Raw genomic sequence first — 72089 nt, forward strand, 5'->3', positions numbered from 1 at the left:
TTCACGTTAATTTGGGCTGAACAAATTTTATCCTTGCCACGTCACCTGTCTCTAGCTTTCCAGAAACAGGTGTGTGAGCCACTCGCTGTGTCCGGCTGTGGTTTACGGTACCTATTTCCATGCAGGAAGCAATACGTGATCTGTGTGAGGGAAGAAATTGCAAACATTTTTTCAGGAGGAAGTCATGCAATATAGGTCTTGTGGATGTATAAATAGCAAAAACAAAAGTTACAGTCAGAGTTAGTACAGTATATTTTTAGAACTGCCTTTTTCAGAGCCCATATTCAAATTTCTTACATATATGCATGATAAGCCATATTTATTTTGAGCTTGCATACAGGGCTGAGCTCAGAAGCTGCAGAGCCTTTGCTTAGGTGACTCTGCAGTGCAATCCATCTGTGAACATCACAGAAGACCTAGCAGACAGCCAGAGCAGTATCCCCTAAAAAGGCTTTCCTGTATCTCTTGTGGATAACTAAACTAGCTTTTAACCCCTCTTCCACCACTCCTTTTTGTCTCCCTCTTAGGCCTCTCGCCTTCTTCACATGAAGTCATGATAGTGGTGAGGTCTTTGGAAATTGAAGACTGCGGGTTCAAGGCCTGTGTGGGGCTCTAGTGTTGTAAGTTTAACCACAGTACTTGAATCAGATTGCTTCAGTAAAATTCTTAGGTATATAAATGTGTGTAAATGTAATTAGCTTTGGATAAAAGTCTCAGCAGTATGAATTAATATTAGTTCAGGTGGGTGGCTGCGTCAGCATGCGTAGGCTGCAAAGGAACAAGTAATAGGTTTATTCCATGCTGAAAAAAAGAAGAAAGAGAACACAAGGTTTCGGCCGTGGAGCCTTCTTCAGGAATTAATAATAACTGTCCTGCTTCACCCCGGGTTCCTTTCCTCCCTGAAACCCACAGCACATCACTGTGCTGGAAACATCTTTCAATGAGTTTGAGTTTGTGCTGCTGACTCAGAAGTCTTGATAGTGATGAATTGCTTATTTGATTATCCATCCATCCATTTTGTAACACTCCATCTATTTTAGGGACTTGGGGCAGCCAGAGCCTATTCTGGCAAGCAACGGGCGCAACAGAGGATACACTGGACAGGACACATCACAGGGCACAAAGACACAAACACGCACACACTCACACAAGGATCAATTTTCCCAGAAGCCAGTTAACCTACTAGTATGTTTTTAGAGGAAACTTGAGCACCCAGAGCCACCCTACAGAAACATGGGGAAAACATACAAACTCCACACAGATAGCACTCCACATCTCGAATTGACCCTCGGGGCCCCAGTGCTACAAGGCAGCAATGCTAACGACTGTTCCACCATGGTGCTTCTTTTATAGATTAATCTTCTTATTATCTTGTTCTTCATTAATCACACTGTTTTTATCTAACCATTCTGTATTTTCCTTCATACTGCCTTTAAATAAGCTTTGATCTATCCCTAGTTTCACTCTACCTAAGGCTCATTGTAATTTGATGACATCATTCTGTGAAGCTGTGATTGTTGGACAAGGTGCAATTAATTTATCTAAGTGCCTTTGGATAAAGTTCTAAACTCAGTAGGATAAGCTAGCAGAAGCTTTGAAGGTTTTACAAATGCTTTCTTTATCTCTTTCTTTCTTTTAGTTTCATTATGGATGTGCCTGGAAAAACAAGAGTTGTTTTTCTCACTAACGCTGAAGAGATCTGAAATGAAATTCAGCAGTCTCCACTGGACAATGCTCAGCAAACTGGATATGATTGTGCTGGAGGTCTGTGCCCCATGGATCAGAGGAGAACTAGTAACATTCAAGAGGCTTGGTTCTGTATGTCTTTCCTGTACAAAATGGCTGGATGAGATTCTGGGATCAATCAGTTACTGTACCAACTACCACACGGTCCAAATGGCCTTCTGTGGTTTGAAACTGTTCTTATGTTCTAATAAGACTTGCCTAAAACATTATTTTAACAGTCACTGCCTTGAAAGAGCTGTGTTTGTACAAACTGGTTTTCATAAGCCTCCAGTCTCTGAAATATATTATATATCAAAGTCGGAGCTTAGCCAACACTGAGAAAAGAATGCCTAGCTCAATCCCTAATCGTCTTGTACATGTCAGAAGTGCAGATCAAGAGAATGTCATTGCAGCTCTGGGACAATCAAATTTTGTCAAGGGTTCTGGAACTTTCTAGGTGGTTAAGGTGAGGGTGGAGTGATGGTTAGTCTTGATGAATCCCAATTGAACCTTTAATTCAAGGGCCACTGGATAGTCACTCCACAGATAAGTGTGGAGGAAAATGGAAATTCTGGGAATGCCCTGAAGCTCTTGGAAAAACCAAACCCCAGAATTCAGCCCCCAGCATACTGTATATGTAGTTTATATTTTCCCCTTTTGACATTTCTATTCTTGCTAGACATGAGTTCATATGTACAGTATGTGGTAGTGGGGAAACAGACTAATGCCGCACACTGTTTTGAAACCCATTGTTCACTGATTGCCCAAGGCAACAAAGATACATAGTCCAAACTCAAGTCCTCAGATTCAGTTTACTGTATAAGGGGATTGTAAGGCAAAAGCTTTACATGAAACAGCCCCATTGCCCTGTCACCATAAAATGACTCTCTATATTGCTCTCACATCCATTTTTACCATAAAAGCAAATTACATTTCTTCTGCTGGGCAAGTGGTGCTGACTTCCTTGTTAAATCTTGCAAAATGGGCATCAGAAAGTACCTGCACTGCAAGAAAAGAAAGGAAGCCGAAGAAAAGGTCATCCAGAAGAGATTACACAACCAAGACGGCTACCGCACAGTATATCAAAACAGATAATCTTTATCAGCACCAAGAATGTACTTTCAAATGCGTCAATACATATCCTTTAACAGGATTTTAAAAAAATATCATTTTTACTCTTGCAAAGAATCAACTTGTTCATGTCCAGTATTAAAAAAATAATCACTGAGCGGATACTTTTTGTGAACGAGTCCTGAACATGTATGATTCAAGGTCAAATTGTATTTTATGAGACAATATTTGATTGTTTCCTAGTACCGCATAAGTATAACGCTTTCTTAGACAGAGCTGTGTTCTGTGGAGAAGAGATGAGTTGCAAACAAACTTTATTATCAGAAGTGAAAATAACTCCTGTGCACACAACGCATTGTTTTACAAGGTACTAAAAACAATCAAATAACCACAACAAAGCTCTCTGTCTTTATCTCTAAGTTATTCTGAGGCTCAGTACTGTAAACACGCTGCAAACATCATCAAACACTCACCTGAAAGAAAGATCTCAAACAACTTTGTCATTCTGTAACAAATATGATTAAAAGTTTTGCAATTATATTAGAACTATCATTTTTTCCCCCAGAACTGTAACTTTAAAGAAACAATTTTAAATGCAATACTTAGAGGTGCGATACTTAGAATACATTTTGAGGTGGTGTTTATGTTAGTACTTCTGTTGCTCAGATTTTGGTTCCTAAGTTTGATTCTGGCTTGAAGGTCTTTCTGTGCACAGTTTGCATGTTCTCTCCACATCTTTGTTGGTTTTTGCAGAGAGCTCTGCTTTCCTCCTTGTAAAGAATGGATAGATAATCCTCGCATGTATGTTTATGACTGGTATGCTCTGCAGCAGGCAGTTCCATCTGTGGCCATGAATTAACTAATAAAATAATATTTTTCTGTTATTTTTTCTTAACAGATTGTTTGTCTGGCCAATTGATTTGTGTAATCGTTAAGTTTGAGTACTTATTATAGCTGCATTAACTAGAACATCTGACTATAGATTGTTTTTTTTTGTTTTATAGCAGTAACATGTGCTTGAATTCTGCAATATCCCACAAACAACCAAACCATCTGTGTATTTGTAGACTGGTTTGCTTTGAGAATTTTGCAGAAACCATCCCAAGGAAGCACTGAAAAATGGTCATGGCTTGCTATGCATCAGAGGGTGTGGCTACCTCATCATTATGGCTTCGATACAGTTTCTCTTTTAAGTGTTTTTACTCCACAAAATGTTGTAATGCCTTTTGTTTTTGTGGACAAGTGCCTGAAGTTGCAAAGTGTTACACAAATCTCACCTTGCATTATTCTTTCACATTGGCAAGCAAAGAGAGGCACAATTTTTTGTGTTCCTTAACTTGCCTGTTTCAAGTTTGTTATCTGATAATGGAGTCAAGAGGAAGGACTGTCTTAGAAGAAAATGCTGAAAAGAGATAACCACTAGCATTTTGCAAGATACAGCCGGATAGTTTACAGCACTTTAAACAGATTATCAAGGCCATGATCTTTTCCCCTTTAGCTATTTGTTGATATCTGAAATGTAAAATCGTGGTAATCTAATTTCAAACAACATTTGCTGCTCCAAAGCAGACGAAAGCACCTCAGATCATTCATAAGATCACTTTATTGGCCATATACTGTACAATTTCTTGTAATAGGAATTTGTCTTTTCATATACCCAAACTTGCTCTCCATGAGACACACAGACAAGGAGAGAAGCTTGGGGTCAGAGCGCAGGGTCAGCCATTTATATGACACAGCTGTCTCAATGATGGACGTTCACAACTTAATGATACTTTCATTTCGGTAGTTCAGTTTCCTAAAACCCAAGCAGGAACTTGCCTGTGGCTCAGGAATTTGCTGAACACGATACTGCCACACATCACATGAATTTCCTTGTAAGACTCCCTTGAAAATGAAACTATCCTTTTTTAAAAACTCTTCAACATGGATGACTTTGAAAATATAGATTCAACAGAGAAAAATTAGAACCTAAGGAAAACCACAAGATAGCTTCTGCATAGCTTTCCTTTGAGCCTGGACCTGAAGAAATATCTGGGCTTCACTATTCTTAAACACTTAAAAACAGCTATGGAAATGTAATTATGAGGCACTATAAATATCAAACGAGATATGACATACTTGTAGTAGATGGAAACTTAGTAGGTGCCACTGTCATTCTTTGAGGGGGGTGAATTAAATGGACATTCTTTCTAGATTTCTGTTCGTTCCAAACTCTTATGGAATCAAGCAATGATGCCAATTGGCTATGGGACTGTTCAATGCACAAATCTTGTCTTTCTCACAACAACTGGGACAAAGAAATCAAGCAAAACATTTAATTTCCATAGACACATGAGGGTCCAGCAGCAAGGAGTTCTTCTATGCTGGCAAACGGTTCAGGTGACGAATCTGTGCGAAAGCACATCACAGAGATTAAAGAATGGAGAACAGCCTCATCTTAGGCAGGTAATCAACAGGAATCATTCAGAAGCACTACAGCCCTCCTTTTATAGGTCTAGCCCCTCCCCCTCTAAAAAAGCAATTGAAATTTAAAAGGGCTGACCTATTTACAGGTCCAAGCAAGAGCAAATAGACAAACTAACGGTAACAGGCAGGATAATCTTAAACAATTTGGAGAGCACAAACAGCATTCAAGAGCAGGTCTTTTTAAAGAAAAGAAATACTAAAAAATATCAGAAAAAATACATGGGGGTGAGGTGACATTTTGGATGAAACCATAAATGGAATAGCTCTGTAAACTCTCAATTCCTCAAAAGTATCACCATTCTACAAAAAAACTACACTTCTTCATACAACAAAAAGTCAGTTCCAGAAAGGGAATAGGGTCTGATCCTACTCTCAAGCACAGAAACAGCAGGGAATGGTTGTTCAAGTTATGCTCTAGTGCATTATGCTCTCATTACACCATCTGGAGTGGTTACTCTCTAGTTATAGGAAACCGAATTGGAATTGGTCAGTGTCTCTGTTGTATTGCCCATGTCCCCAAACTGGGAATGCACCAATAATGACAATGACGTCTGAGGAAATAAAAATTTGAAGCACAGCTTGTTTTTTGAAGCATTTCTTCAGAAGGGTTCAAAAGGGCAAAGGAAAACATAAAGACAGAGATGTCCTCCATGATGAAAACAGTGCATGAGAGACAATGGCCTTTAGGGTTTGTTTTCTATATGAAAAAATATTTTCTGAGTTTTCACAATATAAACAGATATTGCTGGGATATTACCGAAATAGCTGTTCCAACATGTGGGAAGTAGAACCTATATTTTTTAGAACCCCACTGCTTGCAAGCCCTTATGACAACAAGAATAAAAGCAAACCACCCACAACTGTAGTGTATTACTGGAAGAGACTGTCACCCACTCATTCACCCTTTGAACAGTGAAAGTTCATTCATTTCCAATTAAGGGTGGCAAAGTCATATATGCTTACATTGACAGTTTCTACATTTGATACTGATGGAAAAACTAAAATAATCACATACCATTAACATAATCTTGTGAGGGATCTTTAAATAACGTTTGACATTTTAATGATAACACAGTAAGCATTGCTCATCCTACATCCAAAGATACAGAACGATAAACATTTTAACAGCAATAACTTTCTTTAGATTTGGTACCTATTCAAGTATGCAAAAATAAAAAGCAAACTAATCAAAATAAATCGAATGAAAACTGCAAAACAAATATAACACAATTTACCATGCAAGCAGGAGCTGTCTATAAAGTATGTCCACTTTTCTGTTCATCACCTTTCTTCTACATTTGTGACCAGAGCTTAAAAACATTTGCTTACTGAAACTGTAACCACCTGTGGTCAAACTCCAGCGAAGGAGGACAAGAGGGGAATCTAATTTGAACAAACTATTTTCCTCAATTAAGTCCTCATCCTTTCCAGGGCTTAACGAACAGGAAATGTCATCTTGTATGTTCCCATTACATTTGACAAAACTACTTATACAGATTTAGACATAATTATCATTATCCCAAATTTCATAAATTATATCCATGAAATCATAAATTAATTTACATCTCAACATACTGTACCTCATACTTGGATTAATGAAAAATTTAATTTTGAGGGTGTGTCAAAATGCAATGCATCACAGGGAGAGGGGAGCAAGAAGGTGACTTAAAGACAGATCTGTGGATTTTGTTTTTTGCTGCCAGTAACTTAAAAGAGAGGGACAAAAGAGGAGACGGGCTTTTGTTTCGTTTTGCTTTTCCCTGCACAGTAAATGATGACCACTAGTTCTTCCGTGTCCGTTTTAGAGAGTCCCATCTATAAAAAGATCCCACCTCCTGCCCTTGGGTGTGTCACACTATATCAGACACTGTTGATGAAAGATCTCTGTCGATATTCACAAGAAAGAAGCAAACAGTCAACAGTGTAAAATATGTATACCTGTACATACCCATAACCCACCCTAGTGCAGAAGTCCAATATTAACCCTGACTTTAGGACACGGCTAGTGAGAAAAGGTAGATTTTTAATATGAACTTATGAGCAATGAAAAAACAGATGTACTTCAATTTAGCAGCAGTGGATAGTGTGATTACTGCTGGGAAAACAGATTTCTGTGAATGAAATGAATATTTTGTAGTATCATGTAACTACCAAAACTCTGTTAAAATAATTCTTGTTCAAAGCAGCTTTCCTGTAGAGGTCTTAAAAGCAATGCATCCTGAGAATTCCCTGGGAGCTGTGTCAAAAGCACTCGCAAACAATATAAATTAATTCACTGCAACTTTCTTAGCAGTTCTTGTGTGCAGCTACTATAAAGTATTCTAACAAAGAAAATTTATTACAATTGAGTAAACCTTGCTTAAGAAAAAAAAACTGTAGTAAATGAACTAGCATTTACCAGGGTGACAACATAGTGGAAAAATCAAGAATAACAAAGTCAAAGAAAAAATGAATGTTCATAAACCAAAATACAAAATGCAAAGGGACATAAAGTCCCTGCAAAAGTTACACAGAAAACTGTTTTGGAATTAACTAGGTTAGTCTCATATGGTAAAAGCAAACTAGATTAAGATGATAATGTCCATTATTTTTTCAAATTCAACATGATTTGTGTCAGCATGTACTTCTAAGCAGCGGAATCTAGAAGACAGGAGTCCATGCTTGGTGATTTTTGCTTTGTAGCCTCAGTAGATTACTGGTGTCTATGGTGTGACAGTGAGATAAGCGAAGTGTTGTTTCCCTTCTTGTCTCATAGAGAATACGCAGGCAACCATGTGCCAACAACAAGCTTCCGTCTTGTCATCAGTAAATATGGACCCTGCAGCAGGAGGTATTGTTCAAGTGCAAAACATGGGGCACACATCTTGGATTTCAGATGCGTTTCCATTTCATCCAAGAGGACCTTTGTCAGATGAGTAGGTTCCTCTTTACATGCATTAACAAAAACATTTGTTAAGTGTTGTGAAGAGTCAGACGGTCTCAACAAAACTGTGGACTTCCATCTGGTCTGCAGATCTGCTCTTCCAGAAGCTGTATGGTTCCGTTCCCTCTCCCAAAGTGGAATGGAGCTGTGCTGAGAGCCAGAGTAATGTATACTGAGAGCCATAGGTTTTAACTGTCACATTTCCTCTCTTTCATGACCTCATCTTTCTACAGCACAGAGGAATTTTGACCCAAAGGAGCTCACAAAAAATCTGTTACCCAGGAAAGGAAGAGTAGCTCAGTGTGGAGATTTCTTTTGTCAAAGACATTCAGGCTTGAAAAACCTAATGCAACAAAAGACATAAAAATGTAGCTAAAGGAGAAGTAAAACATATCGCATCCCTCTGTTCCCTTCCGAGTGGGAGAGGTGAAAGAGACGGTACCGCTGGAGAACTCAAAGACTGCGCTGGCACAAGCTGTCCACATCGCTCTCGCTGGGGGAATCCTGGAGATGGCAGTCGTGGTCACTGCCTTTGGACAGTTCCATCTCTGGAGGGTTTTCTGCATCAGGTTCCATGATCTTGCTGGGTTGCTTCACCACTCTGGTGGGGACCAGGCCATTGTGGGTGTCGGAGAGGGTGCAGTAGTCATCGCTGTAACACAGGCTCTCGGGCTCAGTAGACACCTCGAAGGAGAGGGTGGTGTGTGGCCAGCTACTGTCCAGACTCTGTGTGGGATCCTCACAGCCAGAATCACACTCCATCATTCCAGAGGAATCCAGTGACAGAGAACTGAACATTTCATCAAAGCTGGCTTTCAGGAACAAGGGCGAACCTGAGCCAGTATTATCTGATAATACTTCAGCTTGGTTGTGCATGCTGTCATCATTCCACATGACCAGAGTGTTCTTATCTTTGCAGTGTGGGTTGACGTAGGTGACCTGACAAATGGTCTCTGAAGGTTCAGCCAAGAAGCAGCTTTCTTCTTTCTTTATGGGCTTGGCATCAATAAGCATGTCAATTTTCAAGACCTCCTCCATCTTGATCAGGTCACCCTGGAGGCCTTGAGACAGGAGCCATTTCTGACCAGGTGCAAAATCAGGAAAGATGGTATAATTAGATATTGGTATCTTTAGAGGGTAAAACTACAATGATACATTACAAAAATCCTTAAACTACATAATCCCTGCATTATAACTAATAAAACCCCATTTTTGTTTCTTATTAAATCATTCATACAATTATTACACCAAGCCTGGCAACATGGAGCCTATTGTACAAGCACAAGGTGCAAGAAAGACAGTACAAGATTTCCCTTGCCCTGGACAATACTTCAGAACATTATAGGGCCTCAGAGAAAGGGATTTTTTTGAAAACACAATCAAACCTTACCAGCATATCTATGTGCAATGGGATCAAACCTGCATGAACATGGAGAGGAACGTGCAGACTTCACACAGAAGTGTGAAGATTCCTGAGTCCAGAATCAAACCCAGTACCCAAGAAGTGTGAGGAAGTAGCTCTATCAGCCACACAACAAAAGCACCCTCACAATGTACTTATTAAATATTAAATTCACAAAAAAAGATCTCTTTAATTAACATTCCACAGAAAATGCATTCCTACCTGAAAATCTCCCTTATAGTGGCTGTACAGGGGTTGAAAGAAAGGGGCTGGAGTTGGAACACTGGTGCATGATTTTATCCATATCCTGAAATACAGCAGAGAAGAGATCAGTGGGAGGCCTTCCACACAAGAGCTGCAGCTCCTCAGAAAACACAGTCAATTCCAACGGCATTACAAATGTCAATTCTAAGTCCAAAACTCATACTTTCCCTACATGGACGCTGCATGATAAATCTGATTATGGGGTCAGAAAGGGACTTAGAAGTGCTGATTCTGTTCCTGTGTTGCCTATCAGCAAATACTTACAGGGGGACCACAACGCTTTTTTGTATTATGGGGTTAGAATTGATTGAGTGCATTTCAAACCACAATAAAAGTGAAATCTACACCGTAACTTGTAAAACATCCAATTTACATCACAAAAGAGATACAATTTCCAGGTGTGCGCAGCACCATGTTCTGCGATTCAGAACGAGGCAACAAAACGTCTGGTGACGTGTGAGGCCCTATTTTATTGCAAACAAGCAGGCTTGTGAATACATCACGTTGGAACATTTCAGTGAAATATATGCTGCACAACCTGTACTTATTCACTCACACATCACATTACATTAGTCATTACAGGAAGGGCACCTTCATGTCACAATTCCTGGGAACTCTCCCTCTCACTCGTGGCAAGACCAGGAGTTTGCAACAATAAGGCTACTTACAGTACTTTCATAAAGTTAATGAATTTGGGTTTAATTCAAAATCTGAGAAATTGGAACTACAGGTCCCCTTTTAAGAAGAGATGACTAGACGTATTACTGTAAAATTAGAAAACAGACATCACGGTAAAACAAGTACAATGTGGTATTTCTGTTAAAAGATTAGAATTTAATGTGATTTTTAGAATGTGACATAAATCACGTTACCTTGCAGGAAGAGTGCAGTACAAACATGATGCAATGACAGCTACTGCTGCTAAGGATAAGGCTATCTGCCAAATAACTGCTAGGTTTCCCTCTAAAAAACAAGATGTTATAAATCATATATAAAGCATGAAGATGTACAAAATTACTGACCTATCTGGCATAATTTGCATCTGTAAAAATTCACTGACACATTGACACTTATCCCCAGCGTAGAAGGCAGAATTCTAACAGTCCTTCCTAACTAACCTCTCCATTCCTACAACTGGTAATGGCATATTGCTCTAAAATCTGACCCCCAAAACAAAACTCACATTCAGCCCTTAAGGTTAAAGCCAGCTCAACATCTACTAGGGAATGACATTATGCACAGTTCAGTGAGAGAAAATATTGCTCATGGGATAGATGGGTTTCTGGGGATTATTTTCAGGAAGACTGAAATTCTGTATCCCCAGAGACAGAACATTCAGAGAGTCTTGATATGGATAACTTCAAATATGCCATCTCCTGGCTTGACACAGTGTTAAGGAACAAGTAATAGGTCTTTTGCATGCTGAAAAAAAGAAGAGAGAAAACACAATGTTTCGGCCGTGGAGCCTTCTTCAGGTGTGAGAAAGACAAGGCAGTAGGCAAAGGTAAAGTAGCTGGAGAACAAAAGTTGGGAAGAATAAAAGTTGGGAGAACAAAAGTTGGGAAGGAGGAGGAGTGAGAGGCGGGAGCAGGGGACAGAAAGAGAGGCCAATCAAGAGGTGTGAAGTCAGAATGGGTGCAGAGAGGTGTGAAATGAAACTTCCAATGAATGGAGAAAATTGAAAAGAACAGTAGTCTGTCGTTAAGAGAAGGGAGAATGTGTGATCCTAGCTGCAGGATAATTTTGGTTTCGGTGGTCTTTCTGATGTATGAGTTCGGAAAACTGTCTTTGAGAACACAGACGGAGAGATTAGAGTGGTCGTGGCCCTCAGAGGTGAAATGAGAAGCAATGGTCTTGGAGAGACCTTTAATCTTCACAGCCCTGACAAGTTCTCTGAAGCGGTCTCCGAGTCTCCTTCCTGTTTCTCCAATGTAGATGGCTGGGCATTTACTGCAAGAGATACAGTAAATAAGGTTGCTGGAGGTGCAAGATGCTGTCTGGGTGATCCGGAATTGTCCTGAGGGGCCTTGAACGAGTGTGGTGGTGGATGTGTACTTGCAGGTGATACAGCGAGCTCTGTTGCAAGGGAAAGTGCCTGGTGTGGATGGTTGTTGAGGGCGGTCAAGGGATCTGTGAACAAAGAAGTTACACAGAATAGGTGGTCGGCGATATGAGATGATAGTGCGATCAGAAAAGAGGGCCCCAATGGAGGGATCATCCTGTAGGATGGAAAAGTTGTGGTTAATGGTCCTGGGGATAGGAAGTGTGTTAGGGTGGTAAGGAAGCACCAAAGGAATGCGGTTGTTACAGCGGGAGTTCCTGATCGGGTTGATGGTCCGGGGGGTGTTTTTGGCTCGGGCAAGGGCCCTGACAATCACACTGCTGGGGTATCCTCTGTTGATGAAAAAGGAGTACATTTCGAGGGCTTGGTTCTCGAAGTCGATGTCGTCGTTGCATAATCGTCGTAGCCTAAGTGACTGTGAAAAAGGAAGAGAGTTTTTAGTGTGGTTGGGGTGAAATTAGCTGTTCAGGAGGTAGCTGTGTGAATCCGTGGGTTTGTAATAAACTGAAGTGGACAGTCGGTTAACATATCTTCCACTACTCTTCCGTTTCTAGACATCAACTTCTCCATCAACTACTCCCGACTGTCCACTTCAGTTTACACAACCGCCCTCAACAACCATCCACACCAGGCACTTTCCCTTGCAACAGAGCTCGCTGTATCACCTGCAAGTACACATCCACCACCACACTCATTCAATGCCCCTCAGGACAATTCTGGATCACCCAGACAGCATCTTGCACCTCCAGCAACCTTATTTACTGTATCTCTTGCAGTAAATGCCCAGCCATCAACATTGGGGAAACAGGAAGGAGACTCGGAGACCGCTTCAGAGAACTTGTCAGGGCTGTGAAGATTAAAGGTCTCTCCAAGACCATTGCTTCTCATTTCATCTCTGACGGCCACGACCACTCTAATCTCTCCGTCTGTGTTCTCAAAGACGGTTTTCCAAACTCATACATCAGAAAGACCACCGAAACCAAAATTATTCTGCAGCTAGGATCACACATTCTCCCTTCTCTTAACGACAGACTACTGTTCTTTTCAATTTTCTCCATTCATTGGAAGTTTCATTTCACACCTCTCTGCACCCATTCTGACTTCACACCTCTTGATTGGCCTCTCTTTCTGTCCCCTGCTCCCTCCTCTCGCTCCTCCTCCCTCCCAACCTTTGTTCTCCCGCTACTTTACCTTGGCCTACTGCCCGTCCCTCTCACACCTGAAGAAGGCTCCACGGCCGAAACGTTGTGTTCTCTTTCTTCTTTTTTTCAGCATGGAATAAACCTATTACTTGTTCCTTTGCATATCTTATATCAAACTAGCATGTTCTACATCTTAACACATCCCTTATTTATCAAGTATCAAACTAACAATAGAACAATTTGCAAAAATATTTTTAATATTTTAGGTGTGTTTAGAGTGTTTAACTTGTTTGCAGTTAAAATCTTAGCATTTCTATCAAGCAATTTCAAGAAAATAATCACCATTTATAATTATTTTTTCACAAGTTTAGCAACTTTGTAAGAATGTTTTACCTAATAAGAGAAAAATCTTTAATTACCTTACTAGAAAGATTGTCTGAAAAACTAACTAAGCCACTGTATTACTTGTATTTAGTATTTAAAGAGGACAAATATAGATTTTAGACATTGTTCTAACATATCTTAGGAGATACTAAACTAAATGGAAAACAACCCACTTTTCAACCCTCATTTAAGGTGCTTAGTTACAGTATTTGTAAAAATGAATAAAAATGTACTTTGCAAAAATCATAAGCATTCATTTCACCTGATTGGTGAACTATTTTACTGAAAGCAAAAGTTTACATTTAGTGAAAAGTAACATCTTACATCTGTGAAAAAACACCACACATCTTCTAAAAGTCAACTCTAGTATACCCAGGTACAAAGTCAGAGGAGTATTGTGAAGCACAGCAGGGAAAGGCTCAGCATGATCCAAACCACGAAAAGTGAAGTAATCACGTGGGAATAGTCTAGGAAAACTGGAAAATACTGTGCCAGTGCACAATGGTAAACTTTCATAATGATCAGTCCCTTGAGAAAACACATTAAAATTGAAAATTTTAATAACCTACTTCTGTCGCTGGGATTATCATCCAGACTTGAGTTTGTCCTCCATTCCACCTCTGAACTCCACTTGCTCCAGTGTCCCTTATAGTAAGAATTTTCAGGACCGGCGCGCAGTTTCGCAACGTACACTGTATCGGGTTCGAGCACTTCTTCATTAAGGTAAATGAAACTGGCTGCATCAGTGTGGAGAACCGTGCGCGTCTAAACAGAAAACAAAGGCATTGATTTTAATCACCTTGGTGTTGCAAAATCCTGAAACTAGCAAAAAAAATTCTGCATAGTCCCAAAATAAAGGAATATCTTATGCTATGATTCATAGGTTCAAAAAAAGTCTTCATTTCTTATTCCCAATAGTTTAAGATACTGATTAACATATTTCACTTTAAGGTGTATAAATATAAGGAAGTAGATAAATATATAAGTATAAGGTATTATTACACAGGAACGTACCATAGATGGGTTTTCTTTCTTGTAAAACCACAATTCGTGGTGAAGAACGTTATAATCAGTGTACACCTTATATTTGCTCCCAGCCCAGGTGAAAAGGTATTGCTGTGAGGCTGAGGTAACAGTCAGATCTTGTGGTGGAAAAGGCTGAACTAGGAGCAGAAAATGAACAAAACATCAGTGACTTTATATTGTATTGGAGCAGGAATGAAGAAAATAAAGCAGTAAGTCTGGAATGAGTTGAAGAAAAAAGCCTTTTGCTCCAGAGCAAAATTTCTGCCAAGTCCAAATCCACAATAAGTAACTTTGTGTGCTTTGATGTGTTTTATTTGACAAATATTGAATTGTAGCAAAAAGCTACTACAAAATAGCAAAGTAGAACAACATTGATTACAATCAATTGATGACTTACTGTTTAGTTCTGGCTCATAACAGTCTTCGTACACCGTAGATTGTAACTGTCCAGCAAGGTTGTGACGGAGTGTTACACCATAACAGTCTACGTCACTAAATGTTTCATCAACATCCAGGGTACACTTGTAACTGTCCATAACCTTCTTGAATGCACATGTAAACATAGATCTGTGGCACAAAAAACAGATGACAAACATTTTAAACTTTAAATTACAAGATTCAATTTTTTTTAGATAGAAAACAGCTTGAATTGGTTTTATGTTTCAGTTATCTTTCTTACCCCCAAATCTGCCAACATTACCCATTATCAATAGCCTTGTCTCACTGTTTAAACTCGTTTCCCTTTGAAATGAATTAGCATTGATTGGAGAAGCGACAGGGCTTCCACTGGACACAGTGCATTTACAAGTCTCCATTGTGCCTCAGGGACCATGATGGCTCAACAAGCTGCAGACCCCCTGACCAAATGAAGCCCCCCCAGACCCAGCAGACAGTTGTGCACCACCCCTTGGACAGTCATAGCCACAGCAGGCTAAAGCTCTTGCTTGAACCAGAACCTGTTCTCCCATTGAGTACTGAGATTCTATTCTTATTCCAATGTTGCACGTGTTGTTAAGAATAAAATAAAACCCATAAGAGGAGAGAGGTAAAAAATCTATATACTTCTAGAGCAGGAGGCTTCGAAATCTTTCTAAGGGGATAGTCATACTCTTTTTTAATGGGGCGCTGCCTCCTCTGGATTTCCTTCCTGCCAGAGGAAATATTTGTGCCTCTTATCTGAGCCTGAAAAGGCAGCTGCAGCTTCAATTGAGTGTGATCCTCAAACTACAAACTGTAAAAAAGCTTTAATATTTGCAGTTGAGTTGCTCATTAGGTGATGAGAGGGAAAGCCTTCTTATACAGTTTAAAAACAATCTATTCTTATCGCTTAAAGTGTGTCTTTGATCAGCTGTATGGATATTTAAAACAGAAGCAAGAGAAAGTCTTATTTTTCTTACCCTTCAAGTTTTGAGAAGAACTCCACAGAATAGGTGGCATTCTCAGTGCTGGAGTGACTGGCATTGACTTCCAGTGTGCATGTCACTGTAACTCTGTAGTCATTCACACAGATGAGATTAACATCGTTACCTGGAACAAAATGGGAAAACTAGTGAATACACTGTGGCTTCATGCTCACCAGTTTTTGTGCTGAGCTGACTGATGCCCATTGTCAGACACCACATCATCTGCAGTTTTCACCAAATTGACTTCACCATTCAATGCACAAATCCACTTTGGTTAGTGGATAAAACGTGGTCCGTCGTACAAAGGCAGGATGCTTGCACCTGCAGGCTTTGAGAATTCTCAGTGCCGCACAATGGGGAAGGGATCGAGAAAAGCATGATGCCTCCATGAGGGTATTTTGATTCTCACATGATGAGTCAAATCACTCGAAACAGGAAAAATAAATAACGAAGAGATCAAACAAAACTTCAGCAGACGTGTCAACATGTGTGGTCAAAGTGGGGTCTGGGAATGATGTGGCATGCGAGACTCAAGAGATGACACACTCATCTTCAAAAGCAGGGAATTACCATTCGATCCAGAGGATCCAGTCAGGAGGGTGCTGCTGTATATCGCCCAGAGGAGGAAAGGCATGCTCCTTGCCCACAGCATACTGAAGGATCGCCTACGAGAACATGGGATGGCGTGTTTAAAACTGCTCTTTAAAGGACAGTTTTCTTTAAATTTTAACAATGTGCTCATATGTTGCCACATTTGTGCCCTGCATGGCAGTTGGCTACTTTACTGTAAAATGAGCCTGAGCTCACTGTTCTTACAGTTTACAGTGGAAATCTTTTGTAAGAGTACACCAGGAACCACAAGAGCTAAAAGGTTTTACCATAGTCTTTACTGTGCTTTTCTGTTCTGCACCATGGTAGATGTGTCCACTGAATTTTTAATATGGTATACTATAAATGAAGCACCAAAGCTGTATTTGCCTAAACACCAAAAACATATATTTGTTTTGATAAGGGAGCTGTCCTTCTCAAGTGCTGAAGAGATGCTGAAGCATGCTATCAGGGTATCTAAATTCAAAATCTTCTTTCTTTATTTCAGCTTCCGGTATCTGCATGATGCGTGGCTATTGTCTGCTTTTGTTTCAAACTGCTCGACTGAAGGAGAGACGAAGAGCGATAATTATAGGTCCCTCGTTAACACATAACAGCGACCAAGATCTTTATATCTTCCATAGCCCTGTAAACAAATATTCAATAACCTAGTGAAAACTTTTCGTTTCATGCACATAAACACCAGGACTTTGTTTGTGTGCATTGCTATGCACCAGACATCTTCCTTTTCTTTGTTAGTACAATGGTGGTGAGTAACAGTTGTGGCTGGCTAATCCAAAGGCATAGTGTAATGGGGATGCTGTTTCACGCATAGGCAGGTGTTGTGTTCAAGTCCCTAATGGAGACAGAAGTACTGTACCCCAGCTCCTCCAGTCTGCCCAGCTGTAAAAAAGGGAACCAGCATTGCTGGGGGGAATTCCCCACTACGGATTAGAATCCCATCCCAGGGATGTCAGCTGCTCTCTAGTCTGCTTAACGTTACGGAAACCAGGATGAGCTCTGGTACGGACTTTCCCTTTTACTCAAAACATTAAGCTTAAACCATGTCTGGCAATTTAACCCTCCTCCAATTTTAGCCTCTGAGCAACACAATGTGAAATGTTAGTAACCCCAACTAACTCTACAGTTCAATAATTGCAAACAATAATCAAGGACAGGAACCAATGGAAATATCTTTCCAAAGAGTTCACTGGGAAGATTATCCAGAAAGACAGAGGCAGGCACAATCCTGAAGACGTTTCACTCCTTGTTTCCTACTTACAGCCCACTGATGCAATTTTCAGTCCATTCTTTTCAAGCATTTCTAAACGTTTTTACCATTAAAATAAAATAATTTGTGAGCATTCCTGAAACACATTTAATAGTGAAACCTGAAGGGGAATCTGGAAATGAGCCCTTCATCCACCCACACTACGCAAAGCTCTCCGTTATCAGGGTCTTCATCAGTGATGGCTCAGATAGAGATTTGACTTCCTTGCCCAGAAATGAGCAAGCTGGTGATGAGAAGAGGCAGCTTCGTGTTGAGAAAAACACCATGACAGCACAAAGAAAATGAAGAAGCAGCTTTCGGCCCTTGTAACCCTAGAGTTTGTGCCGATCTTGTGTAGCACTGGGTTCGACATTGACAACTGCACTTTAGCCCTCTTCCTTCCAATTGCCTGACAGTGACTTTATTTCTGAAGCCACTCTAGGTCTGCACAGTGGTCATCAGTGGAAGTCAAGCTACTGCATTTTAATGAACATTGATCCATGGAAAGGCTTCTCTTACTTTGTTTTTTTTTTGGCACTTATGATTTCCTTCTCAAAATGTCAGCTCTATCATCTTTACTGCTGTTATCTCTCAGACTCCATCCTGTTTTTTAGCTCACTGTGACCTTTCTCGGATGTTCTTGGCCCTAGTTATTGTATTTAGAATAATGTGATGTCTTTTCTGTGTTGTCTGCATCACTGGCCTGAAGGCGGTTCAGCAAAGTTTTCGGCATTAAAGGATACTTTATCATCTAATGTCAAAGGGGGAACTGTCATGCTCTGTAAGAATACACACAGAGGTACATCTAGCTGTTTTTATGATTCGATTTGCTTTGAATTATAGGAGCAAAGATCTCAGAAAAAGGCAGACGTGTAACATCACGTTCAGACTCAGCCTTTTTAAAACCTCCAGTTTAGGGACTTTGAAGACAAACCGCGTTTAATCATCGTTGAACAAATCGTTCCTGAGTGGGTCTGTCCATAACAAGTTAGCCTGTAGGTAGAGAATCCCACTGTTCTACTGTATACTGTACAGTATGTGGCCAAATATTAGGGTGTGTTGGACTCGAGTGCAGTACATACTACACAGGATATTTCAGCTTAAAATGCTTACAAACCACAAAAATCCCAAATTTGTATAACAGACCAACAATTATATTTTAAGAAGAAACATATCGAAGCACAGTTAAATGTACTGTATCTAAACGACATTTGTGCAAAAATGTAAAAAGGTTTTATTAATTTTCTGTATTATTATTATAAAATACCTCATACCGATAAACTTCTGTTTTCTGTTTTTACATGATGATTGACTCGACTGTAATACGGTCTGTATTCTCCCACACAGTCGAGGAGTGATTAATCCTGCCCATCTCTCTAAGGTTTGTTTTACCCTTTCATCTTTGTTATTTGTTCCCGGTCTCAATATGAGGAAGTTCCCCTACGTAAAGTAAGAAAGTCTTAAAAGAGGGGAGGGGGAGGCAAACAATTTTTTTCAATGACCGTGAAATCGGGAAAACATCAAAAACTGAAATGTCTCGTTACTCAAGTGATAGAACGGGTAAATCAGAAATAGGACTTGCGAGGGTATTCAAAACACTAAATACTTATAATTAACTACTGCAATTTACTATTTTGTTTCCTATTGGTGTTAATTCTTGGTAACAATTAATACATCTATTCTTTTCTTATTATTCTATACACATATTTCAGAAAACATCAACTCAAGCTGCAAGAATTATAATTCGATCTCAGGTGAATTTACCGGTTCAGTAAACCTTCACAAAAATCTAGAAAACCAACATTATAGACCTCAAGAATTCCGCTGTGTCGTGGGAAAGACAGAAGAGTATTAAACACATTCTAAATTAACCTCCGTTACATTAAAATAAATCTTACAGTACAAGTACGTTTAAGCGTAGTGTCGGACTTTATTTTTCACTATTCACTATTCAGAACTCACTATTATTACCTCGCAGCGTCTCTACCCCTGTCGCTTCTGCGTGTCCGCGGCGGCGCTCTGTGAATGGGATGGTGTAGCAGCTGTCTCTTTGCGGCGAAGTGTGCAGCTCGCCTATTAAAGCGCAGGGGAAGGAAAGTGGGTGTTTCTGTCTCAAGCTTGATTAACTTGCCAAGCCCCCGCGACAACAGCAGGGTTCTACCGATTGCACCTCCTTGCCGAAATTATTGAGTTTCAGGACCTCTGTAGACGGCTATTGTACGTTCTTTGCGGTGATAGAATGGAATTCTAACATGTTGTAATACAAGAAGGTAACGATATTTCGTGATTAGTAAGTTAATAATACTTAATAACTATTTTAAGTTGAAATAATATTTCGCCTTGCATATCTGGTCTATTATGCAGTATATTGAAAGTGCATGGAAAGCAATGTTTAATGTAAAGACATTCTGGAATACACAGCACTATATATCGTAAATCATTGATCCTGGATAATTCATCTGAAAATGTTCTAAGCATTTATTTAACCATTAATAAGAATTCTTTACACTTATATAGTGTTTTCCTGGACACTCCTTTCAAAGCCTCACCTGGATGATGCGACAGCAGCCATAGTGCGCCAGTACACTCACCACACACCAGCTCTCAGTGGGGAAGAGAGCAGAGTGATTAAGCCAGTACAGAGATGGGGATATTAGGAGGCCATGATTGGTAAGGGCCAATGGGAAGTTTGGCCAGGACACCAGTGTAACACCCCTACTCTTTCCAAGAAACGCCCTTGGATTTTTAACGATCACAGAGAGTCAGGACATTAGTTTTACGTCTCATCCGAAGGACAGCGCCTTTTTACAGTATAGTGTCCTAGTCACTATTTTGGGGCATTAGGACCCACACAGACCGCAGGATGAGTGCCCCTTCTGGCCCCACTAACACCTCTTCCAACAGCAACCTTGGTTTTTCTCAGGAAGTCTCCCATCCAGGTACTGGCCAGGCTCAAACTGGGTTCGCCAGCTGTGAGTTGCAGAGTGATATACAGTAGCTGCTGGCGTTGCAATTAAGGTGGTAATTAAGAGTGGTTTCAGAACAATGAAGGAATGCTACAGAATTACCAACTGTATCTTAATGTTAGTATGTTTATTAAACATAATGTTAGAACAGCTACAATGTGCTGGGCACTTTGACAAGATTTTGCATGAGACCTCATCTAACAAATATATTTAAACTAGTATACCAATTTTTGAAATAATCAAGAATATTAAATAATTGGGCATTTGATTCAAAGATATAAAGCTTACGCAGTCTACAAAACTGTTTTTTCTAAATTGAGATCCAGAACGTATTTTATTTGAGTTCAATTTATATACTTATATTTATATATTTATATATTTATATCAGTGATGTCATAGCAATAACCTGGACTTGAACATGAGTAAAACAAAAGGACTAATAGTGGACTTTCAGAGGCACAGGCCACACACTCATAGCCCACTCAGTATTGATGGAACAGAAGTGGAAACAGTCACCAGCTTTAGGTTTTTGGGAATTCACATTTCTAATGACCTAACCTGGACTGTGAACACAAGCATTATCTTGAAGGCTCAGAAGCGCCTCTATTTCCTGAGGTGCCACAAGCGATGGGGGATGCCAGTACCTGTGTTGGTGAACTTCTACCACTGCACCATCGAGAGCATCCTCACCAACGGGATCACCGTGTGGTAAGGCAGAGAATGGTGAATGTGGCCCAGAAGATCATCGGCTGAGTCACCACCCCAGGCATGAGCTCTTCACCCCACTTCCCTCAGGCAAGAGATGCTGTACAAGAGCATATAGACACTTACCACCATATTATTCAATAGCTTCTACCCACAAGCAGTGCGATTGGCGAGCACATTTGGCCATGCCCCTCGGACCACATCTACACCATTTAACTCATTGCAATTTTAGTTATTACAGTCATCGTTTACATGTCTGCATTGTTTACATTCGAACTGTTTAGTTGTTTACTTGTATACTGTCTACTGTTTGTTTGTATATTGTCTTGATGCACTGCCTGCACTTTGTGTTTTACACTTTTTTAACAATCGAGAGACTTTCTGTAAGTAAGAATTCCATTGTACCTCTAAATTTACCGGTTACATATGGCAATAAAGTTCAAGTTCAAGTTCAAATGCAGTACGTTCCTATACATCAAAGCATAAATCACTGGATGGGTGGCTTTATAAAGTCTGTTTTGTAGATTTTTGGCAGCTTCTCTTTAGTTTTTCATATGGCCTGATCTGACAGCTTTCATCAAGTCACTGACAAGTTTGAATCCCTCTTGATCCGTTTCAAACTCTAGTTGGAAAAGTTGAGTTTTTCCATCACCTGAAGTACAGTATGTGCCATGATGTGAGAGTGTTTAAGAAGATAATCAGTTTTCAAGCAAGTAATTCACAATTTTCCTAGGATTTTCATAAGATTTTGTGATGGAATGATGTCTCCGGGGCATGTACAGTAGTTCTCTTAGTACCCAAGCACTAATATTGTGGTCAATATGTGCATTACTGTGCAAGAACCTGCATTCTCAGTGGCAGTGTTTGTGACCACTTTGTAATTGTAGTATGTTGTATGGTAGTATGCAGTATGCAATCCAAAAGGCACTTCTTAAAAAACCCTTGTCTTATTCAGACCATTGTTCTTGTGATTGTTACATTAGAGACTTCCCTTCATTTTGTGACTGGACGTGAGGAGACTTTGTGATTGATTATAGGTCATGCAGAAGTCTCTTGTTTGCCAGCTTATGTGTTCTAGCTCAACTCTGTGTTTAGTCTTAGGTGGTGTAGTGAGTTTCGTTGGCTTGTGATAAATCCATTCTTTTTAGCATTGGTTTTCCCAGATGTGTACCATGACTTTTTTTTCCTTGAGAAAATAAAACTGCTCCTCATGTGAATGACATTAGGACAGCTCTTATATTTACTTCTACTGTATTTCTCCAGGCTTTTGTGCAGTAAAGTTTCCCTTGGGTTGTTAGCAATATACTGTATATCAATGGATAAGTATAAAAATGATGCCAGATCCTTGTATCAAGATTCTACTAAAAATAAAGTGAGCAACCCTCTTTTGTTGGTAATTTTCTTGAGTTCTTGCAATTTTCACTTTAGCAAGGTTCTGTATTGAATTATTTAAAAGTATTTAAAAACCTATTCTCTAAAAAGTGTTGTGTTTACCTCAGTTCACACACGCACTATGACTGCCTTTGCAATGCCTTAGTGAAAAATGCCTGGTTTGAGTTTAGAAATAGAACTAGAGGCCATCAGGCACCTCAATATGTAGATCTTGGATGTTGCATTGACTGAATTGATTGATTAATTAATTGATTAATATGTACTGTGAACAGTATGTGTAAGTGTAAAATGTATTTTTGTTGTTTTTTGTAAGTGTAATATTTGTTTTATACTGTTTTCTTTTTTTTTTTTTAATCTGGGATACATTGGTGCATAAAGTACGGCAATAAAGTATTGAACTAAAATTCACTTGGAACAACAACACACAAGAATAAAGTGTCCTGAAAGAAATATGGAGTGTTTGTTGAAAAGTTTGCTTAACCTGTTTGGTTGAGGGCTGACCTCATGGCCAGGACCCCTGTGCAAGGTGACAAAGGGGCAGCTGCAGAGGTTGAGATGGGGTGGAGGAGGAATGAAAAAGATGAATGTGAGGGAGAGAAGGGGGTCACATACGGTTTTTATAGTGTTTTAGGAAAGGGAATGATATTGGGAATGACTGCTAAATATTGACTGCCAGGTCTGATTGAATGTGGTTGTTGTCTTCCCTCCCAAGCTTTGGTTACAAACTCCATTAATGGCAATAAGGTACTGAGCTGAATTGATAGCATTCAGGATACTGCACAGCACACTGTACAGAAAGAAATGGCCAAATGTCATTTTGCACATTTCTGAAAGTAACTTTTTTGCTAGCAATTTCCATGCACTTAGATTCTCAGAATAATGACTCATGAAAATTAAAAGAAAATAACATTTCATAGCTGTTATTTTCTGAGGATGGGGCAAAGTAATTTCTAAACCCAGCAGAAATAGAGAGAAACATCTATGACTATCTTTGAACATACAGTTCAGAAATGGTATTAGGAGCAGATAATATCTGGGGAAATTCCTGGCATGCTTATCTCTTGATATAAAAAGTCACACTTTGTGCACAGATGTCTGTTCGGTGACAGCGATGTCTGTAGCAGTGATATTTTAATGTGTGGGCCAAGGTAAATAAATGCACACACACAGCCCAAGAGTAAAAATAAGTGCCCTTTATTCTGTAACGCAGGGAATATAGTCTAAACCACATGCCATTAACAAAATAAAAGTTTGAGCTCCTCTATGAGCTACTAAGTACGCACACTCGGCAGGTAAGCTGCTTCCAAAACTCGTTCATCAAAAATACTGCTTTTCCAGAGAATTCAGCCTCTTTCCATGACTCAGTGAAAAACCCATGTCCAGAGGTCACAAAAGCTCCAGTATCCATCAGTTGCTCATATTATTCCTTCTCTCTCTCTTCCTCCTTCTGGTGAAATCACATGATTTATTGGGCAATCATTTTGCTGCATCCTTTTTATATCCTAACTCTAAAAAGTGGAACCTGAAAACACACACTGAGCGAAACTTTGCCAAGAAAAATATTGGCAAGAAAGCAAAAAATGTCAAATGTGTCAAGAAAGAGGCACTCTCCCATATGTAACATTGATGCAATGCATCTTCCCGAGATGGCCTGTTTACTCTGTATTCTTTCGGTGATATTGCTTCCCAAATTCAAAGCATTGAAATGATTCTGCTTTCTACTATTGTTATAGGCACTAAGTAGATCTGAGTGCATCCTCATGTGTTGACAGTGGAGGAACTGTGTAAATCAACACCTCATACATTCTCAGCAAAAACTGAATGCTTTCTCATTTAATGCTGGTCAGTTCCAGAGTGCTCATCGTCTTTGTAAAATGTGCTTTGCCCATGTGCAAAAGACCAGTTAGCAAACTGACTACTTGGCACAGGATTTCCTGTTTCTAGCATTTGATTCCTTTGTAATGTCTCCTGATTAAAAGCACTTTGCAGCAGCACATTGCAAATTGCTCTCCTTTAGCACTGTAAAAGAGGATCTTGGATGTGTGTTAGCTGAAACATTTGCTTGTATTCTGTGGTGCTGATAACAGATAATTAATTGAGACCACAAAGAAGTCAATTTTCTTATATTTATCATTTCGGGAAAAACAATAACACAAATTTGCACTTTTCCATTGCACTTTGATTTGCAGATCACAGAAGAAATTTCACACACCCAAACACACCTGTGACAAGAAAGAAAATTAAATTAAAGCCAAGACAAATATTATGGTTTCATGTTGTCACAATAAATGGCTCTTAAACTTCTGCTGTGTATAACATTTAGCAAAAACAGAAACAATTGATTTATGTTCTTCCTAAATCCATCCTTATTTAGCTTTTGATTCAGTTTTTAAATAAAAACTGAAATACAATCCTGGAGATTAGATCCACAAAAGTCATGTAGACGGTGTTGGTCATTATATAGAAAGTGCTTTTCTGCTGTGGACCAGAATTAGAGTCAGGTTGAAAGTGTCATCTCATTGCTAGTTTTGTGAGCTTGAATACTATTCTGGAGTGCAGTATATAGTCTTTATTTTTAAATTCTGTAAACAAAACCATTGCTCACTGTAGCATTTGCCTGTAATCACCTTTAGCATTTCACTATTTAATTTTGTTGTCTTTTTTAGACACAGCAGGTAGCAGATTCTCTTTCAAGTCTTTGCACGAATCAGGTTGCACCCTTTTTAAAAAACGTTGTTCATCTATTTTCTTGATAGGCTCCCTACACATAATTACAATCGTCCAGCGGTTGTTCTGATACTTCTGTTTTGAAAACATTGTCATTTTCTTGTAGAAAAATAATAAACACTGAACGTTCTACTTAAAATTCAAAATTTATAAGGTTGTTTTATCTTTCTCTTAAAATAGCCAAATGTGCTAGGCCTTAGTTTAGTATTAAACTCAGAGGCCAATTTGAAATGTGCTTGTGTTGCATTGTAACTGCTAACACTCTTATCTTTTCTATATCATATCATGTTAAAGGGCTGTGATATGAAACGGCTCATCAACATAGTATTAAAACATTAACATTTTTACCTGTGTTTACAATACTTGTGAAATGGCATAGCTTTTTCAGTATTGTACTTTACAGTGAAAGTTTAAGTGTGGTGCGTCCTTCCTGGACACTCCCAAACCCTGTGGCACCAAAACAAGGTTGTTTACGAGCAGGAGAACTAATCTCAATCAGTTATCTAATGTGCTATATATTGCTCTGATCAGAGTCATAAAACTGGGACTCGCTGTACAAAAATGGCTCCTGTGTTCTGCTATTGATGTGCACGTGGCTGGTTAAGACTGGAAACTGTATTTTTCAGTTTGTAAGAAATAGGGTTTTCTAAGGGAATCATCTGGTGCAAAGAGTGTGATATTTTTCCTTCCATGAATAAGGTTGCAACTTATGTTTGCCTGTCCAATTTAGAATTCCCAGTCGGTAGCTCAACTATGTTCCTGATATACCTGGGCCACCTAGAGAAGTTCAAGTGCTTATGTGTCCAGGTGTCTGTTTCCAGGATGGCCAGTAGAAAAACTGGCCTTGACAGTGAGTGAAGCAGAAGACAGATGCTGTGTTCAATAAGAAGATGCATTTTTCTTTACTTGTAAATGCAATATTTATATGGGTGTAGTGTTTTACTACTTAACAATGAAGAGAAACTTTGTAAAGGAAGTGTGTGATCACAAGGCACACAGTACAGATGGCTGCTTAGCAGAAAAAGATGAAGCTCTGTGTGGCTCAGAGATCAGGCTCTCTGGTTCAGCTCCCAGAGGTTAGCTGTGACCAAAGTCCCCCAGGTAGTGGTTTACAGTTATAGAAAGCAGTATAGGAGAGCTAGATGGGTCTGAGGCCTACCAAGTTATCCTTAACATCCTTAAGATCTTGGCTTGTGGGGCATCTGGAAGAATGCAGCAGTATCTGTCCTCAGTCCAGCATTATGTAGCTGGGATCTGAACTGCGCCAGGAACATGGAAGAAATGCCCTGTTGCATCGGTAAGTGTGACTGGTGAAGTGAAATACAACTACACTGCAGGCAATCCAATGCCTTCACACCACTTGTGAGTATAATATATCTCACTTACAGCTGCTGTGTAGGAGATCTGCATGGACAAACACTTGGGTAAAATTCATCCCATCACTTCATTAAAGAAACATTGGGCACAGTACAATTATAACTCTGTAATAGATAGATAATACTTTATTAATCCCGTAGGGAAATTGATGAAAGTATTATTGGGCACAGTACAATTAACTCTGTAATAATGTTAGACCTATAATTAATATCAATCCTAACCAATCCAATCTCATTCACATGCTTCATATCCATTTAATATGCAGTAAATCTGTGTGCAGAGTTCCCAGATTAGTACCAGCTCAGTGAAACAGGACTCCTTGTGACATCACCAGACTTCAGAATGCCATAAAGCAAGCTAACAGCACAGGGTATTAACACTAATGATTATTAGGAAGTAAAGTGGAAAGCATTCATATTTTTTGTTTCACGATACAGAGCATGACACAATGATAAATTGTTTAAATCTAGCTAGCTATGGTTTGGCTTTTTACCCAGGAGGGCAGGGGTGGATTCATCACACGAGCATTGTTTCCTAAAAGGCTTGATCAACTGACACAGCAGCGTGTGAAGTAAATGCTCAGATGCTGATATAGATAATTGTAAAACTGATGCCTTTGCGTTTGAGATCTCAGAACCAACAGGCAACATTGGACAGTATCTGTTTCGCGTAAGCATAAATCCTTGTTCTGCACAGCCAGATGTGTCCTAAATAAATATGGATTTATTCCAGCCCTTTCTCTGTTCTTGTCTGGAGATGGGATACCCATCCCTGTTGTCTCAGTTAATTTTTCCCAATTCAGTAATGAAATCTACCATTATAGAATGTAATGTAATGAAAACCTACATTGCAAGCCAGGACATTTTCTCATGATAGAAATTGCTCAGACACAGTCTTGTTATTTAAATCCTGTGCAATACACTTGGCTGTTTTAATATTGCTCATGTAACAAGGCTGTGGGTTCAAATCCCAAGAGAGATTCTGCTCAGATACTCTTTAGCAAGCCTCAATCCTCTTTCCCCACATTGCTCCAGTACCCTGCTGTGTAATTTGGTACACATGCTTTGGATAAACTATCAATTCAACATAATAAGTACAATAAGTATTAGGTATATATAATAATAATAATAATAATAATAATAATAATAATAATAATAATAATAATAATAATAAGACTGGTAGAACTGCCATCAAACGGGGAATATTCCAAGGCAACTCCTTGTCACCACTGCTATTTTGTGTGTCAATGATTCCACTGACTAATTTTCTTAACAGCGGTAACATAGGATAAAGAGCACAGGGTCAGCCACCTGCTTTACATGAACGTTACATAGCTGTTCGCTAACGATGATGGTCAGCTGGATCAAGAGCCCAGCATAGTCAAGACATTTAGTGATGACATCCAGATAGAGTTTGAACTGGACAAGTGCTGCAAAGTGACCATCAAGAGAGGCAAACTTGACACTGGCCCGAACACCAGACTAAATGATGACGGCGAAATCCAGAATCTTGAACAAGGTCTACAAGTACCTTGGTGTAGACCAAACCAATGGTATTCAACAAAATAAAAGAGAAAATCCAGAAAGAATAGTACCGCCGAATCAGACTCATCCTTGGCACTGAGCTTAACTCGAAGAACAAGATATACAGCTTAGCAGTACAGCTTTGGAACCATCGACTGGAGAGAGCAGGAAATCCAGGAGATGGATAGGAAGACCAGAAAATTGCTAACAAAGCATGGTCTCCTGCACCCAAAAGCCGATGTAGACCAAATATATATACCTAGGAACAGTTGTGGCCGAGGGGCTCACTGGGGTGGAAACTGCATACAAGAGCGCAATTGTTGGCCTAAGCGAGTGCATCAAGGAAGCTTTCGACAAATAGGCTCATAATAAGACATGAAGAAACGAAGAAGAAATACTCTCTGGTCAACATCGGCGAGGAAACCAAGAGCCGATACATCAAGCCTGAAATCAACTCCCATACAAAAACATCTAGTCAGGAGTTCATCAAGAGTAGAATGAAGGCCTTGCTCATCGAAGAGAAAATCAACAAACTCTTGTCAAAGCCACTCCACGGTCAGTTTTACATACAGACTTTTAACAATTATGTTGACAGAAAATTGACCTTTGGATGGGTACCAAGCTCTGGGCTACAAGGAGAGACAGAGAATCTTCTCACGGCAGCTCAAGATCAGGCATTGAACACTCATTATCATCAGAGGAATATCCTCAAGATGGGTGTGAATGGCAAATGAAGGTTATGTCATGAACAAGAGGAGCATATCAGCCATATTGTTCCTGGATGCTCTAATCTAGCGCCGAAAGAATATACGCATCGGCACAATAAAATAGCTAGCTACTTGCACTGGTCAATGCTTCAAGAGCTTGGCCTAAAAGTGCCTAATCACTGGTACGATCACCAGCCTGAAAATGTTGTGGAGACGGAGAACATCACCATCATGTTCATCATCATCATCATCATCACACCGATCATACCATTGGAGAAAACCGACCGGACATCATCCTGATCGGAGCAAGAAGCGAAATGTTCTCATCAATGTAGCTGTTCCAGATGACGCAAACGTCTGTCTTTTAAGGAGGTCGAAAAATGAAGCAAATACAAGGCCCTTGAGATTGAGATATCGCGCATGTGGAACACAAAGGCGTGGTGTGATCCCAGCCGTAGTCAGAGCTCTTGGAAATATGTAACTCGGATTTCAAAAGCACCTCGAGGAGCTGCCAGGTAAAGCGAGTGCGGATCAGGTGCAGAAGATCGCTCTCCTCGGAACAGCCCACATACTCCGCAAAGTCCTGACCATCGGACAATAGCAGGATCTAAGGAATGCAGTGGATTCCTGGTGAACAGCAACCAGCAGAAAAGCTGAGAAGATAACAATTTTATAATAAAAATAATAATACAAAGATCACCCAAGTCCCATCAATTTCAGAATTCAAACAGCCTTCTTTTGTGCTCCTTGTTTTATCAATCTTTATTTTACATTGTACACTCCAAAAGACATTGCATGTCTTTGCACTGGAAAACAATGTCAGAAAACCAGCTTGTAGAATTAAGACAGAATCCAGGCAAGTCCACGTGCAAGTGCCACGTTTGTAGGAGTCAGTTACAGTAGTATCAGTACCCAGTACAAGAAACAAATAAAATTAACACGAACACTAATGAACCTCAACATCACAAAGATAATGTCACTGAGGGTTTTCCCTTCTGTCTTTAAAAATACACTTGCATCAGCTAAAGGTATATAAACATACAAGTCTTACTTGTGCTGTAAGAATAACTGTGTATTTCTAGGGTTGTGAACAGTACCACTGCCTACTGTTTATTAGTAAGGCTGCGAATAGTACCAGTGCCTACTGTATATTTACAGAGTTGTGGGTGTAACTACAGGATTTTCATCTTTATGTCTCACTCTCAATGGGGAAAAAGGGTCTGGATGGCACTGATCCTCAGCACAGTCCAGTGTTTCATTCTCAGAGGTTCCCTGGGCTTAAGCCTGATGTTTCAGTTTGCTTCTCTGCCCTATTCATGGAAACCACAGCATTGCGTGTGCTGAGGGCTGACAGGCCCCTTTGTGTGACTGAATGCGAGAGAGATTAAAAGAGATGACATTTTGACCAGATTATGAGAAGAGGAAGGATGAGATACCAACATAACAGCATTGTGATATCATTGAAAAGTCTTAATGGCACTCTTACAACACAGGTAAGAGACACAGGCTTGCAACAGATCAATGTGTAATATATAAAACAAGAAACGACAAAGGTGAATAACAATAGTTCTTAATCTAATAGGTTTGGTTTTATGTTGCAGTATAATATGAACATGTATTAAATATCACAGAGATCATTCAAAAGCACCTGACTGGTTTGTCAGTTTGTTTCAATTGCTGATTGATCACCAGTGGTTAGTCCAGTCCACCTCTGGGTTAATCAGTGTAGAGTAAATTGATATTTATTGTACCATATTGGAGAAAAGACATGAATGAGTCCCTCCATTGTGTATAACACTGAAAATCAAACAAATCAATCAACCCAAGCAAGCTATACAGTTAAAAAAGTTACTTAATACTGTGTATAAAAAGCCTAAAAAGATACCAGTATGTGTTATTTAATACTGTGGTAATCTCTAAAAACATTGCATTCTGTCAGTAAGGATTTCTGATTAGCATGTGGGTTTTGTTAGTACAGTTCTTCTTGCCCATTAGGTCAAAAACAGCAGGTAGCTCAGCTCGGGGGAAATGGTTTCTACCTCTTTTCCACAGCAGAGGCATCGCAAAGTGTAGCAGTACATTCTGAAGGTATTGGCAAATATAAGCAGGCAGTAATGCAAATTAAAAGTGCAGTTTGAACCATAAGGGAAAAGACCTGACACCAACAACACTTGCACCTTATCTTCCTGCATGCAAATTGTAACTGTAAAAAAAAGATTATGTCCATTATTGTCTCTTCTGGGCTCAGTCACATCCACAGATGTGTGTAAAGCAGAGGGCAGGCTGCTGAGAGACAGCTCAATACCTCACTGTTCTGCAGAGATGTTCCAGGTCCATGGGCCCATGCTTCAACTAGAGGAGCAGCCTTCCCCAGACGCTGTTGAAGTGTACGCAACCCACTGTTTCACATAGTTTGTGCAATGCTCCTGGTCATTTAACACGGCAGAATTCATTTGGTCCTTGTCCGCAAAGTCCGACTGGACCGGGCTACTGCAGTCTGATTCTGCAAACCCGCTGTCAATGGTGTCCAAATCCAAGCCCACCCTTGGGTAGCCATCATCTTCGGATCTGTCGTTGGAAGCATACGAATCCAGGGAGAGGCTCTCCAGCTCATTGTCTCCTGCCTCCAGCGGCCACACTCTGGACCCATAGAGGTTGTAGAGCCCGACCTGTGCTGGCAAGCTGGCCGAGCTCTCCTCGAGGCCCAGCCTCGGCTCCTGGCTCCTCCTGTAGCCCGCGGACACATGACCGCAGGAAATAACGTCGCACCTCCTGGTCGCCGAGCCCAGCAGCCCCTCCTGCTCCGGGCTGGAGGGCCCGTCCAGGCCGCAGGCGGGGTAGTCAAAGCAGTTGTGGCTTCCTTGGCAGCCCCTGTATGGGTCCTCACCCCCCAGGGTGTTGTCAGGGTAATCTTGCTCTTCCTCGCCCCACACTGTGACTGTGTCGATGGAGATGTGGCCTGTCGATTTGTCGGTCAGCTGGCCTGAGGCCCCGGGGAAGTACAGCTTGGAGCAGTCGCCGGTGGACACACTCACGAATGAGGTGTCGCCTTTGTCACGGCCCCCTTTGCTGTCCTTGCTGCTGTCCTTGGCCTCCATCTTACACAGCTTCTCCAGGGAGCCCTGCTTGTCACTCACGACAGCCACCACGGTGTCCTTCTCCAGGTCGAACACTGGGAGAGTGCTGATTGGGCCTACCCATTTCTGAGAGAAAACACACACAAGAGCACAGACATTAGGAATGAAACCGAATGCGGATGTTACTCTTCAAAATTACGCGCAGAAGCAGGTATTATAACAGGCAGTGTTATGTTAGCACTTGGGAACACTTAGGAGTTATTTTTTCAGCACACTATTGTATTTACATTGCTTGGGGACTCATTGGCTTGTAGACAGGGCACAGGAAACAAACAGTGGAGTTCAAGAGTTAGATTTTTAAAACAATTCTATGAGAATCATTAAACAGAATGAATAGGGTGATCAACGGCATTGCTGTAGGTTGTGAAACTGTAGAAAATTGCTGATTTTGAAACCCTATCTTTAGGCATCTTGTGGGGATTCAGCAAATTTGTAACCACATGACTTACAAGTGTTCTTGATACCACTACTACAAAACCTTCTCAGTTGCTGTCTTAACACACTTCTGTAAGTAACACTTGATCTGCCTGTTGAGCCTCGTTATCACAAGCAAATCTGCAACCTTTTAAGGCCATCTTAGAAATGAGAGGAGGCCATTTGACCCATCTAGCATGTTTGGTAGAAGTTCAAAGGTCCAAGGATCCCATCCAGTTATTTCTTGAAAAATCCTTTCATCTCTTTGCAAGACTAAAAAGGTTAAACTCTTTTAGTTTGTCAGGGTATGATATTCTTTTAAGCCTCTGAATGTATCTGGCTGCTCTTCTCTGAACTGAACCCAGAGCACAAATAAATCTTGTTATCACTACCATTAAATCTTAGAAATGATCATGAGTTTCAGCAGGCTCGTACTGATAACCTTTGAGTGGATGCATGAATGAGAGCTGCACAATAGTTTCACTACAAGGTGAAAGAGATGCAACTGCATAAATGATACCTGGTCACTTTCTTGTTCTACCTTTAATTTGTGAAGATTTGCACTTATACATTTTCAAAAAGGTGCTTTTATATCCCATAATGCATCTAGTAGCACTTTCCTCCATGTTGCTGTTGCAGAGACTTATAAACACATCACTATGTTTGTCTTGAGAACTACAGGCTTGTGTGTCTGCTCTGCCCAGCACTGTCATTGAGGTTGTTGCTCAGGAGTTTCTTACTGGCAGTGCAGGCCACAGAGAGAATTATGTCTCCTGAGTCTTAATTAAATCCACTTAATTGTAGATTTCCCTGTGTTACTCTTACCCATCTTGTCTTATATTCTCTTTAATAAGTATTTCCAGTCTTTCTATATTCATGTTTAAAAGCTACAGTACAGCATGTTCTGAAGTAAAGTGCACCTAAAAATGACTTTACTCAGAACTTTGTAGCCTTGTGACTCAAAGGTGGGTGTGCTGGAAGAGCCTGCTTACACTTCCTCATTCTCCCCATGTGTGCTTACAGGGTTTGTAGCTGTGAGCCAGAATGTGAAAAACACAGACCTGGCAAGTCCACATTGGGTGAGTATATAAAAGATTTCTTTGTTTGTTTGGCTTCTCCAGGTGATCGTTCCACCAAAAAGCCTGCACCCCATGCTTCAGCAAAGTTTGTTATGACATTAAATACCACAAGATAGCTGAAAGGTAAAAAGGAAATAATAGCACTGCAATTTCCCTCACGGGATCAATAAAGTATTTATTTAGATTATTACGAAAATTGGGAGCTTGTAAAAAGGGTAGTTTCATTACTTTACAGCAAGAGTGTATAATGACAAGCACTGCATTTTAATTTGTAAAGAGCGACTGTTTAGTTTTCTTGTAGTAAAATCCAAATATGGAACAGATAAGAGGAGATATGTCAGAATTCAGTGTTGCTGTGTGTCCATGCAGCTGGTACCCAATGCAAGTCTGAATATACCTCATTGGCATGGGTGAAGGATCTTAAGAACTGAGCATACATAAGATCATACCTCCAGTATCTTTTAGCCTCTACTTCATTATACTTTCAGTGCATTCAGCTTATTTTAATGCCTCTCAGCTCTTTATTTATACTGTGCTTACTCTTATTCACTTTAGTGACGTGACGTGAAAGCCCTGAATTGACATGACTGTAAATACAATTTGAAAGCCTTGTGGTCATCTTAAGCTATAATTACTAATCAGCCCCCACCTAGTGTGCATGCACCTGAGCAGGCAGTGTGGCATGAAGATTGATGAGAGCTACTGACAGGCTTTTGCATTAAAGCAAAAAAGCCTTTCATGAAGGGCCAGAAAGAAATCAACATTGCATCACTGTGCTTCTGCCTTATTTTTAAACAGGGTGGTTCTTTCTCTGCCTCCAACATAAAAATACGCTCCAGTCATCCTGAGCAATACATGCACGTCTGCCTTCCCCTGTGTGTGCTTTGATAAGACCAAACAGTTCCCAAGGTCATCATAAGAATCCATATATTTAGATCCCTGTTTGTATTCGGGATTTGTTAAAGGGAACTCGGCCCTTCCCTGGAAAATTGTCAGGATGCATTTCTTCAAGGGAGTGGAGAAGGATTTCTCAAAAACCTCCCGAGTTCTTCAGTGAAGCCAGTTTTTTTCTAAAGGTTGACATCCATACATTTCCTTGTTATTAATTGCATCATGCTAACCCTTTTCGGTGTCTTCAGTAAGAGCAGCGATGGCCACAGCTTTATTTTTTAGATCTGGATTAGCAATCCCATTTTATTTTCACAACACATCTTGAAGCGGTGCTTTTCTGCACGGGTCTGAGTGAATCTTGCTTTTAATTATAATGTCTGCTTTTCTGCAAAGAGGCTCCCATACCGTCAGCCCTGTTTGAACCTTGGCCTGGCCTTCAATGACATTATTTCCGTGTTCGAGGTGGGTCATACGAAAAAAACTCAGACTCTCCTTGGCAACTTTCTGCTGGGCCAGGCCAAACTCGTCATCTACAAGACTCGGAAAAATAAGATCTCTGGTCTGTAGACTTGGTGAAGATGTTTGAAGGGTTGGTGAAGAACAGGATATAGTTAGAATTTATGTTTTATAAATCTCATAACGACCTCTGAACTTTTGAAAAACGTTGGTGTTTTGAAAACATCCTGTGCAAAATTGTGAACAATGAAAGACTGATATTCCAGTTATGATTTTTTTTATTTTTAGGGTGGGGTTTTAGGAGGAAAATCTACACTTTGTATTTTGCTTTTCTGTCAATAAAGATTGATTGAACTCTCACATATGAGAAAAAAAACTCATTTTTTTCTCACAGTTTTTGTACATTTCAGAAGAAATAGTTATGTAGTATCTTATGAATAGTGAAGGACAGTCAGTTTCAGTTTCTGTCTTTATGATCAATCAGAGTTGCACACTTTTCCCACATTATAACTAGAAACCCCATTCTCAAAAGCATAACAAGTCTCTGCAGGTGGGTGGATAGACTCCACCCAGAATGGACAGAACAGCTACACACACCTGAGTGTTTTGATGCTCTTCATTGTGCTTGCCTCTGAGTTGTTGTCCTCCTGAATGTATAATGTGTTTATTCCTCAGGTGCTTAGAACAGGGAACATTTAAACTGCCTTGTTCTGGGGTGACCAGAACAGGCATTTTACATGGATATGTTACTGCTGTTGTGGCACAGATTAGGAAGAAGATGAAACCAGCAAACAGAGCTTGCAGCCTTCCTGTTTTCTGCTTGATTTACAGAATTTTATAGTACTCACTCTATAAAGACTTTTACATTGTGACTCTTGTGCAATGACTACTCAAAAATAGACAAGGCTATCTGAATCTCTAAATGGAATTTAGAGGTGATATAATTCACATAACCTCAATTACAACAAGGTATGCATTTGTGAGTGCATTGTCAGCTTTATTACAGTCAGACTTTTGTCACTACAGTAGATGAAACTTCAGTGGGCTGTATCTGAGATATTTTAATACCGTTAAGCTTACCTTTATTTTTTGCAACCAAAATAAAGTTGTTACTTTAAACCTCAGGTACTTGGTTAGCTTCCTTTGCACTACATTCGATAAAAAGAGCATTTCCGCCAAACACTAATCTTAAATAAGATAAATGAAGACGAGATTGTGTTTTGACATGTGTGAGATATGTGCAGTTGCTTTTACAAACAGCACTTAATAAAAAACACCGGAGCAGTCTCCAAATAGGTCACTGGGCAGGTACAGTTAAGACAGGGGCAACAAACAAGAGGCCACACTTACTACATGAAAACATGGGAGGCCAGACTCGCCACCAGAAATAGAGGGTGTCTATCTGTGCATATTCCTTCCCAATGCTGATGTTTAATCAAAGAATGAAACAATTAATAAAAAAATAAAATTCTCTTCTCAACACTAATGAGTCATTCTGTGACTGACTACTTTTGAGTATTTTTCAATAGGTGTAGGCATTGTGCCTTTCAAAGGTGTATTCATTGCTTGCAGAGTAAAGGAAGAATACTGTACCAGGTATTTTGCCATCTGTGATTTTGTTTTAATGCTATTTTCACGAGCGATAAGAATCAGACACAATAAGTGGGTGTCTGCCTAACAACGCCTACAGCTACCCATGAGCCCTGTGTCAAGATTTGGGGTAGATTAGATCAGCCATGCAGTCCAAAAACAAAATACAAAACACAACAAAAACAAATCCTGTTTCATGCAGAACTACTGCTTCCTGATTATTCACACCAATGAACTGCTGTGGGACCATTATACCCACCCTTAGGAAACGTTTGTAGTTCATGTCTCCAGCTGTACGTTTTGAATGGAAATTACAGTGACCTCACATTCAGTTTGTTCCCTTTTGTCTTTTCATATAATAGACAAGGTGGAAGGTGGAGATGATAGACTTGCGCTCAGCAGGGTTAAGAGTTTCCTCTGACCTGTTATGTGGACATCCTGAATACCATGCAGTCACCCAGAACCATAGTTGTCCACCTTAAAGATGACAGATTTCTAATTTCTGGCAACCCAGATTAAAGTCCAGATCTGCAACAGCTCACTGTGGCTGGACTTTATTTAGATTAGAGAAACAAAATCCAGCATCCTCTTTTAAACAAGGGGGTGATAAAATAATTACAAGAGGTATACTAAAAGACTAGCTGTGTGCATATAGTTCCAGATGTTACAGTTATGGCTTCTTGCACCTCACCTTGGTAAATTTGCGTGAATGTCTTAACTACTACTTGCTGGGGTAGAGGTCTCAGTGCACCTGCTGCTCTTAATAAGTTAATAAATAACATTCTTTCAAATATAAGATGGCCATAGGTACATCAATGAGTGTAACACATGTAAAATAGTCAAGTGAACACAGGGACACCAGCACAAATTGGGCCTTTTCTGTGTCGTTTATTTACACAGTGAAGTGCTTCCCCCTTCTGGTTAAATATGCTTAAAATTTTCCCTTGAAGCAGATGTTGAGTGTGCAGCATAGTGCAATTGTCTGCGATTGACTTTTGTTGCACTGTGTGCTTTCACAGCTGTTTAGTGAACATCTCGCTTCTACAGGAAGGACCGAATAACAAACCACAATGATCAACTCTGTGTCTCTGCATGTGGATTTCTAACACACTGAGTACTTAAAACTATTTTTACGTGACCTTTGAAACAAAAACACAGACTTGACAGTTCAACCCCAACAACACCATGTTTGACCTTCCACCATTAATACAAAAGATTTATTCTACTTATATGTAAAGGATTCTGTAATAAACATTTTCTATTTGTTCATTGTTCATTTGTGCAACGGGCAGTTCTTAGAATTCTTAGAATTATTAAACAGTTCTTAATAATTATAATAAAAATATTATTAGTTATAATTTTTAATCATTTAGGAACATGAGCAAGTGCAGGAGAGACTCTTAGATTGTTACACTAAAAAAAATAAATTGAAAAGAACGGCTCCAGTTGCTTGTAACTTTTCCTATGTTCTTACAACAACAGATAGATCCACTTCTGTCGGTCTCTCATTGATTTGATACAAAATAAATGTGCAAGCTGAATGACCTCATCTCATTTGAATCTCCTGCTATGATTTGACATCCCTATATCGTACCTACAGTAAATAATGATGCTACTTGGGCAAGCAACTTTGCTACATTCTTGCCTCAGGTTATGTTATTAATTCCTCAAAGTGATTCTCTTTTTAAAGAACAAGACAGTCCCATCCACTCCCCCCACCCCCCAGCAAGGTGAACAGCTACTCCATGCAATGTGTTCAAGGTTTGAAGATCAATTGTATCTATGGATCTGCTGGCTTGTTTCCTGAACTGCAAAACAGTCCTTCGAAACACGTGTTATTGATTCAGGCCATTCCAAGTCAATTCTACCTATGATTCAAAATAGCCTGAAAGTATCACTTCTTGGTGACACTTTTAGTTTGTTAAAATGTCTGAATTCTTGAGTAGCATCTCCAGATTTTCTGTTTCTTAAATGCACAGTTACTTCTGTCATATTACAACACAGCCATTTGTCTCATGCAATTTGAGGAAACTGGTAGCTTGTTTACTTCTGCTACTGCATTGTACAGTTGTAATAATAACTGTAATAATAATACCTTCCTGAATTTAATAATACTTGAAGAGAAAGAAGTGCTCCTTCTTTCTTAACTATGTAATTGAAAGTGACTTAACCTATTTAACTGATTCTATTTGGATTAGAAAAAGCTTTCTGAAAGAGGGTCCCCCTTGAGCTTTTGGAATATTTCTCAAATTACCCTCCAGAACTGTAAACAGCTAAAAATAGTCCTCAAGAGCTAAACGTGTAACTGCTGGAGCTGTGGTACAGCTCATGGTATTTTCCGTGAAGTGTGAACTGCGCTTACAACAGGGCAAGTGTTTCATCAAGGCTCCTCCTATAATTTCCCCTCTTCCGTCCTTCGACTGTGTGAAACCCCCTCTGGGCTGACACTGACACAGGCAAGCTGCAGATGAGTGAGTCACACGCGCCAGAGATGGTGTGGTTCCTTTTCAAGTAATTTTTCTTACCTTAAAATCGCCGTCGTACTTAACGTAGAGGGGCTTGAAAAAGTCCTCAGGGCTGGGGATGTAACAGTGCAGGTAGGGCTTCTTCTGCAGTCTGTGGAGAAACGAATGGGGAGAGACTGTTAGGACTGCATGCTCCTAAGGGTTTCTGGAGAAGACAGCCCTCAAGGTCTGTGGCCGACACTGTGTTGGAGACACTGGACAAGGGCCGCAGGGTAAACAGGCACTGGCCGTGGGCTGTAGGAAAACTTTGACTGTGGCCAGCTGAGTGGGTGACAGTCTCCCCACAGGAGAAACAAAAACACAGAGAAACTAGAAAACAACACTGACGTTCTTCTTAATATGTTCCATTTCGGGAGGTTAGAGAGGGGAGGTGGTGGGGTTAAGATGTCTCCCCAGTCAGAGGTGTCTCAGAAGTAGGCGTGAGGAAACTGCTGAAAGGGATGGAAAAGCTACAGCATGTGGGCAGGCAGCAGGGACAGCACCCCTTCCCTGTCTCCCCTCTTTCCCTCACATTCTTCATCAGATAAGGGCAGAAGTGGGCAGAAAAGACTTCTGCTAGATTTTGAAAAACAAAACTAAAAATAAACCAACCTTTCAACATCATTCTTTTAGAAAAGACTGGGTGGCACTGCCAAACACTGTTTCCTTTTGTCTTCAAACTCGCATGCTTCTCTCATAGTGTTCCATCACATATTTCTGATAACAGTGATCACTCACAATCTAGTACCGCATGATATTAAGTGAACTAACTGGCTAAAGGTTTGGAGTCCAAACACTTCCAGGAGTTAATAAACTCCTGCTTCCTTCCCTGGCTAAACTAAGGAATTTTGGTGTGGTGTACCTTGCAGTCTGTTATTAAACGGCATGTGACACAGAAGTTGTTTTGAAGTCTTTGTGCTTGTGATAAATAACAACATGTCAGAAGAAATATTGAAAGAGCTATGGCCTGGGCATTCATCTCCGAAAGCCTGCTCTGCTTCAGCATAGAACATGCACCCACATGTTATTGGGAATCCGAAACCTCTCACTATTGTTCTCTGTCTTTCCAAGTAACTGAGTGGTCTCTTTACCCCAGGGATGCCAGCCTTGATGCCTCTGTTTGCTCTGATTGCCTGTTTTTTCAAGCATGAAGCAAAGAGGGCTAGCTTAAGGTCAGTGAAAATACGTCCACACCCACAGTGCAAGAAGCCATCAGATTCAGACTGCTGCCCATGCACTCATCCTGACATCACCCAGCAATGAGCGCACAGGCCAATATCCCGCATCTCCTCCTCCGCATGATCAGCAGCTCTCAGGGTGAGCAGCTGGTGATAATGTTTGTCACCTGCACTTTCATATAATCTCCCAGCTGTGGTACAGGACCAGTGTCTGATCTTGGAGTGTTTCAGTCAGTCTGTGGAGGGGGGTAGCTGTCACAGACAAATGTCATGCAGTAAACCAGTCACTTCAGGATCACGGCCAGCAGCTTGGTCTGGCCCCATTTGCAAGAGGTTTCTCTTGTGATGCTTAAGGAGTGGTAAAGCACACTGACCTATGTACAAAATGCATGACTCACAGCATGACTAAATGTGGAGAAGGGGCTTTGAACAGGATGCATGAAAGGTGCTGAGTAATAAAGGCTGCTGCACTGTGACAAATTAACCAGCCCAAGACAGTGTCAGCACTCTCTTAGGGTGCACTGTGCGAAGTGCATTGAAAATAAATGGCCACATCATGCAAACTAAATATTGCACATCTAATTTAAGAAGAGAAATATCAATTTTCTCCTTGTTCAAAGAATTATTAGACATAAACCTTATTGCCACCAGCAGTAGAATCACATGACAATCGTCAGGTTTGGTATTTAATCTTCATATCACAAGATATGTGGACAATTCTGGATATTTTGCAAAGATTTCTATCTTTACGGATTTTGCAACATTTGCAGAATGCATAAAAAATGAAACAATGTCACACGTCTCCTGACTCTTTTGAATGGGTAAATGATGTTGTTTCTAAAATAAGCCAGAACACATTGCAGTGCACGTTTCCTGCGTTCACAGGCTTATTGCTCTGCACCTAGCTTATTTTGTACATGTACAGAAATGACTTGCAAGGCTTGTGGTTTCTTGTCTGTAGGAGGTATTGCAAGGAAAAGGCGCTCATGATTAATCAAGCACAATTTCAGATATAATGGACCAGACAAACATGTAACTAATTTATAGGCAACCTAAGTACATACCTTGTAGCTTTTGAATTGTATATTAAATGTCTGTAATACCCCTCATAAATTAAGTTCTGCTCACAAAGAAAGACTGAAATTGCATCCAGCATGGATTTAATATAACATTATTTGCTGCTATCATACTAAAAGGTGTCTTAATCTTCTCTAATTGTGTCAGTTTTTGAATATGTAAACCGATGTACATATTCAAAATGCCACTGTGTTTTCCACTGTAGGTCTGGCCTACGTCACTCGTTTCATGGCTACTGTTGCCACACATCCTGCGGCACAGTTCTGTCTCTGTTTCACACGGTGTTAAGACAATTTGTTTTAAATAGAAACCATGCTGGAAACAGACATGAAAATTTAATTCAGCAAAAGTGGCCAAAGGCACCTGTGTCACTCCAAAGCAAAACCCACCAAAAGCTGAACGCTTGTGAAAACAGAACTGAAGATGCTGCTGGTGCCCCGATTCTCTTCACCCCCACGACTGTCTGAGACTCCCTCGGTCGTTAAAGGTTGGAAAAGACAGACAAGCTTTTAAAGGCAAGCGTGTGGAGCTGGTCTTGCCGGTCAGCTTGACAGAAGTCAGGGGGGTGAGAAGTTGAGGAGATATGAACAGGTACAGATGTAGGCCGAGAGACAGAACACAGAGATCTTGCAAGCATACAGGTCAAGCATTTTCAATTTCGGTTGGCCTAGTTTAGATTGCAATCCCAGCACCGTTTGACAAAAACTGAAATGCTTTTGATTTGCTTTTTCATTTAGCAGAAACAAGGATGAAAGCAATAAGAATTACAGGACTTGGAAGTGAGTTCTGTTAATCCAAATGGATCAAAATGATATTTCAAGACTCTTAGTGTGCAGTGGTGCTTCTGTGCCATCTAATAATAACCATCAGACTCCTGCTCAAGCTCTCCAGACCCTTTCTTTTGAGCAGCAGTTCAGGGTGCACTCACTATTTTCCGATACTGATGCTATTTTCTCTGAGCCCATTTCCAAAAATATAAATCACTATTTAATATTTTAATGATATCCTTCATTTCATTCAGAAAGAGTTGATTTTTAAAGACAGATTTATTCAAGCAACTTATCAGAGTCGATGTTATTATACCAGAATTGTTCTACTTGTTTTTTTTTAAAGAGATTTGCTAAAAGTGTATTTTCTCTTTTGCCCTTTTATGATGCCCGTGACATTCTGGTGTCATGCTTGATTAACACAGACAGATAACAATAGACAGGTTAATGTGACACTTACATTTTCCCCACGTAGCACAGGAGCACAAAAGGTACCAGAATGAGTGACAGAAAACCATAAAACTTGTACTGGTCCACCTCTTCAGCTGTTTAGAAAAGACAAATGGCAGCGATCAGTAACACTTAAGCATCTGCATTTAGAAAGGCCAAATTCACTGCCCAGTATACACCTCCTCCTTGGTGACACCTCCAGGCTCAGTGACCACAACCTGGCCATAGAAACTGGGCGACACAGGCAGACCTGGCTGCCCAGAGAGGACAGGCTGTGCTCCCACTGCCAGCAGGGAGAAATAGAGACAGAGGTGCACTTCCTACTGCACTGTGACAGATACTCTGGGATTAGAGAAACATTCTTCCCGAAATTCAGAAATCTAATCCCAGAGTTCCCACACCTGCCAAAACCACAACAGGTCCCAATCCTACTGGGAGAGGGAGGAGGGAACTCAGTTGATCTGGCAGCCCAGTATGTGATCTCCTGTCACAGCCTGAGGAACAGTGAGTCTGTCTCCCAATAATGCTCCAGCCGCCTACAGTATATGTCGATATTATATAATATGTCTTTGTTGTAAATGTCTGTAACATGTCTGTGGATTTTATTTTACTTCTATTTTTTGTTTTGTTCTATGTTAATTTTATTATTTTTATTTGCTTTGGCAACACTGATTGTACCCATCGGTCATGCTAATAAAGCACCTTGAATTGAATTGAATTGAATTAATAAGTCTCCTTTTCCAGATCAATTATTTTAGCCTCAGTAAAAGTTTGTTAATCATTGCACTTATATGGCAGATAGGGAGAATGACTGAGTCAATGTGAAAAAAACCTTATGAAGGTCAAAATGTGATTCAGTATTAGGAGGAACAAACTTTCTTTGGATTGTTAGCCAGTGAGACACTTATCGTTTCTATAACAGAAGAGCTTTTTATAGTAAGAATAAGTGATGGATCAGTGCCAGTAATAGCCTTGCCTGAAGACTAACAAACTGTCGTCTCTGGCTTTAGATCAAAGAGCCTTACACTTTGTTTTCCATTCAACTGCGGGGCTCCATTCACTCCAGGAACCAGAGTATGTATGCGGTCGGACTTGGGCCCGAACCCTAGCAACATAATTCTTCCCCTTCTTCAAAACAGCATCCGGAATGGAGAGGTATCTCGTGTCGTCTGTGATGGGATAATTTCTCTGCTCCTGGGAAGAAATTATGGAATTTGAGACACAATACAGAAAACACATACACTTACAACACAAGCTCTAATTTGTGCCTCTCTTTTGTCCTTTATATTTCTTCATAATATGTGAACATCGCTTGATATGAAGGTGTTTTGCACATCAGTGCTCATCTTCTTTAAACGTAGGGTCAGCACATTCACATTTTAGTGTGCCCATTCAGTGCACCCAAGGTGTGACTGTGAAGCTACTGTCTGACACCCCTAAGCTTTCAGGAGAAACTCCAGCTAGGGGCCCTTCCTTTGGACCAATGGAAGAGTGCATGCCTTGTAGTTCACAGTAACATCTGACAGCAGACTTCACAACACCTGATGCTGCACTGAATGCAAACTAGCATCCTAAAGGATGTTGCAGTGGACTCATAATTTGTAAGTTTTAGAGCTTGACAACAGGGTCAGAGTTTGCAAAAAGAATTGCAAGTGTAAGGTCAAGTTTTCTCTACAAATCCTCTGTTGCTTTGTCATCAGGAATTGCTTTTTGCACAGAACAGAGGGAATTATGAAGAAACTCCTTAGAACCTAAGACAAAAGAACAGACAAATGCTTTCAAATGAGGGAATGCCTTTTATTCTTCCCCATGAGAAGATTAGCACCTTCATGATCCAAGGATCCCTCTGTAGCAGCTTCACTGGTATGGGAGTTTGTTTCAGACTCCCACAGCTCTTTGTTCATAGTGCCTGGGCTTCCTGTTTTCCACCCAAACTTGGTTAAACTACAATATCAATTTAACAGAGGTGCAATTCTTACTTGATGCAACTTCTTCTTTCACTTTAAAGTCCCAAAGTCCCGCTTTGTCTCACAGCATGACTTGTTTGCACTCCAAAGCTTCTGACTAACTTCCAAAACTCCAAAACAATTCCTACCTCTGGAGGTGCCTCTTTTTCCCCTATCTGCACTTCATATTGCAATTCGGAATTGAGGTAATAGTTTTCCTCCGGCGTGTACACCATTTCCCAGGAGAGGTTGTAGGCATTCTCATTTCCCAGTAGCTGCACATTGAAGGGGGGCTGAGGTTTCACTGCAAAAACACAAAGGTTACAAAGATGTGAAATTGGCCTGGAAGTCCTCTGAAATCCTACCGTAGTGTGGAGTGCAGAGTGTAACATGGGAAAAAGAAGCCCTGGTAGACCCTGTGCAGCCCAACCTCACACTTTGGGAAACTGCTAGCAATATTAACTAGGCACAAAAAAACAGGGTATAACTATGGGAAAGCTCTAAAAATACCTACTGTATGTAGATTGATAAGAAAAATGTTCATTAGGAATAATTTAAAAATCATCCTTCATTTATTTCAGAAATCACCAAGTTGTTTACTGGAACTGGTAAATAATCCAATCAACTGCAATAGATTCCCACTGGACTTATATGAATTGCTAACTGAAAACAAGAAGGTGACGTGACTTTCACAGAGTCACATGCCTCTGCATTGGGGGCGTACTGTTAACCACAGTGGCTGGTTTTTGTGACCAGTGATACCTTCTGTGTGAAGCCAGAAAGGATTGCATAGAAGACACCTGAGACAACGTGCAATTACATTTTCCAAGAGACGTGAAGTAACCCCACTCTTATAAACATACTCTAGTACATCATGGCAAAGTGAAATGTGGTAAAAACATGACAAATTGTTCATGGGCACAAATTGTGGGAAACCATGCTAAAGCTAAGTGAATAAATGGTATAAAATACACACAATACCCCTCATAAGTTTAGAGTACTGCTCTCCACCTCCGACAACAACTACCTTGTTGTTAACTGAGAGTAAGTTCCTTTAACTCAGCATAAAAACTACTTTGGGGCACAGACACAGAGTACATAAGGAAAGACTAGGATTTGTAGAAAGATAACAGCATGGAAAAAAGGACTTATGACAAACTAGCTCATGAATGCAGGTCCCTTTTTTAAAAATATCTGGAATCTCCAACTATCTTCCACCAAAGGTGGAGTCTCCAGTTGCTTGGGACTGGACTTTATGGATACACCCTCAGTCCTGAACAGGAACATCAAGGACCTGAGGACTTGTCTCCTGAAGACTGAATCATGCAAAGCATTTGTTAAGTCTTATTAAGGCTTCAGAAGAACAAAGCGCAGGATTAACAGTTATTTTACACATTCTTCCTTAAAGAACAATTACATTAAAACTTCAGGAAGGAATATTTAACACACCATAACTCCTGAGAGTCCACCAAGCCTTTCACTAACTTACCACTTGCTTTCAGGTACACTTGAGTAAAGTCAGTTGTGTCGTTATTGACCCAGACCTTGCAGCTGGAGAACATGCTCATGTCCAAAAAACCATCACCCACAGTCATGTCACACCAGCGCCGGGGTGCTTGCATCTCACACTGAGCATGAGAGATTTCCTCATCATCGGTCCTGCAGAGGCACGAAAGCAAGAGAAAAGACAATGTTATTATAAAATATTCGCTTAAAAACCACTTTAAACTTCCTCTCAAAAGGACACCTGCTGTAAGGAACTCTTTGAGCACAGTTCTCAGTGGTTACTGATGCACTTGAAAGGCTCAGCGTTTACATAGCTGTATTCACTTCTGAGGGATGGTACAGTAATACAGATTCATGGATTTTGCTTCTATAAAGGACATGAAGACAATATGTTAACATGACAGGGATAAAATAACCTTGGCCAAAGAAGTTGGGCAGGCTTTTTGGGTGCTCCCCTACTTTGAGTTTACCATTAAGCTGGATTTCTCTGAGAAATACCCTTTGAAGTTAAAATTAGTGAAATGTGTATTACAAAAAGTTGAGTATGAGAGAGAGTTGACTGTAGAAAGAAATATAGGTCTTAATTATAATTATGAAACAACTCTTTTTCTATTTCCTATTTATTGAGTTACAATGAGCGATACTGCTACAAAAAATGATATAAACAGAGGGAATGTGAGGTAAAAATAAAAGCATGGCTTCACATTTTGTGGAAATTTGTGGAAGCCAGCTCAAGTCTACATCTACGGTAATAACTGTCCACTCTTATGTTCTCAGAGCGATATACAGTATTATATTAGGTCCTTCTGCCACTAGAGGGCAATATGCTCTGAATTCTGCCCACGACCACTACAGTAAAAGCTTCTCCACACTCAGGGGCAGGAAAACCACAGCTTGACTGGGTTCTCACTGTACACCAGGTGAATGAATTAACGTATTTTTGTTTTGACTGAGAACGTGATTAACATAACACTGATCCTGTTTCTGCAAAAACACACATGAAAATGCAACTAATAAACACAAGTACAGATAAAAGAGATCAGACTGTGTGGTCTGCTTCTTCCTGTAATTTAATATGCAGCTTGTTTCATATCCTTATATTGTAGTCTTCATACTGAAATGTTGTTCTTTGTTTAGTTACTTTTATACTTTGGCAGACAGCTTTACTCATAATGACTCCCAATAGTAATACAGTTGCATTATACAGTGCAGAACATAAAGTAAAGTCATAGACAACTAAAAAATTACAGTGTAGTGAATTATCAGGAAGGCTGTCCTTACAAAATGCATGACTCTAGATGACTCTAATGCATCAAGTTAGTAAATATAAAATACAACACATGATCATTACAGACAAAGACAGTAAATTAGGTGCTGGATTCCAGTATATTCTTTTCAATATCAAGCAGGTAAGCAAGCAAAGAAAACCTTCTTTGATCTAATCTAACCTTTTAGTGGGTGTGTTGTAGTGAAGTGTTGGTAATATCAGCTTTTACGTCATTCTGGCATTCTGATTGAGTGGGCACAAAATTGTTTTATTCCAAATAAATTCCTCACCATGGAATATGTTTTAATAAACTGAAGCTGAATGTCACTGTGGCACAGGCAGATCCAACACTGTTTCACTACACTCCTCTCTTTAATCTTTTGACATATTTTGTTTCTAAAGAAACGGGAAAAAATGATCACACTTCACTTTTTAAAAATGTCATTCTAACCACTTGCCCTTTAAATTTCAGACGCATTACCTCTTTTATAAGACTGATGAGCTGCTGACATTTAATGGCAGGGAACCAGTCACGTAAGGTGAAAAGGTTTAGACTGTTCTTTCGAGACGCATCAGAAACAGGCAAGTGTACTTACATACAAGCTGCCACCAAGACAAAGGAGGAGGAAGTCAGAGTGTCTGAGCAGGAGCAGCTCAGAGAGTCAATGTAGTCGGTGAAGCAGGTCACACTGCAGGTGCATGTAGCTACAAGAGAAGAAAGAGACGTGTTTTGGATTTGACAAATTTGTCTTTTCCCATGTGGGAGTTACTGTATATAACACTCTTGTACAACAGTCAAGAACGCTTTCTTAACCTGACAGTTGCTGCATGGTTAAGAAATCCAATGCTATTATCAAGGATCCTGATTTCAACCTCTGAAAGGCTACTGTAAAACTTTTTACTCTAGTGGAAAATGTACTCTTGATTTTCTAAAAGGCAGTGCAAACATCTGTCTCTGCAAATTTGATGAGTGGTAACGTACGAACTGGAAAGACAAAATGATTTTCTGTTATTTAAAAGTGCTGGACTTTTAGATGTGTGTTGTTGTTGTTGTTTTAAACTGTGTTGTGGGTTTTCTCAACATACTGTAGATAGCATATGCTAAAGAAAGTTTGTTTTTTATGTATAACACCAGTCTTTTTTACCAACTGCAATTCTCATCAGAATATAGACCACCCAAAAATTGAAAAGAAAAATGGTATATAATTATGTACAGAATTATAATCATACATATTCCCCCCCAATGAAAGCTGCAATAATTTCATACCAACATGATAATTAATTAGAGGAGGCAACTTGGCTTATCTTGTTAATGTTTTGGTGTTTGTTTTACCTAACAAACTGGAAATTCCCAAAGTAAGTCTCGTCTCTTAGCTCAGTCATCAAGTGACCAAGAAAAAGTGTTGACAATGAGCATACTCTGCTGCTGGGCCAGTTCCTCTTTTAGACAAAAAGGCCTCTCCTCTCGGAGTCACCTCATCCAGTGAGGTGGGAACCCCCAAGGTGGCACAGGTAAGATGAACAGTGAATAGAGACTTGGCCCACGGGCCAGCAGACAGCCAGCACCCTGTCTGTTGGCCCGTGAGACATGTGGGAAGGTTTTAAGTATAGGTATTATTTGCATCCCCCCTCAGGAACAGCTGCGTTCACAATGGCAGAGTCTTGCCACTTTTAATATCTCTGAGTTAGTCATGAGCAGAAATACACAAGTCAGGAGGTCTTGACTAATACATTTCCACATTTTGGAATCTTCCTTAGAAGACTTTATGCCTCCTCAGAATGTGAATGGCACATGTGGAAATCATGCTGTGCTGCAGTGAGCAGCTCAGATTCTGGGCTTTAAGGGCCACAGACCAATGGCCTTTCCAGGTCTGTCTAGTTTTCTTCAAATGACCAAGTGTTCAAGCAGTTCTGACCATGTTAACTAGACTAGTCCTGGCCATTTCCAGAGGGCTCAAGCTAATCATGTTTTGAAGAGAAAGAATTGATGAATGAAGAATTGTGCTGCAAACATTATTTATTACATTTTTTATTAAGTTCTTTGGAAAAAATACAGTGTCAAAGACTAAATGGTTCAAATTGCACTCCCCCAATCCACCCCTCTGCATCTCTAGCTTCTGCTGAAGACTTCAGTGACTTTTCAGGGTTAGTTTAGTGTAGACCAACTGCAGACACCATTTAATCTAACACTTATGGTCGCAGGAGGAACCAGAATCTCTAAGCGCCTGTATAAGAAGATGCATTATGTATTGATTTCAGGTCATCACAAGCACAATCACATTTGTATTTAAACATGTAAACACCCAGCATCCTTATCTTTTAAAATTACTAGAATTTATGATGCCTCTCCTTTCAGTATGCTGTGAAAGGGTGGATTATTAAGAGATACTTTGTTTTATTTGCCCTGTGGGCTAATAAGTACCAATGACTGGTAATGTTTGCCAGGTGCACTGTTGCTTCAACAGCTGTATACAGAGTACAATGAATGCAAATGAAGGTAGGTGTGAGGAATGACTAATGTCAAGACTTGTCTTTTACAGGAAACCTGTGTTTAGTTCTCTTCTGGACAGGATCATTTAAGGGTTTAAGGTTATTTTGAAAGGCTCATAACCATCTTAAGAAGACTCTCTAAATGACACTGGTGCAAAGGGATGAATGGACATTGTGAGAGCATCTAAATAACCTTCAAATGCACTGAAACAATAAATGACAGTGTGGCGGAAAACTGCACAGAAAGTTTCCTTTGGATACAATTAATCAAAAATAGTTATGAAAGAGGGAGAAAACCTACTGTGTGGAACCAGACAAAAGAGAAACAAAATGGCGAGGACTTGTAAGGTGTCCATGACAGTGATGGGCCAGACCAAAGGTGCTTCTGGAAGCTATGAAGTCACTATAAATTCATTGAAGGTGCTGAGGGAACCTGCGGGATAGAGAAAACAAAAATACCTTTAATTGAAAGGGAACATTTTTTTAATCGGATTCTTTAATGCTGCGTTGTGACACACAGGAGACTGCTGCTGCAGTTTCACTGAAAGCAGCTTTTTTCTTTGTCACTATAGATCATTACTATAATTTACCCTGGCGATGTACAGACACTTGCAGAAAGAAGAGGTGTCTGATGATAATCCCACCTAAAAATGCCATATCAGGACACACCAGCTATTAAGAGTGGTAACAGATGGGGAAGGACATATTGAAAAGGGGTGTGTGTTTATGATCCATTACATTTATGACTTCATTCCACTGCCAGGATAAAAGCATATTCAGTAAACTTAGAAGAAACACTGACATTTAAACATAGTATAAGTTAATGGATGACTTGTTTCAGTATGCAGGATGCAAATAAATATGTAAAATTAAGCCTTGACTGGACCAGTCTAACACCCCTCAAACAGGTTTTAAACATTGTGATTTTAAGAGACCTAGAAACCCTGCTGAAATGTGGCATTGAGGACCAGGTTGAGGGACCTTTGACCTTCAGTGAATGACCATACATCATACGTGCCTGTATATTATTTTAATAAACTGTGAGGGGAACTGTTTATGGAAGATTTAGTTGGGAAATACTGTTGAACATATCATCTGTCATCGTTTGTGTCAGAAAGGGATTTTCTGAGCTCATATTTTTTAATAGTACTTGCAAAAAGAGCAAAACCCTCTATGGCCTCTAAAAACATCAGTTGGCATCAGTGGCCCCAATACACCTGCACTGTTTTTACACATAAAGACACTCGCATGAACCTTGAAAAAGATTTTCAGGCAATTTATGACTGTGTAATAATAATTTACCCTGGACATGGCAAGGAATCCGATGCTGTTATGAGGTTTATTGCTTGCTGAAATCCTCAGAACACAAGAGTAATCTTTCTAAAAACCGCCAAGAGCTCTTTCCTCTCACTTCCATTTCACTACCATTTTATGCTGTCATTAAAGCCCAGTTTGTGACAACAAAACTGCGGGAGGCCACAAGACCCATGGATTCACTTTTAATTCAGAGCCCGACAGCCGACTTTTGTGTTTACATCTGCACCTTTGTTAAATCCGTTGAGGTCAGGATTTTATGCTTTACTAAAACCACTTGTTTTTTTTTCTTACAGATACTTTCACTTCAATACCCAACCCTGCTGCTTCTCTTTCTCTGTTTTTTACTAGATAAACAAGTGAAGGGATGACCTTAACTACAGCCACATTGATGGAAAAAGAGGAAGTGCTCTTTTAGATTCCAGTTAAGGAAGCCATGCTTTCCACTTGCTCTTTTAATTAGCAATGAACTTTGCATTATACAGTACAGCAACATAACTCAGTTGATCATTAACTAATTGGACTGATTAAACTATTTCTTCCAGTTCTTCAGGTGTTGCTGCTTAAAATATATTTAGAATACCTGCAGACACACTGTTCCTTCGAGACCAGGACTGGACAGCCCCAATCCACAGCTGTGGCTTAGATATGTGATTAATGAATCTCTCAGTGGTAGTTCTCGTTAATGTTTTTCAGCTCTCTCTGCAGGGCACCTGTATGAAAGTTCCATCATGTAACTCTTTGATAATTTCTACGGCAGCAGACAAATACTTTTCTAAATCAACGGGAAGGATAATGCTTTTGAAATAACAATAAGCAACTGTACCAACAAAGGTGCAATTTTGACATTTTAAAACTCTGAAAGCTCAATAAACCTCAAAAATGTTTGCAAGCAAAAGCCATGTACCAAAAACAAGGGAATTTTCCACTTTCCACTGGCATGTGTGATGAATATGAGCTTTGTGGGCTAATCTTCTTTCAGCTTTCTTTTCTCTAGCTGCTCAACATGAATAGATTAAGTCAAGTCATTTCAGCATATATAAGCATATATGACAAAATACTGTACCATATTGACACCACTTCATTTTGCTTTACATCTGTGATGTAACAGTTGACTCAGAAAGCTTTTTAAAATTCATCCAGCAGCACAGTGTACAGTAGCTTTCTTTTCACCTGAAGAATTAATGACATATCTAAACTTGTAAATAAATCTCCTATACTCCTTTTAAGATGATCGTGAAGAAGGAGAGACCTAAAGAATCAATGAGATTGCATACCAGTGAGAGTCGAGCTGAGTACCACTGAGGATTGAAATAAATGAATAAACAAATAAATCACTCAGTTAAGCAATCAGTCTATCGATCACCCAGTCCACCAAACAATCAATATTAACAGGTACTTGGTTTAAACCAAAGTTTTTTTAAATGCCCTGCATTAGTTAACAGCTATCTATACCTATCTTAGAAAATTAAAAAATTTCCCAGTGAGTCAAAGCTCTACTGATTTTTGACAGTGTGTGTTTGAGAGCTGCTCTTGGAATTACTGTAATCTATACATCTGTTGATTAAGTCTAGTTGGAGTCCCTAATTTCCCTTTTATATCATTGTTAAGTTAAAAGGGAACACATATACTCTCACACAACTATATATCTGATATACAGTACATACATATGCACATAACAACTTTGTACATGTAAACGAGGAAGAATTTAGTGTGGGGGATTCACAGAAACATTTGAATCACTGTGTATTTCAAAGCATTTTTCTGACATCTTGTTGAATGGAGCTTTTCAATGCTTTTATTCGTTAAAAAAGGTTCGTTAAAAATTCTAGGGAACTGAAAAAGAAAGTACATCTTCGGATCGTCTGATCCCTGGTGGAGAACTCTTGCGTATAATGTACTGTTCACTCAGCATAAAAACGTCTGATACATTCCACATCACAACATAGAAAAGTTAATTTAATTGGTTATAAATAATATGTTCATGATGATATTGCAATATTCCCTCTTTCGGTTCTACTGGAATGATTTTATGTAATACAAATTTAAAATTTAGAAAGTCGGAAAATACCACATCCGTTTTGTATTTTCATTGAAACTATTGAACAACGTTAAGATGTCGCATACAATTTACTATGCAGTTAACTCTTCCTGCCTAGATATACAAATCAGATATTTCTTCCTAGCTGCTTTTAAAGAACAGATTCCCAGGTACTAACCCAGTAAAGAAAAAAGCAATATTTTTGAATACCTCAAAATACATGCAGCACATTTTCTCCTTTTGTGCTTATGTTTGAGTTTTATTTCTGAAATTCTGAAATTGCTAAATATTAATTTTAAAAAGCGGTAGAGACGAATATTTAAGATTAAATTACATTAAGGGAAACCCGTTCGCCTTTAAAAAACGTTTGAAGACATACAGTACTTTTACATTAACCGTATATTAGCTACATAGCCCCCAAACGAGTGTTTACATGGATAAAACTATCAATAAGGGAATAAACTGCAAGTCACATGCGTGAGGTCGCAGTAGACAGAGGGAACAACAGCCGTACCGGTGTCGCTAATCGAATGAATAATCGAAACATTACTGTATTTTTAACTCTTTGCGGAGAGTTTTGTCACTATCCTCACTTTTGAAAACCTACCAATGGATTTCAGAGCGTCTTGATGGAGCTGAACAGCGAGGATGCCGCTCTTTTCTTTTTTTATCAAATGTAAAGCAACATTGTTTCTTCAGAACCACACATTTTCTAAATTGTAACAACAACATGCAAAGCATATTGTAAGTGGAAAACACCAGCTGAAGTGAAGTAAAAAAATACATACGTTATAGATTGGCGAGAATTTGTCAGCATTTACCTTCTCCTTTTCTTTGTTTGCGATAGAACAAAAATAATCCACAAAAATGGTAGCTTTCAGTTCCTGACTTCAATTAAATAAAAAAATCAGTTTCTTCAGCTGTCTTATCATCTCACACGCGCCCATTGACTTCTGCCGCGGATCGATCATTCCTTAGTTGATAAAGCCCCAACGCATGTAACTGCAACGTCATTTTGCTTTGACTGTATTAGGAGTGAGGATGTGGTTAAGAACTATGCATACTGCTGTTCAGAATGATGCTCCCTCACCCACACACAGCTTTTGCTGAGCAAAATAAAGTCCCTCTTTCGTGTGTGTGTGAAAAAAGTGGGTGCCTGGCTCTGAAAAGGTCAATTGTTAAAGGCTTGTGTTGCAGAAGGTAAGACTTTCAGGTCTGGTCACCGTGCACAAAGTTTCAACCTTAGTGGGATCGCACAAACATGTTCTTGCTACGTACAATACATGAAACCGAAGTTAACACATCGGAGATATGGATGTACATGAAGCAGTCTTCATAATGACGGCTTCATAAAGTAGTTTACAAACCCCAGTGGAAATGCTGTGGGGGGTATCTACAACAAAAAAATATTTTATTGATGTTACTGTTTTCAGTGAGCGTTTTTGTGAGTAAAAAAAAAGAAATGGCAGAATACATTTCCACTATGTAGTGGTAGTTTGGGGATCCTCAATATAGAACAATATTTCACCAGGGCTTCACTCTTCTTAGGCTGGAGAGGGGGTTTGTAAAATCAATTACAATTAAACCTCCCCCGTTTAAACACACGGTCAAATTGAAGTATAGAATAGCACAGAAGTCTAGAAATCTAAATACGTTTGTTATTAATTATAAATATAAAAAGAATAGCTGCAGGTCAGAAGATCTATTGCGTTGTTAGAGTACTTAAACTAACGGTATCAAGTTAGTTAGCACTAGCTGACAAACAAGCAGTGGTCTGGTTCAATCAATAAATAATATTTGACTACACTGAGCTTTCATCAGTGACATCTCGCTGAAGACTGGATAATAGTGGCCAGAACGTTTAACACAAATAAGCACGGAAACTGCCCTGGTCAAAGTCACTAACGATCTTCTAATAGCTTCCGATTCTGGTTCTCTTTCTATACTCATCCTTCTTGATCTCAGTGCTGTTTTTGACACTGTTGACCATGAAATCCTTCTTTATCATCTTGAGACTGTTTGGAGTTTCTGACACTGTTCTCAAATGGTTCAAGTCTTACCTCACTGATCGCTGTCACTTTGTCTCTCTTAATGGGTATACATGTAGGTCTGAAATTGGTCTTGTTAAGTCTGGTGTTTCTCAGGGCTCAATACTGGGACCCTTGCTCTTCAGTATTTACATGTTTCCACTTGGTCAGCTTTTAAGATCACATGGCCTCAGCTATCAATTCTACGCTGATGATACTCAAATACACAGTACGTCCATACCAAACATGACACTGATGTGGCTGTCTCTATTCTATCTAATTGCATCTCCGACATAAAAACTTGGATGACTCAAAATGTCCTTCTTCTTAACTGTGACAAGACTGAAGTCATGCTTATTGGCACCCCCCATCAACTTCGTAAAGCCAATCCTGTAACCCTATCTGTAGATGGTTCTGGACTTGAGCTTCAGTCTAAATTGAAAAACCTTGGAGTGATTCTGGATTAACATTCGACCCACATGTGCACCATATTGTCAAAATATCTTTTTTTCACCTCAGTAATATCGCTTGACTACGCCCTATGCTATGACTAACTGTGGCTGAAAAGCTGATCAACACATTTGTGTTCTCTCGAATTGACTGCTGTAATGTTCTATTCGCTGGGGTATCTAAATCTACTTTGAACAAACTGCAGTATGTCCAAAATTCAGCAGCCAGAATCCTGACCAGGTCTAGTGCAAGTGATCACATTGCTCTTTTCCTGGAGTCCTTGCATTGGCTTACTGTCAAATTCCGGGTTGACTTTAAAATCCTCATGCTCACCTACAGTATAAGGCTCTGCATGGCTTGGAAATCAATACCTGTCTGAACTATTATTGCCCTACTCCCCACCTCGCAACTTTTGCTCTTCAAATTCTGGTCGCCTTACTGTCCCCCATTCCCGTCTACATTGTATGGGTGACAGGGCCTTCTCCTGTTATGCCCCCAAGCTCTGGAACTGTCTGCCCAAGGATATACAGTACGAGAGTCACCTTCTCTAAACTCCTTCAAATCCAGACTCAAAACCTTCTTCTTTAGAAAAGCCTTTACTGAACTGGTTCCATTCTTCACCCCTCTGCTTTTCTTAGTACCACCATCTTCGGTCTCCTCTGTATATTGTAATTGTATTTTATCTTGTGTATTCTTTTTATTTATTGTTGTTGACATTCTGTAAAGCGTTTTGAGAAGCCACCTTTAAAGGTGCTATATAAAATAAAGTTTATTATTTATTATAAATTCGGATTTAGCTTCCTTTTTATTTTGTCTGGAGGCCATAAACGCACAAATAAATCATAGAATTGAAGAAGAATGATTAATAAACCAAGTATGACCCTAATGCTTTTTAATGGTCAGTTAAGTTGTGTTCTCTTCAGAACATTGCTCTGACTCAGCAGTTTCACTGCAGCATGAGTGAACTTAACATTTTTCTGTAAGGACAGAGCTTTCTTAGTTTTCGTTAAAAATATTATCTCTTCCTGTCTGTTCTGGTATAAAGTTGTTCAAATGGAATACTTTTTCCTGCTTCTAAGATAAATCACTGCTTGATAAATACATTATTGAGCGATTCGAATAATTAAATAACATTAATTAAAGAAAATGAAGCAGACATTAACAATATTTACGTCACCTATTTCTGTGACCACTGTTCAAAGACATTTTAATATGTTGCATGATTTTGAAAGAAATCTCATCCTGCTTTTGGGCACAAAAGAGGTCAAAGATAAACTAATCTTTCACGATTACTGAAAACTGTGCTGTCCCAAACGCAAGAGCTGCATTGGGATATACCAGTTTTATGTCATTACTGTGGCTGATGTACATGAAAGGGAAATAAGTCATAATGCTAGTGTGTGGGATTGTACCAAGCTCTTCAAAAGCATCTTTCTGTTTGTCCTCAGAGCTAGTGGTGCAGCACTGGTAGATGTGCAACATTCATACTGATGCTTTTGCTGTAATCATCTGAATGGTAATATCACAGTGTAGGCTTTTGTGTCAGTGATTCATAGGGCCTCATTGATGGCCATTTTGAACTGATGACAGAGGTGTGTGGAAAACACACACCAAATTCCTGCGATGCAATTAACACAGGCAGCAGTATGGAGGTTGTAGATTCGAGTCTCCAGGAGTGGCCCCGCTGTTCTATGGTTGAGTAAATTCAAATTGCTCCACCAATAGCCAGCTGCAAATGGATATAAATATGCTTGAGATAAGATCATCACCCAAAATGCACTAAGAAATTTGTGATGGACTGAATGGTCTCCTCTTGTTTGTAACTGTTCCTATATTCTAACAATCTATTTTCTATACAATTCAGGGTTGTGGGGAAGCCAGAGCTTATCCCTGCAAGCAATGGGCACAAGGCAAGGTACACCCTGGATGAGACACCAGTCCATCCTAGTGCAACACAGACATAAAAACAGAATTTTCCCAGAAGCCAGTTGACCTACCAGTATGTCTTTAGACTACTGGAGAAAACCAGAGCACCCAAAGGAAACTCATGCAAACATGAGGAGAACATACAAATTCCATGCAGACAGTACCCCAGGTTAGAGTTCATCATTGCCATATTCTCTAACCATAATCTTTAGCCAAGTATTGCAAGCTAATGTCCAATTCCAATCTCTGTCTGAATTAAAATTTTAAGACAATTTAAAATGATGCTCTGATACTGAATTTGAAACCAAGCTTTGAACGAAACATAAGCTTATTATTTGTACCACACGACAATCAATTGTTTTCCATAATAAGATAGAAGCTGAATAAATAAGTTCCAGTCCCACTTAAATGGTTGAAAGCACCATTTAAATCTTTTGATCGGAGAACAACATTGTTCAGTCTTCCTGACTGTGTGTAATGCCTTGATCACTGCTATAACATATTTATGAAAACCATTTCTTTCATTATATTCTGCCACTCTTAGTATGAGGACAGTCCATTATGTTCTCCATTTACTTAGAAAACTGTAGATCTTTAGATGGGTGTCACATGTCGACATTGCAGAACTTGCAGATTAAGTGTGTTAGTTTCTTTAAACATGCAACAACCTTTTCCTAAATACTAAAAAATACACTTGCTTTAATCAGGATGTGCTAACCGCATCTTGAAAACTAAATATTTATGTACAGTAAATGTACATACTCATACCCCTAGTTCATGTGATTGACATGAATATAGATAGATACTCTGGTTCTTATCACGAAGTAATTGAAAAAGATGAAGAAATCAAAGAGACACTGCAGTGACAGATACACTTAGTTTAAATTATCCTATCAACCAGACATGCTTTTGCAATTTGAAATGTGAAACAACCACACCAATAGTCAGATCAGTTTCTTATGTCCTAGCTTTGGCTGCAAAAAGGGATTGTTTTTTTTTCTACTGCATTTTAAAAATTATTAAGTTTTCATGTGAGCATTTCTTTCACTTTATTTTGAGATGCTTCCTGGAAAACAAATGGTAAACACAATAGCTATTTTTTTTTCCACTTGTCACAGAACCTTACATCAACCCTCAGGCACAGGAAAGAAATGTTTGCATCTACACTGAAACAGACGCCACTTCAAATAAAAGACAAGCCACAAAAACCGCTCACATTTGCAAATGTACAGTAAAGACAAAGTCGAGTTCAGAGTTACTCAGCAATCCATGGCTGCACTAAACTTAGGTGATGTGACAGAACAGTCTGTTATCTGGACCCCTGCCTTGTCAAATAACCTGCTGTCCCTAAAGAGCCAAACAAGTTCACCCACTGTCCTAGTCCTTCTGGAGTACCGAGACCTGTTCACCAGCTGAACATCGATTGAGCCCACCTGAGAAATAGGAATAAAGCTGCTTGTTAACCTCGGGTGAATAATTTACTCAAGTAATATGTTGCACCCCTCGAAATAAGCGTGTCCTCTTACCTGAGTACTAAAATCACCCATTAGGTTTGCCCATGGTAAACCACAGCCATGATTTTCTACTGTACAATATGATACAAGATGGTGTAAAAGGGCTATCATCTGTGTGCTTTTCATATGTTCATATTCCAGTATAATTTGAGCTCAATTTATCAATATACTGTATAGCAAATACATTAGATTTGACTGAAAAGTTTTGTTTCAATCAAGTCTTCCAAAATATATTGGAACATAGCTGCATACAGTAGGTAGGCATGACTACTTCCAATGGTTTCCTCTTTCCCTGCAGTATAAAAGGAGGTAACAAACAGATATCAGTTGTAGTGTGCGTCACCATGGTGTCTGAGAGCTCCTCAAAGGCTTTAGATAAGTGGTCATTGACCTCCATAAATTAAGTATTTGTATAGTGGCCACCCTGACAGGAAGACAACACAAATGTATCTTGCTAGCTTGGGAAGTACTGTATATGCAATGGGATATAGTTCCAATGTCAACAGCTAATGATCTTCAATACATACCAGCAACTTCAGGATCTATTAGAAACCATCTATTCAGATGCAAGGAAGAAGCCTGTTCTGAGGGCAAAACCCCCAAAAGAGGCAACTCAAACAAGCCAAACATGATTTGAATGACAAGTGAAACAATGTCTTATGGTCAGATGAAATGCAAATTGAACATTTCAGACATGCTCATCTTGTCTATGTTTAGAACAATAAGATTATTATTTTCGTGGTGAGAAAACACTCATGCCCACAGTGAAATATTGTGGTGGGTCTATTATGTTTTAGGGTTGTTTCACACTGATCAAAACGGTGAACTCCAGCACTTACCAAGACATTTTGGCCAGATGCCTGATTCTTTCTGCCAAGAAGTTCATGCTTAGCTGAAAATAGACATTCCAGCATAAAAATGATCTAAAGCATACAGTACACCCAAATTGACAAAAAATGGTAAACTGCAGTTTATGTAAATGTTCTAGATGGGTTATCTCAGTATACAGCAACTCCAGATAGCAGTTCACTAATGGAAAGGGTCTGCAAGAGAGAATGTTCATACATTTCATGTCTGAAGTGCCAGAGCTTTACAGCACACTACAGGAGGTGTCTAATCAAAGTAATCCCTGCCAGAGGAGCATTTACAAAATTCTAACTGCAAAGATGTAAATAAATACACTCAGATTTTCTAGACTTAAAATGAATATTTATGACAAATATGACTTAGGCTGTGTCCCAGTATCCAGGCTTGCGGTCTCGTTAACTTCATATGCACGTTCCCACAAGGGTCTGCTAGGGTTTAGGGTGTTCTATTTCTAAATTGTGTTTCACAGGGGTGCTCATAGGCAGCTCCAATGAACACTTTTAGCACCCTTCTCAAGTTCTCACCAGACCAGACTTGACTTTTGGCCTGTTTTGCCACAAACGCCTTGCAAAATTGTGACTTTTCACGTTCTGACATATCAAAGAGGAATGAAGTTGCCATGGAGAAAATATTATATAGTTTTACAGTTTTAAGACAAGATAAGATCAAAACAAACAATTTCATTAGGCTGCTTTAGATTCACACGTATTCTCGGTGTGAAGTGTTGACATAAAGAGATTATTTTGTTAACTACCCCATTTTGACTGATGAATATTTGTTAACCTACAGTGTATTTTGTACATGGAAAGATGGAGTATTTAATAGTACAAAGCTTTCAATAATCAGAGAGAGATATTGTCAAGGTTACTTTATGTAGACTGTGAATCGTAACCACTGAGCCATGTCATGAAGGATATCCCAAGACCCTTTTTATAACAGTGCACCCTCAAATGGTCACGCAGCTTAAGTCAACACCTGTCTACAGTATGTCACAAAAGTGAGGTCCTGCAGGAAGAGCTTAGTGCCACTTTTGGAACACGGCATTACTCTGTGCAATACTATTAAGTTTACTGTTATGTACTGTTATTGTTATGTAATGCTATTACAGTTTTAGACTTATTTTAGCAATAAACATAATCTAGTCTGTACATCTTTCTGTTTTTTTTACATTTATTGTTCCTAGTTCAAAGGTATGGGGAATAAATTTGGAGGGGAGTGTAAACACAAAAGTCCAAAGCTGTGAAGGACTTTAAGGACAGTGAAAAATGTTATTATTATTAGAAGAAATCTGAAACAGTTCACCGTTGAGTAACCATAATATTTTAATTTGAATCCTTTAATGAATATGGTTACTTGACGTCGAATTAAAAAACAAATTAAAGCAAACAAATACAGTACTATGATAAACCGTAATGTTGAATGACTTGGTTTCAAAAATAATACTTCTGTATCTGACTCTATGTACAGCAAAAAGAAAGTAACCAAGGTTAAGTAAAATTAGATAATCTCATTCTAACACTAACACATTCTCTTGGTCTTGGTGTTGACAATCAAAACCAAAACACAAAGGCATCTCTCCCTTAAGATTCTCTGTTATTTGTTTCATATTTTGAAACCGCACTAGGATGTTTCTCACTGTTAGATACACTTGTGTTTTAACACCTTCGATGACACGGGTTAGTGAATTTCCCTTGTGTATTATAAGAAATGGGGTAATATTTAAGAACTGAGGAGAATAAAAAAGTAAGTTACAGAAAACAGGAGGCAATTTCTCCTCTCTTTCTAATTTTGTTGTTAAAAGGTCACTTGATGAAAGAATCTGATCCAGTCATTTCCAAAAAGAATCCAGGGAAATCAGTTTAACAACATTACAGGGCACCACGTTCGAGACATCACTGATTCTCACTGTCAAGAAGTGCGTTCTGATCTCACAATCTCACTGATAGTTTATTTGTTAATTAGTTTATAGATTGTTAGTTAATTTCAACTACTTTCCTTTTAGGTCTCAAATAATTGAATTTTCCTTCTTATAATTCATTCTATTTAGATATTCAGTCCCTTTAACTTTTTAGCAGAAATTAATTCTTGGTACCATTATAAAAATTTTATTTAAAACAAACTCATCTCCAACATCTCAGCACGATGAAGCACAACAAGTTTCTTTTCAGTGAACATCTTTGCTTTTTAGCATTCTATGGACAGCAGTCCTTATTATTTAGTAATGACAATTACCTAGTCACAACTTGTTGCCTTAAAGTGGATGAAAAAGATTAAATGGAAATACTAAGAAAACAATAATCCTTCAATAATCCTGACAGTTATACAGTTATACAGCACTTTTCTGGACACTCCTCTCTGCTTTACAGGTAATGGGGATTCCCTTCCTCCACCACCAATGTCTAGCCCCCACCTAGATGATGCGATGGCAGCTCAGTATGTTCACCACACACCAGCATTAAGTGGGGAGGAGAACAGAGTGATGAAGCCAATTCATAGATGGGGATAATAAGGAGGCCATGACTGATAAAGGTCAGGGGTAAATTTGGCCAGGACACCAGGATTAACACCCTTACTCTTTTTGAGAAACACCCTGGGATTTTTAATGTCCACAGAGCTCTACATTTCATCCAATGAATGGCGCCTTTTTTACAGTCATGTGCGCGTCACTATACAGGGTCATTAGGGCCCACACAGAGCACAAGGTGAGCACACCTTGTGTGCTCATTAACACCAATTCCTGGCCCATTAACACCAATTCCAGCAGTCTCCCATGTTGAAGACTGATATATCTATAAAAAGGTGCAGACCAAAACCTTTAAAAATATAAAATGTCATTTCAGGAACGCAATAAATCTACCATTGAAAGCAAACGTTGTAATTTGTTAATTTACCTGCCAGATCAATTTAAAAATGGAGTTACTGTCAACGGGTTAGGGCCGATGAAGTAATAAACGTGCGCTAGTCGGACCAAAATACCTGCAACACACAGCCACGTCAAACATTTTGTAGGTTTTGTATATTTCCCACAAAATCGAAATAATAAGAAATATAATTGTATGTGACATATATACAATGATATACTTTCGGAGATTTTAAAAATTAAATAAACTGGAGGTTAACGTATTTATTCCGGATCCTGTATTCAGTAACAGGAACCAAAGAGACCGAGACAATGTTTCTCAGCACTCTTGATTTAACGTGTTCAGGAAGTAGCTGTCAAAGACGTGGAAGCTGACAGATTTTTTAAAAATTGACATTTATTAAGGACTTCTCAAGAAAGTCAGGCTTATCTGTCACTTAATTCTGGCTGACGCTGTTGCATTGATCGAACTTTACATAGCTGTTATGCTAATTTCGTTGTCTTGGATAATTTATTCCATTTTCGTCTCTAGACCTCTGATGGTACTACAGAATCCGCTGAAGCACTGAAACACTGACAAGGTAGTTTGAAATAAAATATCTACAGCCCATACAGTTCACAAACCGAAGAAAGTGGAAAGGCTTTTGTTCTGGTATTGTAGAAATGTTTGAAATTGGGAGATCACAATCTTTAAATTCTTATTTGCAGCCGTGTTGCTGAAAGCTGTTTTGGAAACATTCAATTTTCAGACTTAATTCCATTTTGAACTTGTGCTTTAAGTATCTACCTCTCCATTGTTTTTGTCCGTGTGTTAATGGATGTACCTGCAGTTTCTATTTTTTAAGTGTTATCGTAGTGTTAACGAAAAGTAAAATTTTGTGAGGCACTTACAGTTACTGAATCGGACTGGTATTGATATACTATGAGTGACGCACCTCGAATACAGAAGTATTTCCAGATAGATCGTGTATAATTCCTTCTCTTTAGCCTATAGACAAGTGACCACAGTTTATTAACTGTTATTATTCAACACGATCAACAATGTTTTTTGCTTTTTTTTTTGTTGAGCACTATGTAGAGCAGTGATCCTGTTTCTTGCAGAACCTACAGTAGTTATTGAGCTTTATTGAATTTCAAACTCAACTAATTTCTGAATGTTTCCTACAGAATTCTGCTGTATTCAACTTACAAACTTGATTTCCCGTACTTGTTTAAATGTATACAGCTCTTAATGGGTTGCCAGTTAAAGATAAACAGACAGAGGTTGAATTCTTTCATAATACCAATCATTAATTCTGCATATTGTCAGCTTAATTTCCAGACACCTGCTCATTGAGAACAGTGTACATGGTGTGTTATTAAGTGTTATGGAATTAATTCTGATGACATACCCAAATTACATGGTTCAAGGAAGCAGTATAATTAGGCTTATGTACAATATTTATGTATAAATAGAAAATAAATATTTCAAAAAGGTTTTGATGAGCTTCAGTAATTTAGAGTTAAATACCAGAAAAGAGGATAGCAAAGACATTTTCTGCTCAGACATTGCTCTCAGTATGCTTTGCACCTTTGAGCTGTTTCATATCATGTCCCTTTTCATTATTTTGAAAATTACAGAAAGCCCAAGCACTTCAGCAGCAGAGAGCATTGGGTAACGGAATGTGTTGTGATAAGCATCCTTCTAAGGTGTAGCTTTTTAGAGCCAGCAGCAATGGACTTTTCGAAGTTTCTGGACGATGACTTTGACGTGAAGGAGTGGGTGAACGGGGCATTCCGGATGGTGCAGAAGGAGGCTCCTGGGAAGGCAGATGGGCACGCTGCCACACTGGTGATGAAGCTTCAGCTCTTCATTCAGGAGGTCAACAACGCCATTGAAGGTAGTAGGCATTTAACAACAGCATTGACTTTTGTGCCACTCCAGCATGTACCCACTTGGTTTTTCTAGATCGGAGTTCTTCACTCCTCATGCTGAAGGTTTTGTAGTCAACAATGACAAAGGACAATAATACCTCCACAAAACTGCAGTGGCAGTTAATGACGAGTTAGCCTACTGTGGACGTGCTTTACACATTCTGCTAAACAAACCGAAAAATAGGAACATTAAAATAACATTAAGTACAAATAGAAATTAGGTTCAGTTAAATTTGCTCACATTCAGATATGCCCATTATACTGTGTACTGTGAAAAAGGTTGTAAGAACTTCAAACTGGTGCTGGAGAGCTACAGAACCTCTTCCCTCTTATTACTCGTTACACGGAGGTTCTCTCTCAATTCATTGATTCAATAATTGTCTTAAATTAGTTATGCTTAGTGTGATCCTCGGCAGGAAGCATTCAATTGGTAGGTTTGATAGGACAGACCTGTTGACACATGGGCATCTGCAGCTTCTGAGGCACACCAGAGCTTGGAGGTGGGCTTTGGCCTTGTTCTAAGCATTACTGTGAAAGGTTGTTTCCCCTGGGTCTGCACAGAGAGCAGCAACCAGGCCCTGCAGAACATGCCCAGGGTGCTGAGGGATGTCGAGGCTCTGAAGCAGGAGGCCTCCTTCCTGAAGGAGCAGATGGTCCTGGTGAAGGAAGACATAAGAAAATTTGAACAGGACACAGTCCAGTCCATGCAGGTACTGTACTACCAAAGAAGATTTTTAAATGACCTGGGGTCACTAAGTAAAATTAAATCACTAAATAAATGTTGGGCCAATTGTTGTGTCATCTTTTGTCCATCAGAAATAGGCAAAAGGCCTGGAATCTTGTAGGACTTGTACTATGGGTAATTTTAAAATGGCACCTGATTTAAATCCAAAATAGCTGTTTTGACTTCTGTGCAAAAAAACTAATTCACTTAAATAAGATCAGAGAGGGCATGAAGACCAGGACCCCCAGTGTAAGATTGTTTAACCCCATGTAGGGAATTTTCCATTTACATTCATCAGTATGCACAACACAATCATAGCCTTTTTAAAACTGCCACTAGAAGTCTGCTGTTTGTATGATATGTCTTTAACCACCTGTACTCCGACATTGATCTTGATTCATAGAAGCGTCTTAGACTCTAGAGTTGTTCCAGTGATTTGGTTGAGCTACAAGTGTGTATATAATGTCAAGACACAATTACTTTATACTTGCTATACAGGTATGATTAACTTTGTACATCCATCTTTACCACAAGGTTGCTAGTGAGTCCTTTTCTGTTCATAGGTTCTGTGGTTTCCTTCTAATTATGTAGCTAATTAGTTTTTTTACCTCTCATTGCTAGTGGGTACATGTTAGTTATATTTTAAAACAATGTTTTAATTGGGTCTTGTACTATTTGTGTAATAATACAGTGAACCCCTTTTTGTGGGTTAGTCCTGACAAAAAAAAGAAAATCTTGCAATCTGAGGTCAACTGAAGTCACAGGGTGAACTCAGCTCTGACTGCTATTTTCACAGGCACTCATGTTGTCTTCTGACAAGTTACCGAAAATCTAGAACAGAGGAAATTTGAAAATGTGCATCAAAGCACGGCTGTGGTCAGGCCATATATAGAAACAGTGAGATCTTTGGTGTCATTGTGATCTGTATCTCGTTTAGCATGTGGATTAGTAAAGCTGATCCATTCAGATAATACTGCTAAAAGAGGTCTGAATGATCTCCCTTTTCCATTATACTTAATTACATTGTTTTATTTAGATATTGAAAGCCATTTGTGATCAATTCTACTGCCAGATTTTCACATTAGAATGAAACTACAAATGTTGCCTGATCTGCTGGATATGTCATTACCAATAGTCTTCTCAGGAACAGGCTATCTTTCAGAAATCTTGACTGAAATTGCTACTTTTCATTTTTTCCCAGTGCTTTTCATAGTAATATAGCCTGAACTTGCGGCATTGTGGGTTTAGGTTAACCACTAGTATAGTTTTTCAAAGAATAGTATTTTCATTATATTGAAGAAAACAGTGCCCGTAAATTTCATTGAAAAGGTAAAAATAGAAAAGGCTCTAAATTCTGTGTAAAAACACGAAATAACATTTTTCAGCTTGGAGGACTGAGAGGTTCGATATCTGACAGTTGGCATTCACCCTTTAGATAGTGTTAAGAGGTAGTTGAGGATACTTCCACACCAAAAAGTAAAAATAATACAATACACAACATATAGGCTGCAGAACATTTTCTCAGGTGTACATTAAAAACGAGAAAGAAGGAAAGAAATATTTAGCATGCATCTTAGAGGGCAATCTAGAAAGCTTCGGTGGTTTGAGCAAGGTGCTGAGAGGGTTTGATCTCTGTCTGGTCCTAGAGAAGAAGGATGCTGGGCGTGTAATAATGTAGTGATGTTGTTGGACATGCTTTCCAAAAAAAACAAAAAAAAACCATTTTGTCCGTGTGAGTGCAGAAGCTTTCCCTTTTCACTAGGAGAAACTGAAAGTGGTATATCTCTGTGTCCAAGGTACTGGTGGAGATCGATCAAGTGAAATCCCGGATGCAGCTGGCCGCAGAGGCTTTGCAGGAGGCTGACAAGTGGAGCACTCTGAGTGCGGACATTGAAGAGACCTTCAAGACACAGGTGAATGTCTTCCAAGGGAGGTTGGGCGTGGGCATCTTGCAGCAGTCCTGAAAGCAAATGAAACATAACCGGTTTTCCCTGAAATCGAATTAAACCTAACAAACTTTCGACTTTACAGAAGTTTCTCGGAATAGGAAACTCACTTGTTTCACTTTTTAATTGAGTATTCTGAGGCTGTCATGTGTAGATTGTCTGTTCAGCTATATAAACTGTAATATATTATGTATTTAAATTTAAATGTTCTATATATCATTTTGTGGTTGTCTGTGAGATTAGAAAATTATTATTTTTTTGTCACGTCCTGTTTCAGGCTTTTTCATAGTCTAGCAGATGATTATAATTATATTTACAGTAAGAAGATGAAAAATTAGTGAATGGGAAAGCGACAAGGTGTTTTTGACCATTTCTTTATCACTTGATCCTGCCACATTGCAGATTTTCAAGAAGTCCAAGCATGAATCTCTGGCCTCGTTAAAGCACTCTGTTGGAAAGTGAGAGACCATGTTTCTGCTTCCCCTGCAGGACTTGAGTGTTATTTCCTCCAAGCTGACCAGCATGACGAGCAGTCTGGCAATGCTCGCAGACACCCCTGATTACTCAGAGAAGTGTGTTCACTTAGAAGCACTGAAAAACAGACTGGAGGCTTTAGCCAGCCCACAGATTGTTGCTACATTTAATTCACAGTCAACTGGTGAGTGGTTGTGGAGCATCATGCTTTCTTGTCTTGGGGTCTGGAACCACTTTCCTGTAGAGCAACAGTATGGGAGCTGCGAGTTTCATTGGCAGATAAATGCTGATTTAGCTCAGTCACACGGAGAACATTCTGACTTGTTTTGGACTCTGACTTGTTTTCTAATTTGGCACATTTAGGGTTTATTGTAATCCAGATGAGATCTCCTGCAGCATTTGAGAAGGGAGTATAAATATGAATGCATGTAAATGATAGAGGCCTAGTGATATAAATGACTTGCATAAATTATCCAATATGTTAATGGTGTGTATGGTCGTCGGACACCAGATTTCAAATCATTCCTGATCCATACAGCCCAATTGAGATTAAACACAACACTCCAAAACATGCCCCCTGGCACAAGGGCTCTTGAGAGTACTAGGAGAATGGTATTGCTGTAAGAGTCTCATTTAATAAGTCTCACAGAGACCTATTATGATCATTCACATTACATTCAACCAGGAGTGCAGAGCAGCAACTGGAAAAAAAACTGGTAGCAAAACAGATACATCACTGCAGCGCAATAATACTGAGCTGAAACTAGCAAACTTGAACATGCAAGAAGATAGCTCAGGAGGGAAAAGGCTGAACTTGGTGATGCCAGGATATGACAAGGTCCAGCCACGGGTCATGTCGCTAGCCCGCTGTGACCAGGAGTCCCCAAAGATCAGCAGGCAACTGACTCTGAGCCACCAATGGCAGGGTAGGGATTAGTGTGAAGGGGCTCTCTCTTAATTCAGGTTGGAATAGCAGAAAAAATGACAAACCTAAATTTCAAACTCAAGTTATGTTGCCAATAAAATATAGTGACATTGTAAAATAAAAAATATTTTCTTTTAAGTTGCTCTTTATATCTGATTAAGGCTACTGTAGAAAATAAGTTAAAATGTTTTGTGTATGAAATGTGCATGAAATCTTTGGGATGGCAGAAAACTAGTCATGAAAATGACAGATTGTTAAGATGGTATAGCTAACAACATTTTGTATCTGAACTCACAAGAAGCTGGTGTAAAGATCACAGCACTGGGGAACAACCAGGAATTAACCCAGCAGGAGCATTCTGCCAAGCTGAAGTCTTTTGGGTTTGTTGTTAGAGAAATCAGGAACAATATAGACATAGACAATATAGTCTATGGGTGGACTTTAAATGATTAGGGTAGAAACAGCATGAAGACATCAGTACATAGTGTTCTAGGGTTAAACTTCATTATGTGATGTCTTACTGATCTGTATTTCTTGCTAGATCAAGCCAAACTGTTTGTGAAAGTCTTCACAGAGATTGACAGAATGCCCCAACTCCTCGCCTACTACTACAAGTGTCATAAGGTTAGCCAGCTTTACTTTTTATTTTTATGAAACTTATTTAATTTAGGTTCAGGTTAAAAGCAATGCTGTTGAGTTTTTCTTCTCTTCCAATCAATTCCATGCATTCTCTCTTCTTTAACTTGTGCTTTTTGGACCTAATTTTATTGCTCAAAGAATTTCTATCAACTGTGTCACATTTATTTGGTGCTAAAGGCTGTGGTAGTAGTGTAACGCCATATCATGTTGAGTCTCTGAATGCTCAGAATGTCAGAATGTTTTTTTGTAGGTCACAATATTTTGTATTTTTTTGTTGGGTGTTTAGATCTACAGATGCAGCCATTCAAAGTGCGCGGTACACACACGTACCGGAGGTAATTGGCTATTGCGTCGCGCATTGTGACAGGGGCACTCGTGGTCCGTTGGTCTGTTGTAGAAAGATTTACAGTAAACGTCTTTACTGTGCCCGTTGTAGTATTGAATATTTATATGGAATTTTACCACCGAAGGGAAATCGAAGTAGCTAACAGCAAGGTCACATGCAGAGTGCTGAAAAAGCACTACAGAAACATTATCAACAGACAATGTACAGCGTGTACTATTCTTGTGCTGCGGTACATGAATATAATTATATCTTTATTAATTTCTTTAGATACGCGATTCCATATTATATTCCCTTTTAATCAAATTCTAAAAGTATGCTTGTTGACTCCGGTATCACGTAAGTTAAAGACTTCGATGCTTAAAATGTTTAGGGAGAAATGGAATACTGGTGTGTGTGTTTTCTTTAAAGTACCGAGACCAGCCATATACTGTATGTTTAAGTTCCAAAATTAATATCGTTTATGGCCTTCACACGCGTTACAGTATGCTCCTATTCTTTTTATGCTCAGGTACTAAGATTTCCCTGCAGTGGTAAAATTCCATATAAATATTCAATACTTAAACAGGCACAGTTAATACATTAAATATACATATACATACTGTATACAGTACAGTTTGCATACGGTAATATGTTTATGTTCCTAAATCAATCTCTTTTATGAGCATGTGAAAGGCATGTTGAATCACTGTACTTTGCATGATTGGAAACAAATGCGTGATTGCAAATTTGCTGTGGTGTTACTTTTGCAAAGACGGTCAATGAAACAAATAATGTGGACCAGGGCAATACTTTGAGTTTACGGCTTGTCCAAGGTCATTCATTATTAATACTATTAGTAATATCTTCGTTAAAGACTTTGATGGCGACAGCTCAAACATGAGAGGTTGAGCTTTATTAGCTCCACCTTGCGGAAATTCCGGATACTATTATTTTGCTTGCGGTATTATAGGAGAATTTACGGTAAATAGCGGTATTTACCAGTAACTCGCGGTAGACTGCGTAAAGCGCACCGGAAAATAATGCGGTATCGCCTGCGCATTTTGAATGGCTGCATCTGTATGTCTGTGACAGTCTGCACCTGACAGATTGATGTTACATTTCACTAAATATTTCAGTGAAGGTTCTTAATGCAATTCATGAACATACTGTAACAAGGTAACAAGCAAGAGGATGCAGTTGGGCCAATTGAGCTTGGTTGCCAGTAGTTAATTAATTAGGTAATGGGTAGCTTATCCTATGTACCCACCACCCTTTGTTAAACAAAAGTGCCGCCTATATTGGCAAGTGAATACACATTTGAGAAACACCCAGATCAATATCACGCTCTTAAATTATGTTTAAAAATGAAACTTCACACTTGGAACACTTATTGGGCTTATTACTGGGGATTCCCCAAGTGGAAGCATTCAATCAACATTGCAAGGTAAGGTGATGTGGCCTGAGCTATCACAGTATCTTTTGCTTTGCACACAGCAGCCATCCTAGTGACTTGCAGGTAACATGCAGTTATTGGTGAGAGTCTCACCTGTCCACTGTGCGATGCCCAGGCTCTGCCGCTGGAGAAAAAAGTGCAGGTGGACTGGCCGTCATCTCTCATGTGCTAGTGCTAGGGTTGTCACGATGAGTCAAGCTCATTGGCGATTTTTAAATTGAACAAAGGTGAATTACATAAATTCCACTTTAAATAAGGGGGAAAGGGTTTGGGTTGTCTTAGCGCGTTTTCTTCCCCGTGCTCCCCAGGGTCTGTTGGTGAGCTCCTGGCAGGACCTGTGTCAGAGCGAGATGACTCTCAGCAAGCAGCTGGCAGAGTTCTATGACACCCTCCTGTCTACCTGGCACTCCCAGCTGCAGTGGTGCAGCCAGGTACAGTGCCCATGTCAGTCCCTGGAAAATGAAATCTGAATGGAAAGCTTAATCCATTTTAATTCAGGTTTAAAGCCACATGAAATGTGACTGAAATTTGATTATTGGTCATATTTTAGAAGATCTTCATAGTTTTCCTAGCATTCTTCCTCAGTTTTCTTTTTAGTGAGCAGAATCCTTTCTATTTATGTCCATTATGACATATAATGTTTCCAGTGCATTAAGCTACTTTAAAAAAGAAGACATGAATGCAAATTTTAGTCAGTTCTTTCATGATGGAGATTTTTTTATTAATTGATTCAGTTCATTATGAATGGTGTGTATGACTATCCTCAGAGTATCAATTACTTTGCTCCGAACAGATTTTTAGGAATCCCAGCG

General features: G+C 39.4%; 3 protein-coding genes across 6 annotated transcripts in view; 1 reads left to right on the top strand and 2 right to left on the bottom strand.

Moving 5' to 3' along the window:
* Positions 1-4381: 4381 nt before the first annotated feature.
* LOC107078987 (interleukin-21 receptor-like) lies at positions 4382-19784 on the bottom strand. The gene is made up of 9 exons (XM_069180831.1): positions 19701-19784; positions 16442-16536; positions 15866-15995; positions 14866-15035; positions 14457-14605; positions 14012-14207; positions 10727-10817; positions 9813-9897; positions 4382-9268 (listed from the first exon to the last, which is right to left on the bottom strand). Exons 2-9 carry the CDS (start codon positions 16521-16523, stop codon positions 8642-8644), a joined length of 1530 nt encoding a protein of 509 aa, XP_069036932.1. The 5' UTR covers positions 16524-16536; positions 19701-19784; the 3' UTR covers positions 4382-8641.
* Positions 19785-29873: 10089 nt separating this feature from the next.
* On the bottom strand, positions 29874-54228 carry LOC102691298 (interleukin-21 receptor). Of its 2 annotated transcripts, none has more exons than XM_015359979.2 (9): positions 54055-54228; positions 50180-50311; positions 47985-48093; positions 46105-46274; positions 44765-44919; positions 43695-43863; positions 42680-42764; positions 39219-39309; positions 29874-32329 (listed from the first exon to the last, which is right to left on the bottom strand). In XM_015359979.2, the coding sequence occupies exons 2-9, from the start codon at positions 50232-50234 to the stop codon at positions 31475-31477; spliced, it is 1689 nt and encodes a 562-aa protein (XP_015215465.1). In that variant the 5' UTR covers positions 50235-50311; positions 54055-54228; the 3' UTR covers positions 29874-31474. The 2 variants fall into 2 exon arrangements, with proteins under 2 accessions (XP_015215465.1, XP_015215464.1); XM_015359978.2 differs by having other exon boundaries at positions 54022-54228.
* An 8969-nt stretch (positions 54229-63197) lies between these two features.
* The window catches only part of cog7 (component of oligomeric golgi complex 7), a 22900-nt gene continuing 14008 nt past the window's right edge, over positions 63198-72089 (top strand). The window contains exons 1-8 of one of the 3 annotated variants that reach the window (XR_011182619.1): positions 63198-63458; positions 64498-64757; positions 65353-65501; positions 67312-67428; positions 67951-68119; positions 69402-69484; positions 71586-71708; positions 72071-72089. The exon at positions 72071-72089 is cut by the window's right edge and continues 180 nt beyond it. Coding sequence is in view for 2 of the 3 variants with exons in the window: in XM_069180782.1 (XP_069036883.1) it covers positions 64592-64757; positions 65353-65501; positions 67312-67428; positions 67951-68119; positions 69402-69484; positions 71586-71708; positions 72071-72089 (826 nt within the window). In the remaining variant the exon portion in view is untranslated. The remainder of the gene's footprint in view (positions 63459-64497; positions 64758-65352; positions 65502-67311; positions 67429-67950; positions 68120-69401; positions 69485-71585; positions 71709-72070) is intronic. The other 2 variants (XM_069180782.1, XM_069180783.1) reach the window with 2 other exon arrangements.

Source organism: Lepisosteus oculatus, chromosome 19 (assembly GCF_040954835.1).
Source record: "Lepisosteus oculatus isolate fLepOcu1 chromosome 19, fLepOcu1.hap2, whole genome shotgun sequence".
Taxonomy (NCBI): domain Eukaryota; kingdom Metazoa; phylum Chordata; class Actinopteri; order Semionotiformes; family Lepisosteidae; genus Lepisosteus; species Lepisosteus oculatus.

Bases quoted from the DNA above. Each gene is read 5' to 3' on its own strand.
- LOC102691298 (XM_015359979.2), bottom strand. From the start codon at position 50,234: ATGGACACCTTACAAGTCCTCGCCATTTTGTTTCTCTTTTGTCTGGTT. The intron at 46,275-47,984 runs GTAAGTACACTT...GTGCCTCTGCAG, and splicing joins GTCTTGGTGGCAGCTTGTAT to GACCGATGATGAGGAAATCT. The intron at 39,310-42,679 runs GTAAGTGTCACA...GTTTCTCCACAG, and splicing joins CTGTGCTACGTGGGGAAAAT to ACTGCAGAAGAAGCCCTACC.
- LOC107078987 (XM_069180831.1), bottom strand. From the start codon at position 16,523: ATGCTGTGGGCAAGGAGCATGCCTTTCCTCCTCTGGGCGATATACAGC. The intron at 15,996-16,441 runs GTAATTCCCTGC...ATTTTGTTCCAG, and splicing joins TGGATCCTCTGGATCGAATG to GTAACGATGTTAATCTCATC. The intron at 15,036-15,865 runs GTAAGAAAAATA...TTTGTGCCACAG, and splicing joins TTCTTCTCAAAACTTGAAGG to ATCTATGTTTACATGTGCAT.